This window comes from Podarcis muralis, chromosome 6 (assembly GCF_964188315.1).
Source record: "Podarcis muralis chromosome 6, rPodMur119.hap1.1, whole genome shotgun sequence".
Lineage (NCBI taxonomy): Eukaryota > Metazoa > Chordata > Lepidosauria > Squamata > Lacertidae > Podarcis > Podarcis muralis.
In genome coordinates, this window is record NC_135660.1 from 6,793,649 (window position 1) to 6,865,409 (window position 71,761).

At 43.5% G+C, this 71,761-nt stretch overlaps 2 protein-coding genes across 2 annotated transcripts; one reads left to right on the top strand and one right to left on the bottom strand.

Annotated features, from left to right (window-relative positions):
* Positions 1-7,090: 7,090 nt before the first annotated feature.
* On the top strand, positions 7,091-31,638 carry LOC144327931 (cytochrome P450 2J5-like). Its single transcript, XM_077929674.1, has 9 exons — positions 7,091-7,258; positions 10,738-10,900; positions 17,840-17,989; positions 18,568-18,728; positions 19,720-19,896; positions 24,559-24,700; positions 25,557-25,744; positions 26,231-26,372; positions 31,337-31,638. Exons 1-9 carry the CDS (start codon positions 7,091-7,093, stop codon positions 31,522-31,524), a joined length of 1,479 nt encoding a protein of 492 aa, XP_077785800.1. The 3' UTR covers positions 31,525-31,638.
* A 9,590-nt stretch (positions 31,639-41,228) lies between these two features.
* Positions 41,229-68,636, bottom strand: LOC144327932 (cytochrome P450 2J5-like). The gene is made up of 9 exons (XM_077929676.1): positions 68,469-68,636; positions 61,002-61,164; positions 54,632-54,781; positions 54,269-54,429; positions 53,125-53,301; positions 46,009-46,150; positions 44,740-44,927; positions 44,115-44,256; positions 41,229-41,514 (listed from the first exon to the last, which is right to left on the bottom strand). Exons 1-9 carry the CDS (start codon positions 68,634-68,636, stop codon positions 41,327-41,329), a joined length of 1,479 nt encoding a protein of 492 aa, XP_077785802.1. The 3' UTR covers positions 41,229-41,326.
* Positions 68,637-71,761: the final 3,125 nt, after the last annotated feature.

Genomic DNA, 71,761 nt, shown 5'->3' on the forward strand with positions numbered 1-71,761 from the left:
ACATGAGCATTTACTTCCAAGGTTTTTGACGTTTGTGAGCTGAAAAGTTCCAAAATGGAGGCATTCGAGATCTGAGGTTTGACTGTATTTATTATTACAATTATATCCCACTCATCCTCCCAGAGGAACCGAGGGCTGAAAAGAAGCAAAACTGAGAAAGATTTCAACAGAGAGGACTTCCGGGTTAGCGCCATCAGCTAATGGCGGATTCCCTCCGAGCTCCGTAGGATTTGGATCTTGCCGCTGCGGCGTCGCGGGGACCCTTAAAAATCACAGGCGGTGAAGCCTGTGAACCTGGTGACTCGGCAGGCACCATTAGCGCCCCCGACCTGCGAAGGAGCCTTTTTAAAGGCTTCGGAACGGGGGACGGGGTGAGCGGCGCGGTGCTGAGAGTCGACTGCTTCTCCTACGGAGTGAAGCCGCAAGCCATGGTCGGAGAGTGCTGACTTCTTCTTGTGAACAATTGGACTCTAAAGCAACAACCCGTGAGTAATACGGAGATTGGATTTGTAAAGATTTTTTTTTTTTTTAATTAGGCACGATCGGGGAAGGCGCAAACAGGAAGTCCGTCTCCCCGTCTTATAAATAATCTAAAGGAAGGACCAACTAACTAAGGTCGATAGAATTCCCCCCCCCTACTTATTGGGTAAAAGACATTAATTTCACGATTTGGCAGTACAAGTAATCTTACTGGAGGATAAGAGCTAATTTTGGGAGCTGAAATACCACCCCCCTGGACCCGGGAGTGATCCGTGAGAGAGCCTGTTGAAGAGGTATTGAAGAGTTTGACAGCTGTCAAATTAGCTGTCAAGACGTAAAAAGAGAACTTTGTTTCTGTTGTTTCTGCTGGTTATATTTGCTACAATTTGGGTATATTTTGTTGAAAACAAGGAAGAACTGATACAAACTAACTTGACTTTTGGATTTGAACTGGAAGGAATACTACGTAACCAAAATCCCTCTAGAGGGGATTTGGGGACATTACAAGAATGGCTGAAGGAGGGGAAATTCAAGCTAAAATGGACAGTGTTTTTCTTCTCTTGGGAAAGTTACAAGGCCAAATTGATGTTTTGGCTACCAATGTTGCAACTCTGGACTTAACAGTAAACAAACTCATTGAATTTGATAAGGACTTGATTCAGGAAGTTCATGCAGCTGGACAAGAGGAGAAACTTGAGAGTTTTGAGAGTGTGGAGAAAGAGATATATGTTGTTTCTGAGGAAAAGGAAGGAGGAGATGTAATGTTGCAGATGACAAAAGAGAGCCAGAGGCCTGACATGATGGCTACAAAGGAAAATAAGAACTTGATGATGAAAATTTGGTCTGAATTGGAGACTGAAGAATGGAGAGATCTCCTTATGTGGAGATCTGAAGACCCAAGGATTACAATTTTGATTAAGGTGGAAGTTGGAGCTTTTGAGACACTTGGATTTGAAAGGAGTAAGAAACAAGATTTGGGCTCCACTTTTAAGTATGGAGGTCTGGCTGGAAGAAACATGGACCCCATCGGGCCAGAGCTTCTCCGGACTATCAAAAAAAACGGCAGAGAGGAATTGAGAGAGAATTAAGAGCCTCGGACGTGAGATCTCCAAGCTGATAGTAGACTAAGACTGATGGACACTTGTTGGGGATTGAAACCGGGAAAGGGGTGGGGGGGGGGTTGGGAATCCAAAGGGTGCATAATTATAATCTGTCTTTTTTTTATTATTTGTTTTGTTATTAGTATAAAAATTGGGGAATTCGTGGAAGGGAACTTGGGTCGACTTTAGAAAAAAGGTTTAAGAATGAGCATTGATGTACAAATACTGATGTTTATAAGGTAAAATTGGTTTCTTAAAATGAACTAAATATAAAAAGGTTAAAAATTGGGGATAAGAACTTGTTGAACTAACAATTTGAATTGGAATATAAGAAGGGGAGGTGTGGGGAAGTCAGGGAAATATGTTATAGAAAAATAAGGATTGTAAACTGTATGTGTTTTTAAATTTTCCTTTTTTTGTTTCCTTTTTTGATTTTTTAATGTACTAAAGTGGAAAATCTTAATAAATATCTTTTTTTTTAAAAAAGATTTCAACAGAAAAGCTTATTGGAAGGGATATATTGATCTCAAGTTTTATAGGCTGTTCAACCAGCACCTTGAACTTAGCTAATTGTCAGCAAGTGGCATAACATGCTGGCTATGTCCTGCCCCCATGAGCAGTCAAGCCACTGCATTTTTTGCCAGACACTGTTTCAAGGGCAGCCCCAAATGCAGCACATTGCTATAATCAGCCTGGAGGTAACCAGCACATGGATGACAGTAGTTAAGCTATCCTGATCCAGAAACTACTTTAGCTGCCAAAGCTGCCTTGCTAGCTGAAGCTGGTAGAAGGCATTAAGGTCACTGGGCCTCTAGCAGCCAAGATTTATCCAGGAGCACCCCTAGTCTATGAACCTGTTCTCTTAGGGGGAGTTCAACCCCATCCATAGCAGTAAACTGAACAATTGTCTAGACTCCGCCCACCATACCTCCATTTTACCAGGATACAGACTCACTTTATTGGCCCTCATCCAGCCCGCCACCTCATCCAGCCAATGCAGGCAGCAGTCTCCAAAAGTCATCTGGTATTTAATATGGGTATCTTTCCCTCTTATGAAATTGCCACTTCTTTTAACCTGTGCCTTGGCAAGGTACCAATCTGATGTAGGCATCAAGACCTTCAGCAGAAAGAACTCAGAGTTCAAGCTCTTCATCCAGCACTGAGGGCCAGGATAGTAAATGCATTACAACAGGCAACAAACTTCTACCTGCAGTTGAATCTTGCTAGTTGCAATCCATCAGAGTTCCAACTTGAATAAAATATCAGAAAGGGTGTAGGAGTGCAAATATCCAGAGTGTGGGGTCAGGTGGGATTACTATGAGGAATTATAAAATATGCATCAAGCCATTGTGTCCCCGATGAATGCATTGTGTTGACTGGGTTTGATACATTGACAATAATTTCTGATCAAATCCCACAACCGCCTGCATCTCTGGCCATTTCCTCTACTGTTCCTCTACTGCCCATTTCTCTCTCTTCACAAGTCACATACACAGCCCAGTTGCTTAGACAGGCAGGCTCCTGGGTCATCAAAGACAAAGGCTCATGAGCTTCCTCCAGAATCTGGAAGTAAATTGCCTCCCTCTGTTGGACAAAACCCTCAAGGGGGCGCCATGCAACCTGAAGACGTGATCTACAAACAGCCTAGCTGTTTCCTCTGCCGTCACTGCATGCGAGCAAGCAATAATATGGCACATTTTGGTCATCAAGTCAACTACCACCATGACTGCTGTTTTCCCCCTGGACTTGGGTAAATCGGTCATAAAATCAATGGATACCACCTCCCATGGTCTTTCCGGGGTGGGTAAGGGTTCCAGTAACCCCGCGGGTGCTGCCCTCTCCCCTTTAGCCCGCTGGCAGCGTTCGCACCCCCGTACGTATTCCCGCACATCTTCCCTCACCCTTGGCCACCAGAACTGCCTGGTGACAAGTAACATGGTTTTATGTTGACCAAAATGTCCCGCCGTGGGGTTATCATGTAGTTGTTTGAGTACTCTTCTCCTCAAGTCCCCTTCTGGTATGTACAATGCTCCCTTATAGTACAGAGCCCCCTCCTTTTCCTCAAAACCCCCCTGATTTTCTTCTGCGTCTTGGATCTCCCTGATTTTAGTTTGGGCGTACTCATCATTCCTCGTCAACCCGGCTAGTTCTTGTCTCCCTACCAACACTCCCCCCCCCACACCCATCGGTCCTCGGGTATAACATGTCGTACTTCCGGCGCTCCCTCTCCTTCCAAGTACTCCCAAGTTTATGGGAGAGGGCGTCTGCTCTGACGTTTTCCTTCCCTGGCACATACCGAATTTCAAAAAAGAACTTGGAAAACTCCTGTGCCCATCGCACCTGTCTTTGGTTGAGGACTCGTGCAGTCCTCCAATATTCCAGGTTCTTATGGTCCGTGCACACCTGGATCTTGTGCTGCGGGCCTATTAGAAAATGTCTCCAGCGTCGAAAGGCTTCATGAATTGCAAGCAGTTCCTGGTCATACACCGTGTAGTTCTGTTCTGACTTGTTCAGCTTCCTTGAAAAAAAGGCGCACGGCTTCCACTCTGACCGATTTCCCGGCTGGAGCAGTACGGCCCCCACCGCTCTGTCTGACGCATCTGTCTCCAGCCTCATAGGCTTCTGCAGATCCACGTGTAAGAGCTGCTCTTCCGAAGTGAACGCCCTCTTTAGCCTTTCAAAGGACTGCTGAGCCTCTTCTGTCCATTCAAACTTCTTCTTGCTGCTGAGACAATCGGTTATGGGTGCCGTTAAGTGGTCGAAGTTCTTGATGAACTTACTATAGAAGTTTCCAAACCCCAGGAACCTCTGCACGTCCTTCCGGTTCTTGGGAGTCTTCCATTCTAGCACCGCCTGCACCTTGCCTGGGTCCATGGCTAAGCCTTTGTCTGACAACCTGTAGCCCAGGAACTCAACCTCTCGGGCGTGGAATTGGCATTTCTCCAGTTTGACCCACAGCTGGTGCTCCTGCATCCTTTTCAGCACTTCCCTGACGTCCTTAACATGCTGCTCCTCATTCTCTGAGTAGATTAGCACGTCGTCTAGGAAGGCCACGCAATTCTTGTACAGCAGGGACCCCAACACATGGTGCATGAAAGCTTGAAAGCAGCTCGAGCCTGATTGTAATCCGAAGGGCATAACTAGATACTCAAAGGCCCCCAGAGGGGTGAACATGGTGGTCTTCCATTCATCCCCCTCCCTCATCCTTATCAAATTGTATGCCCCCGAAGGTCCAGCTTGGTAAAGACCTTCCCTTTCCTTACCCTGGCCAAAATGTCATCAATTCTGGGCATTGGGAAGGTCACTGGTTCCGACACAAGGTTGACCCCCCGGTAATCTATGACCAATCTGGGCTCTTTAGAGTCTCTTTTGTCCACAAAGAACACTGGACTGCCCCCCACCACCCTTGATTCTCGTATGAAACCCCTCTTCAGGTTCTTGTCAATAAACTTCCGCAACTCCTGCATCTCCCTGTCCAACATAGCGTACAGCTTACCCACTGGCAGCTGAGCCGCTGGGAGTAGGTTGATCTGACAGTCAAAGGGCCTGTGAGGGGGTAGTCTATCCGCCTCCTTCTCACTGAAGACTTCTTCGAGGTCTGCGTACTGGGGTGGTACTCTCCCCTTTTCTCCTACCGCCATCCCTGCCACCCTGGCTACTGCCATCCTCGGGGTTTCCCCTCTGTGGCAGTGCTCTACGCAGTGAGCAGACCCAAAGGTGACTGTCCGCTGGTGCCATCCCACTACCGGATCGTGCAGTGCCAGCCAACTCATTCCCAGTATGATTGGTGGCCCGGCTAGTGTGGCAACGTGAAAGGCAATTGTCTCAGTGTGTCTGGAGACCCTCATTTTCCTGGGAGGGGTCTGGTGGGTCACTTCCCCCCCCCAGGAGTTCTCTCCCATCAATGGTCGTTACTTGCAAGGGGTGTTCTAGAAGCACCACGTGGAGCTGGTGTTCTAATGCAAAATCCCTGCTAAAGAATCCAGCAATGCCTGAAAAATGGAGGGAGGGAGGGGGAGGAGGGGGGAGAGATGATAGGAAGAGAACTGCACATAGTGAGAAGCTGCAGAGGTGAGGGAGACTGAAACTCTCATATTAAGTTGAAATATCCAACTGTGTTTTTTGAATCCATCATTCCTCTCCTCTCTTTTGACCCAAATGGTAGCTGGGAAAGCAATATGGAAATATTTTCACCCTATGGATAGGACATCTGCCCCTTGTAGTACTGTCTGGATTCCAAGTAGTGAAAGAAGCACTCATTGACCACTCTGAAGAATTAGATGAGCGACCAGAGACTCCTTTCCTTAGGACCATGGCAAAAGGAAAGGGTAAGTAGTGAAGAATAAGAATTTCTACTGGTATTTTCCCAAGAGAAAACATTTAAAGGGCTGTCCAGAACAAAAGTTCTCTATTATTGTTGCACTCAACAGGAATGGGTTAGCTAGGAGCGAACCACTAGGGGCTGAGGTCCCTTCAGTGCCCCTCTAAAATATGCAAAGGGGCCTGGCTCCACCAAAGTTCATGGCAATTGCCATTCTAATGGTGGGCGTGAGCCACATCATGTAATTGATTATGCGAGGTGGGGCTCACTTGCCCCCTTCTTGATATTTTATTCAAGTTGGCACCCCTGATGGATTGCAACTAACAAGATTCAACTGCAGGTAGAAGTTTGTTGCCTGTTGTAGTGCATTTACTATCCTGGCCCTCAGTGGTGGATGAAGATCTTGAACTCTGAGTTCTTTCTGCTGAAGCCTTTGACGCCTACATCAGATTGGTACCTTGCCAAGCACAGGTTAAAAGAAGTGGCAATTCCACTGGCTGCTAGAGGCCCAGTGACCTTAATGCCTTCTACCAGCTTCAGCCAGCAAGGCAGCTTTGGCTAGTAAGACAGCGAAAGTAGTTTCTGGATCAGGATAGTTTAACTACAGTCATCCATGTGCTGGTTATCTCTAGGCTGGATTACACAATGTGCTGCATTTGGGGCTGCCCTTGAAGCAGCGTCTGGCAAAAAATGCAGTGGCTTGACTGCTCATGGGGGCAGGATATAGCCAGCATGTTATGCCACGGGCTGACAATTAGCTTTGACGCCTACATCAGATTGGTACCTTTCCAAGGCAGAGGTTACGAGGAGTAGCAATTCCATAAGAGGGAAAGATACCCATATTAAATACCAGATGACTCTCGGGGTATTGGAAGTAGATCACAGTCACTTGGGAGTTCAATGTGCCTAATATAAAGTACACTTTGTCTCATCTGCGTGACACATATTAAAATGATTATAGCATTTGATTGTACGAGTGTTTGACTGTATCACATTCCAGTCTATTTACAAATGGTGTCACACTCCTTGTTGCTCCCCTTATTGCTTATTTGTTTTTAATTACTGAGCATATAAAAACAGAGAATACTGCTGATGTCTTTGACGAAAGCAAAAACTCCTTAGAGAAAGAGAGTTGAACCTGACCGGGCAACCTAGAAAAAATTAAGGAGAAAGAGACAGCAAGAGAAGGATGGAGGTATGGGCACTTTTGATTGCTCTGCTGGTGGCTCTTCTGATTCTGCACTACCTGAAACAGCTCTGGTCACGCAGGCATTATCCTCCAGGACTTCTCCAGCTTCCTCTCATTGGAGCCATATGGAGGTTTGGATTCAAGATTGATGAAAATACTCTCATTCAGGTACTTATTGCTTAGTAATAAGTCAGTCTGATGCCAGCGATTGTTTTATCTATTTCCCCCAACAATTGTGATATTTCAGCTTCAACGATGGCATGGGTTAAAATGGTAAATGCCATAAGCCTCCGTTGTCAGAAGCTGTAAGCAATACAAAAAATAGTGATAATGTAAATAGTATTATTAATAATATTGAAAAGCACAAAACCATATAAAAGTTGAAAATGCACATTAAAAACTACAGATCAAAAATATTTATTGTATACTGTTAAACTGAGGAAGGAGGAGAGAACACCCTCAAAGGAAGAATGCTTTATGAAAATCTTGGAATATGCAGAGAGGGCAAAAATTGATAAAAGATACAAATTTAGAATCTTTTAAAGAAGATTGGAAAATCTTTCCGGTCTATATAAAAAGTTCCCATATGCAATGAATACAGCGGGGTTTGAAGTGTAAGAAAACAGCAGAATATATTAAGAAACATGTTGGAGAGGATGAAATTAGATAAGATGGAACTTTAAAATGCAATTGTATGTAATTCGAGTTATAAACATTGATATTGGGTGAGTGGGAAATCACTTGTTTTGTTGAATTGGAATATAGTGGTACCTCGGGTTAAGTACTTAATTCGTTCCGGAGGTCCATTCTTAACCTGAAACTGTTCTTAACCTGAAGCACCACTTTAGTTAATGGGGCCTCCTGCTGTTGCTGCGCCGCCAGAGCACGATATCTGTTCTCATCCTGAAGCAAAGTTCTTAACCCGAGGTACTATTTCTAGGTTAGCAGAGTCTGTAACCTGAAACGTATGTAACCCGAGGTACCACTGTATTATTGTTGAGTAACAAATGTAACTTTATATATGGGAAATTTCTATATTCCAATTGTTTTGTTAATTGGAATATTATTATTATTATTAACCACCCAATAACACCCCCCGAAACAAAAAAGAACCACATTTTAAAAGGGCATAGGATGTCAATGAAATCAACCAAAGGCCTGGTTAAAAAGGAAGGTTTTGCCAGGTGAACTTCCCTGGTGAGACCATTCCACAGATGGGGAGTCACTGCAGAGCAGGCCCAATCTTGTGTTGCCACCCTCTGGACCTCTTATGGAGGAGGAACACAAGGAAGGGCCTCAGAAGATGATTTCGGGGTCTGGGTAAGATCATATCGAAAGAGGTGGTCCTTGAAGTATTGTGGTTCTGAGCCATTTAAGGCTTTCTAGGTCAAAACCAGCACTTTGAATTGGGGCCAGAAACTAATTGGAAGCTGGTGCAGCCGGACCAGGAGCGATGTAATCTGCTCTTGTTCCGGTGAGCAACCTGGCCGCTGAATTCTGCACTAGCTGAAGTTTCCGAACTGTCTTCAGAGGCAGCCCTATGTATAACACATTGCAAGTAATCTTACCTTGAGGTTACCAAGGTTAAGAAATGTAACAGTCTATATGAAAAAAGAATAAAATATTATTACAGAAAAAAGACAGACCACAGCATTCATTCACAGCAGCCTCTCAACAGGTACTAACCTCCATGCCCTATTCAATCTTTTTCACTCAAACCAGAAGCACGTATAAAAAACAAATTATAAACTAAAATACCAAAATCTTCTTAAAGGATCTCTGCGGTAAACTTTGTTGTTGTTGTTTAGTCGTTTAGTCGTTTCCGACTCTTCGTGACCCCATGGACCAGGGCACGCCAGGCACATCTGTCCTCTGTTCACCTCTGCAGTAAACTAGGGTTGCCATTTTTTAGGAAATTGTTGAGCTTTTTTCATTGGGTTGCCATACATCTGGGTGTTCCCTGACATTTTGCCGATTCCTATCAGGACATGTCAGGAATTTTCCCTATGTATGGCAAGCCTACAGTAAGTGCTAATCTCCAGGTAATACTCTCTCCAAGATTACAAGGCCAGTGCTGTGAAATCAGCTTCAGAGAAAGCTGTGAAACTGATGGCACTTGGAAAGGAAGTCTTGCTACCACTTACAAATTGAAAATACAACAACATTTTATGTTGCCTTGTGTTTCCCCCTGATTTCACATAGCTACCCATGCTGCCATTATCCTACTTTGTATGGTTTTGTGCTTTTCAGTATTAATCGGAATCTTGCCCCTTTATATTAGTTTTAATGTGTGTCGTTCATAGCTGCTGGTTGCAGGGCACTCATCTCCAAAACACATTGTGTAACACAAGAAGCTGAATTAATAAAACAGCTTATTACAGTATGTTCTTGTCTTCCTTTTGTTCTATTGCATTTTGCGACATGGCCTAGAACAGGTATGTCCACTTTTCAAGAGAATGAGATCTACTCCCACTATAAATAATTGGCGGTGATCTACCAAATTTGTTGAACTTTTTTAGGGCGCCAAAGTTCTTGAGCTTTCAGGGGGGTTTGGGGGGCCCCCAAGATCTACCACAGACACAGCACGATCTTCTAGTAGATCCCGATCTACCTGTTGGACATCCCTGGCCTAGAATGCTGTGTACTTCTCCCCTTCCAACAGAGGGAAGGGCAACAAGTTCAACTGGCAATGAAGCAGGAGCACACCAGCCTTTCTCATCAGCAGCTCACGTGTAACTAGAGAAGACAAGAGACAAACAGAACAGGCACCTTTCCATTGCCTCCTCCGCAAGCATTAACTCTTTGTCAGACCATAGTTTAGTTTATTTGTTTGTTTCTTAAATACAATTATGAGCCTTTTTTCAGCGAAAACTCTTCAAAAAATACAATTTTACTCAACCATCAGATATGAGCATATTAACTTTTAAAACATTGGAATTGGTAATATTCTCTAGCCCAGACATGTATCATCTGAATTCCCTGCCATAGATTTGCATGGTGGTGATGCTCCTGCTGTAACCCACCGTAGGTCTGAAAGCTGACCCAGGGCTCTAGCCCAGCTTACGCCAACCTGGTACCCTGCAGATGTTTTGGACTACAAAGCCCATCTGCCCCAACCACCGTGGAAAATAGTCAGGGATGGTGGGAGTTCTAGTTCAAAAGCATCTGGTGGGCTACAGGTTCCACATCCCTGCACACACAATGTTTGTGGCAAGATCATTTTCTGGCAATGACTTGTGCATCTTCTTGTCTGTCACAGGAGGGCTGGTTACTATGAAGTGTCTCTGCTGCTCTGATCCTAGGCAGAGGCAACATAGCTAGGAGGGAGTAAAACAAATGGTTTGCAATCATGGGAGGGAGGGAGGGAGTTAGGGAGTTAGGGAGTTAGGGAGGGAGGGAGGGAGGGAGGGAGGGAGGGAGGAAGGAAGGAAGGAAGGAAGGAAGGAAGGAAGGAAGGAAGGAAGGAAGGAAGGAAGGAAGGAAGGAATGGGAGGAGGAGGAGGAGGGGAAAAGATGATAGCAAGAGAACTGCACATAGTGAGAAACTGCAGAGGTGAGGTAGTATGACGTTCTCGTATTAAGTTGAAATATCCAACTGCATTTTTTGAACACATCATTCCTCTCTTCTCTTTTGAACCAAATGGTAGCTGGGAAAGCAACATGGAAATATTTACACCATATGGTTAGGACATCTACCCATTGTAGTACTGTCTGGATTCCAAGCAGTGAAAGAAGCGCTCATTGACCACTCTGAAGAATTAGATGAGCGACCAGAGACTCCTTTACTTAGGACTCTGATAAAAGGAAAGGGTAAGTAGTGAAGAATAAGAATTTCTACTGGTATTTTCTGAAGATGAAACACTTAAAGGGCTGTACAGAAAAACAGAACAAAGGTTCTCTATTACTGCTGCACACAACGGGAAATGCATTACCTAGGAGCTAGGACCTAGGGGCTGAGGTCATTCAGAGTGGCTAGTCCTCATGCTATCAAATGACACGTTCATTTGGGTGCATGAAAACCTGGCTTCAGTACGTGTGAAGATTTGATTGATTATGACATCTCTAAGAAACACAACACACTGCTTCTCTCAACAAGCTCTTCCAACATGTTTTGGACATGGACTCATGTGGCAAATATAACATGTGAACTTTGCAATCACATAGTTACTGCCATCATTATACATTATGAATTGCTTCTTGCATGTATGTCTCAAGGCACCTTACAGAGATATAAAAACAGTTTAAACTATGAATAATCATAGTTTAGAGGTCCCTTGCCCTACGTAAGTCAGATTAAACTCCACCAGGGCCAGGGCCTTCTCAGTGATGGCTCTGACCTGGTGGAATGCTCTGTCCCATGAGACCAGGCCCCTGCAGGATTTAACTTCCTTCCGCAGGGCCTGTAAGACTGAGCTATTCTGCCTGGCTTTCAATTTGAATTTAGCCTGGTCTTTTATTCCCCTTCCTCCCCTCCCCTCCCCTTTTTATGAAGATTACCCGCTCTGGGATCCCACAGCTAATACTCCCCTGGTCTCCTCTCTGGCCCAAATAGGACTAATTTAGCCAGCTAGCCCTGGTGATCATCTAATGTTTATTGGCTGGATTTCCCCCCTAAATTGATTTTTGAATTCTGAATTTATTGTTATTCACGTTTTATACTGTATTTTATGCTGTTTTTGGCTGGATAAATTAAGTGTTTTAAATTTTTTGTTAGCCATGTTGTTAGCCACCCTGAGCCCAGTTTTCTGAACTGGGAAGGGTGGGATATAAATAAAAAATTATTATTATTATTTATTATAAAAGATTTTAAAACAGTACAAAAATCAACAACAACTAAATATGGGTTAAAACAATACAAGGTATACACCTATTGAAGTGACCTTTGTACACGACTAGGAAAGCTTGTTGGGGGAAAAATGTCTTCCTCTTTTTTGGAAAGTACAGAGTCATATTCTGAATGCAGTTTCAAAGAACAGGGACATTCACTCTGAAAGACACAATGTGAGTTACTGTGGGGCTGGCTTGCCCAATAATTCCCATCACTAACTCCACAGTTTATTACTGGTGCTAAGGGCTCCTCAAGAAAACGTTTTTTAATTGCACATTCATAATGATTTGTGCTCATAATACTTTCAAGGTGGTTATATCCAACTCCATTGTCAATACTATTTATGCCTGCAAAGATTTTGAGGTGATCATACAGTTTCATTTCCATTCTGTCACATCCTTTAACTTTCTGCTGAAAACTACAAATGCACAAACTTATTTTTGTCCCACTTTCGTTGCAATGTAGATAGTTTCCACAGACAGAAATAATGCAGTAGTGTTCAGGCACCGTTGCAGAAGAATTAACAAAGCAGAATATATCCACCATTGATGCATTGCATCTTGTCAAAAATATGGTGCAGAATTCACCCTCAGTAAAAATCCCAAACCTGTCTAGTTGGACCAGTAGAAGTAGTAACTGGTTGACACCACACATTATATCCTTAAAAACATTGTGGAAAAATTGGCTGAATTGGGTTTGTTTGGTTTTCCATACTTTTTTATTGAAACTTTTCAGCAACACTAACTAAACAAAGAAACAAAAAAGTAAAAGAGAGAAAGAAATGCCAAGCCCTGTCTCAAAGGTAGATCTTATAGGCGAAGGGGATCGAGATATGGATATACTCATACCCCTTCCAATCTGCACCTCATCCCGAGGGACGAGGGTAGGGTGAGCAAGGATTACTCACCTCCGTCACTGGTGCTGTGCTATGCCAGGTCTATAGGCAACAAAACCGCCACCCTGCGAGATTTCTTTACCTCGCAGGGGGTCGACATGGCTTGTGTATCAGAGACCTGGGTGCACAAAGGGGAAACAATTACCTTACGAGAGATGGCGCCCCCGGGTTTCTCCGTCCTCCACCCCTCCGTGGGGGAGGGGTGGCATTATTAATCCGGGAAGATTGTCCTTTCAGTGCTCTACCATTGCCATCGATCCCCGGCATTGAATGTGTTGGCCTAGTGTGAGGCTCCGAGGAGATCTTGGCTGTCTGTCTGGTGTACCCGCCACCTAGCGCACCAGCAGCCACCCTGTCAGGCCTACTGGAGGCGGTGGCCGGCTGGACATTGGGGGACTTCAACATCCATGCTGATACCACTCCCTCCTCACAGGCTCTGGACCTGGTGTCTTCCATGGCGACACTAGGGCTCTCCCAGTTTGTTTCGGGCCCCACACATCAAGCAGGCCACACGCTGGATTTGATCTTTGGCGTAGGTATAGATGTGATCATGTGTCCTTCGATGAAGGTGCCATGGTCTGATCACTACGCTCTGAAAGCCAGGATTGACTTTCCACCCCCACCCTGATTAGGTGGCGAGCCGATTTGAGAACGATGCCTTATAAGGAACGGCTAAGGAAGCTGGGAATGTTTAGCCTGGAGAAGAGGAGGTTAAGGGGTGATATGATAGCCATGTTCAAATATATAAAAGGATGTCATATAGAGGAGGGAGAAAGGTTGTTTTCTGCTGCTCCAGAGAAGTGGACACGGAGCAATGGATCCAAACTACAAGAAAGAAGATTCCACCTAAACATTAGGAAGAACTTCCTGACAGTAAGAGCTGTTCGACAGTGGAATTTGCTGCCAAGGAGTGTGGTGGAGTCTCCTTCTTTGGAGGTCTTTTAGCAGAGGCTTGACAACCATATGTCAGGAGTGCTCTGATGGTGTTTCCTGCTTGGCAGGGGGTTGGACTCGATGGCCCTTGTGGTCTATTCCAACTCTATGATTCTATGATTCTATGAGATCGCACCTAAGCGCCCTCTGTGACCCCACAGAAACTGGGCTCCCTGGTTTACCGAGGAGCTCCGGAAAATGAAGCGGGACCTCAGACTGCTAGAGTGAGTATGGCGGGGTGCCTGTGACGGAGCCTCTAGAACATCTTATAGGGCTTTTATGAAAACCTATGAGATGCCGGTGAAGGCTGCTAAGAAGTCTTACTTCTCAGCCTCCATTGCATCCGCTAGCTCTCGCCCGGCGCAATTATTTAGTATAATTAGGTCTTTAACATCCCTTGAGGGACAGCCAAATTTAAATAACAATTTGACACACAGCTGTGAGGCATTTGCGAGCTTTTTTGCGGAGAAGGTCTTGTTGCTCCGCCATGGCCTCCCTGCCAATTTGGATACAATAAAGGAACTGGAGGCCCCTCGACTGTCCTCGGGTCCAGTATTGGACCACTTCGACCGGATATCCCCAGCTGATGTGGACAGACTCCTCTGAGCTGGAAAGCCCACCACCTGTCCTCTCGATCCGTGCCCGTCTTGGCTGATTAGAGCGTGTCCAGATGAGGTGCGGGCCCTCCTAGGGGATATCATCAATTTGTCCCTTGGCACCGGGACATTCCCAGGGGAAATGAAGGAGGCAGTGGTGCGCCCGCTCTTAAAGAAAACAGCATTCGATCGCTTATATCTAACCAATTGCTGCCCGGTTTCGAATCTTCCGTTCCTGGGTAAGGTGATTGAGAGAGCACTTGCTGAACAGCTTGGTGGGTTTCTGGATGAAACATCGGCTCTGGATCCATTCCAGTCCTGCTTCCGCGCTGGTCATGGGACCGAGACGGCTCTGGTTGCCCTAACAGATGATCTTCGTAGACAGCTGGATCGAGGCGGGTCAGGGCTGCTGATTCTTCTAGATCTGTCAGCAGCTTTCGACATGGTCGATCACGAACTCCTGGACATCCGCCTTGGCGACATGGGGATCCAGGGCACAGTCCTTCAATGGCTGCGCTCGTTTCTCTCTGGTCGGGGACAGAGGGTGGCGCTTGGGGGGGAATTGTCATCGCGCCACTCCTTGGTGTGTGGAGTACCTCAGGGTGCGATACTTTCCCTGATGCTTTTCAACATCTTTATGCGCCCCCTCGCCCAGCTTGTCCAGAGTTTTGGGTTGTCATCAGTATGCTGATGACACCCAACTCTATCTGTTGATGGATGGCCATCCTGACTCAGCCCCAGACACACTGACCAGATGTTTGGAAGCTGTGGCTGGATGGTTACGTGGGAGCCAGTTGAAGCTAAATCCTTCGAAGACAGAGATCCTGTGCCTGGGATGGAACGATATGGGATTGGGGGGCAAGTCCCATCTCCTGCGGGGGTGCAATTAGTGCCAACACCGTAGGTTAAGAGTTTGGGTGTAATCTTCGACACCTCCCTTTCCATGGAGGTGCAGATTGCAGCTATAACAAAGGCGGCATTTTTCCATCTCCGCCAAGCTAAGCAGTTGGCTCCTTACCTCTTTCACCCTGACCTAGCCACTGTGATCCACACGACGGTCACCTCCAGACTGGATTATTGTAACTCGCTCTATGTGGGGCTGCCCTTGAGACTGACCCAGAAACTCCAGCGGGTGCAGAATGCTGCAGCGAGACTCCTTACGGGGTCCTCGCTGCGAGATCACATTCACCCGGTGCTATACCAGCTGCACTGGCTCCTGGTGGAGTACAGGATTGGGTTTAAGGTGCTGGTTTTAACCTTCAAAGCCCTATATGGCCTAGGACCCTCATACCTACGGGACAGCCTCCCCTGGTATGTCCCACAGAGAAACTTCCGGTCTTCAAGAGCCAGTGTGGTGTAGTGGTTAAGAGAGGTAGTCACGTAATCTGGGTAACTGGGTTCGCGTCTCCGCTCCTTCACATGCAGCTGCTGGGTGACCTTGGGCCAGTCACACTTCTTTGAAGTCTCTCAGCCCCACTCACCTCACAGAGTGTTTGTTGTGGGGGAGGAAGGGAAAGGAGATTGTTAGCCGCTTTGAGACTCCTGAAGGGGAGTGAAAGGCGGGATATCAAATCCAAACTCTTCTTCTTCTTCTTCTTCTTCTTCTTCTTCTTCTTCTTCTTCTTCAAATAAAAACATCTTGAAGTTCCCAGGCCACAGAGAGGTTAGGCTGGCCTCAACTAGAGCCAGGGCTTTTTCGGCTGTGGCTCCGATCTGGTGGAATGCTAGTCACAAGAGACTAGGGCCCTGCGGGACTTGACATCTTTCCGCAGGGCCTGCAAGACAGAGTTGTTCCACCAGGCCTTTGGCCAGGGCACAGCCTTACTCCCTCCTTCGGCAATCTTTGTGGAGCTCTGGCCCAATGGTTGCCAGTAGTTTGCTTTGAATTAATTTTATAATGAATGATTTTAGAGTGTTGTGTTGTGTTGTACTGTTGTACTGTTTTATTGTTGTTAGCCGCCCTGAGCCCGGCTTCGGCTGGGGAGGGCGGGATATAAATAAAAATTATTATTATTATTATTATTATTATTATTATTATTATTATATCTCCAGAATGGAGTGGACCCTCCCAGCTCTCACCTGGGTGCTTCCCTTTCTTCCCCCAGTCTCCCATCCTGGGAGATCTTTCCTTCTCTGCCTCTCACACAGGGTCTTTCACCAGCCAGATATCACCTTCAAGTGTGTACCCAATAGTCTTCCTCCATTCCAGTATGGTGACTTTATCTCCCCAAAAATTCCAACCGTTCCTCCATGTTTTTTTTTTTTAAAAAACCAATCCTTCATTTCTATTTAAACAGGAATCTCTGCACTGTAGTCATATACAATATTAAAAAATAATCCATAGTTAATTACTTGTTGTATATTTATTATTTTACACCCAGTTTTATACCATACTGAGGTCTTATTAACAACTCACTCTCCACCTTAACAGTCTGCCTTGAAAACCTGCATCTGTCTCCTTAATAGAGGAGCATATTCGTTCCCACAATCAGAGAGGTAAATTTCACTTTGCAGTTGGCATTTACACCAAAGGGGCGAAGAAGTTAAAAGTAATATAAAATGAGAATTCTTGGCCATCGGATCAACCTTAGCAGTTTAGAATATTTCTTAGTTGCAAATAATAAAAACATGCTTTTTGTTTTGTTTTCTGCCTGTTAATAATTGCCTCTTCTTGTGCCAGCGTATAGCTTGCTTTCCAAGTGAAAGTTCAATTGGTAGATTTATATCTTGGCTATCATTAATCACCACATAATCATCTCTGTCGGTGGGGTGTCGGCAGTAGACATTTAGTCAGCCATCTTTCTTCATGGAAGTCCCTTAACTGAATTGGGTTTGTGATTTGAATTTACTGTTAGTATTTAACATTATGAGAAAACTCAGGTGATACCTGCAAGTTCACTCTTTGTTGCAGAAATCACCACTGTTTATAAAGATAAACCCAGCTCCCTTCTTAGCTTTCCTAGGAATAATTGGCGAATCAAAGCACCTATTTTGCTGATAAATGCTTGCTTACAAAAAGCTAAATGTTGACACTGTACAGCAGGGCTTTCAGTAGACTCATGATATGCTCTGGTGTGGTCTGTTGCTCTGGCTGAGAAACTGAAACCCAGGTCAGGGTGGCCAGAAGCAAGTTAAGTCCTTTATCCTTCTACAACACCTGCCATCCATTTGTCTCCCAAATGAGAAGTGAAATTTGATCGTGACGGCCTTCCATGGAAAGATCTAAACCTGTCGACATCACACTGTATCAGATACCAGTTTTCTCTTCAAAAATCAAAACGGTAGAGCTGTCGAGAAATCTCACTTTTTGCTGATACTGTAAAGTGCACATGCCTGTGACGTCATTCTGAGCATCTGCGCATGAGCGAGTGGCAAAACCCTGAAGTAACCTGTTCTGTTACTTCCGGGTCGCCGTGAGAGGAAACCTGAAAATATTTAACCCAAAGCAACTTTAACCCGAGGTATGATTGTAATTATTTCTCACTGATTTTCCATAGGTATTGGATTATCAAATGGTCACACCTGGAGGCAACAGAGACGCTTTGTTGTAGTCACTCTGCAGAAGCTGTGGCGGGAAAAGAAAGGCATGGAGCAGCAAGTAGCAGAGGAGGCCCATCAGCTCGTGGAGGCTTTTGCACGTTCAAAGGGTATGTGATGCTCAGTGATGGTGCTGAGCTGGCATATGGAGATATATTTGTGTTCTACCTCTGTCCATTTTAGAAAGGAATGTGATATGCTCCTCTTGGTTCCTAATGGAGTTCCTAGGGACGCGGGTGGCGCTGTGGATAAAAGCCTCAGCGCCTAGGGCTTGCCGATTGAAAGGTCGGCGGTTCGAATCCCCGTGGCAGGGTGCGCTCCCGCTGCTCGGTCGCAGCACCTGCCAACCTAGCAGTTCAAAAGCACCCCCAGGTGCAAGTAGATAAATAGGGACCGCTTACTGGCGGGAAGGTAAACGGCGTTCCGTGTGCTGTGCTGGCTCACCAGATGCAGCTTTGTCACGCTGGCCACATGACCCGGAAGTGTCTCTGGACAGCGCTGGCCTCCGGCCTCTTGAGTGAGATGGGCGCACAACCCCAGAGTCTGTCAAGACTGGCCCGTACGGGCAGGGGTACCTTTACCTTTACCTTAATGGAGATCCCAGCAGTTTCTCTTGGCCACCATGAAACCCCACTCTCAGTATGAACTGGACCAGCTGAGCTAACATTAGTATAACTTTATTTTGCAGGACAGCCACTTGACCCCTCCATGCCCATTGCTACTTCAGTCTCCAACATGATATGTGCTGTGGCTTTTGGGCACCGGTTTGCTCTTGAAGATGAAAGGCTCCAGAAGCTGATAGAAGCCATAGATTTTTCCCTACAATTTGCATGTAGCTTTGGTTATGCTGTGAGTAGTCATTTCCATTCCTGCCAAACAGGTCTCCCAAGGGCCTTAATACCACAAATCAGTATTCTGATAGAGAGTTGGAGAAGTGAGATCAGGTTTAAATTGATCTGAGATAAAGGCCACTTACTATCTCACAGCCTGATCAATTGCTCATGATTATCATTGAGATAAAAAACACGCACAAAACCCCCCATAAAACAGCAACAAAAGAAGACTTTGTCCACCACAGGAGACACTTTAGAGGGAAGATGGGACAAAAATGGAACAATGACCTTGAGAACAGGTCATCTAGAGCCCACCAAAGGGAACAGAGGTGAACAAAATAATCTTCTCAAGAAGGGAATTACATCGTTTTGTTGCCATATTGGAAAACTAAATGTGTCTACTCTATACCCACCTAGCAGTGGCAATCATGATGGCATCCATGGTGAGGCCCCTGCAGCCACCACTTGGCTGGAATTTTTTTTAATGAAAGAGAGACCAGCAACTCAAGCACTATCGCTATTGGTGAGGAAAGCAGCCCCCTTCTGTATGATCAACTAAACCCTTTCCTCAAATCTAAGTTCAGTTCTCCACATTTCTACATCCATTCCTAATCTGTAAAAAAAAAAAAAAAGGACTCATGAAACTTACTTGAATTTCCCCCATATCTATTCTCCAGCCACCCCCAACTACCACAAAAGGGCACTAACTTGTTCCAGGAGAGGTCCTGAGATTGTGCCCAGTTTTGAAATTATGCCAGGGAGCTGGAAAAATATTTTGAGCCATAGTTTTCTTTCACATTTTCAGCTAGGGATAAATCACAGAATCCAATCAATGTGGGATTCCAGAGAAGCTATAGACACCTTCCTTCTTCTTAGTGAGACTCAAACTAATATGCTAGCCCTGAAGAATAATGCAGATCATGTTTTTTAAGTGCAATTCCAAAGCACAAATGGTTTGAACAAGCTTCCTCATGGTAATGGCAGCATTTCTGCTATCTTTCCTTTAGCTTTATGAAATGCTCCCATGGCTCATGAAACATCTCCCAGGGCCCCACAAGAAGGCTTTCTCCTGCGTGGAGATGGTGCGTTCATTTGCAAAGGAGGAGATAAAGAAGCATAAGGAGAATCAGTCTGTGCATGAGCCACAGGATCTCATTGATTTCTATCTACTTCAGATGGAGAAAGTAAGTATCTGCTTGAAACCAAATGCTGCTCATCCAAGGAATATTATATTCCATGTTATGAGTGAACAGAGAGAGGAGCTGAGGGAAGTCTGGGGGGGGGTGGGAGGGCTGGTTTTCTTTTTGGGGAGGGGAAAATAGGGGGGAATGAGGATGATATGTTTTTGATTAATTGTTATGTTGAAATCTTTAATAATAAAAATAAATATAAATATAACTGAATACTAATCTCTTGCCAGGACACCAATACCTCTCTCTGCCCCCCCCCCATTCCAATATAGTCATTTTAATTGCTAAAGTGCGTTGACATCCTTCCATAGGCATCTACTAAAATAGCTAGGAAAGGATAGATATTTTCATGTACAAATGTGAATGCAAATGAGTATCTGCTTCAAAACTGTAGGCAGCTCATTCAAGGAATCATTATATTCCCTGTTATATGTGAATACTAATCCCTTGCTAATCCCTGCGGGACCTGACATCTTTCTGCAGGGCCTGCTAGACAGAGCTGTTCCACTAGGCTTTTGGTCAGGACGTAGCCTGACTCCCTCCTCTGGCAATCTGCACAGAATTTTGCTTAACGGTTGCCATCAATTTGATTTTAATTAATTTTATAATGGAATGTTTTTAGAATGTGGGATTATTTGATTGTTGTTAGCCGCCCTAAGCCCGGCTTCGGCTGGGGAGGGCGGGATATAAATAAAAAATTATTATTATTATTATTATTGCCTGGAAACCAGTACAGTGGTACCTTGGTTCTCAAACTTAATCCATTCCAGAAGTCTGTTCCAAAATCAAAGTGTTCCAAAACTGAGGAATGCTTTCCCATAGAAAGTAATGGAAAATGAATTAATCCATTCCAGACTTTTATAAACAACCCCTAAAACAGCAATTTAACGTGAGTTTTTCTATCTAACGAGGCCATTGATCCATAAAATGAAAGCAGTGTACTGTACTATAAAATAAATAAAACAGTATTGTGGATGATAAAAATTAAAATTCTTTCTTACCTGCACTGATGATAGTCATTGTTTGGATGGTGGGTTTTTATCCATTTCCGTAGTCACACAATCAATCAATCAATCATAAAATGAAGAACAAGCTACAGTCACAGAAATGAAAAAGCCACACAAACAAAAACACAAAAAACAGCAAAAACAAAAGCACCAAATATAAGCTCCAAATATCACCTCAGGACACGTCAATCGGAAATGGAAGGCTTTGATTACAATGGGGGGGGGGGACAAATTAGCAGCGCAACAGTGAAAATGGAAGCTCAGGAGCACATTCAGCTTCCGAAGCAAAGTTCGCAAACCGAAACATTGACTTCCAGGTTTGCAGCATTCAAGTTCCAAGTTGTTCGGGAACTAAGCTGTTTGAAAACCAAGGTACCACTGTATCTTTTTTTCTGAATCTCAGTTGAAAATCGCATTGAGTTCCCTCCAAATATTTCTCATAGTCAATTTAGTTGCTCAAGTGGGTTGACATCCATCCATAAGCAAATATAGAAATGTCTAGGAAATGTGAGTGTAAAGGAGTGGAAACTTAAGTGTATTGTGGGGTCTTGCTTTGGAGCATTTTTTGGATTGATGTTTATCTGACATTCAAATGTGGACTGAGAAAACAGAAAATCCAAAACAAAATATTCTTAAGTTAACTATGACTTCAAATCCCTGTTTCATCCATCTTCATATACTAGAAAGGACAAAATATATTTTCATCTTTCCCTCTTTGAACAATGCTTATTATGGTGACAAAATAATGTTTAAATATGTTTAGTGGGAAGTGCCATATTTCACCACATAATTGTCACATTTTTATGCCAATTATTCTTTTCAAAAAAGGGAGTTGCGACAATTATGTGGTGAAAAACTAAGGCATGACCCTTATGCAAGGAAACAGTTTTTATTGACAAACATACTTATGGTAACATTGCTTATTACTTGTTACTAACTGTTTTTGGTGTTATTAGGATGCACAGAATACTTGTGAACAGGTAAAGGTAGTCCAAATTCGGCCTCAATTCTGTCACCTTTTAAAAAGAGATTGATAATTTTGGCATCCCTAAAGTCTGCTGGGATTTCTTCTCTCTCCCAGATTTTTTTGATCAGCTTGTGAAGTTGTTGTGTAAGTTCAATTCCACCCACTTTGAAGACTTCAGCCGGTATTCTGTCAGGTCCACTGGCTTTGTTGTTTTTCATTTGGTTAACGGCTGTACACAACTCTCCCAGATTAGGAGATACTGCAAGCTCATCTCTACCTTGTTTTTGAAGAATTTGTGAGAGGACCTCAGCAGCTATGGGGGAGTTGCGGTTAAGGAGATGTTGGTAATGTTCTTTCCAGTGCAGTGCAGTAGCTGAGCATAGGGGGCATATGCAATGATTTATTGGCCCATACATGGTCTTTGTGGCTTTGAAGAAATTCTGTGCATCATGAGTGTCAGCTAAGCACTGGATCTCTTGAGCCTTTTTTTTAATCCACCAGGTGTTTTTTAGCTCTCTGGTTCCTCTTTGAACCTCAGCCTTAGCGTTGGCATAGGTTGTTTTTTCTTAGTGGCACAGTTTCTGTCTCTTTGTCAGATCTGAAAGGCCTTCCTTTTCTTGTCAATCATGCGTTCAATCTCCCTGTCTTTCTCATCAAACCAGTCCTCGTGTTTCTTGGTTTGCTATCCGATAGTTTGTTCACAGGCTGCAATAATGGATGTTTTTAGCTTGGTCCAGTGTTCCTCGATGTTATCAGGGAATTCTGAAAGCAGATGGTCCTTAAGAGTTGTTTGGAAGCAGATTCAGAAATTTGGGGAAGTGGCAGGATTTAAATTAAACAGGAATAAAACAAAACCACCAGTTAAAATCTTGAAAGAAGAAGAAAAAATGGAATTGGAGCAAAACATTGAGATAGAAGTCCATAAAAAGGTTAAATATTTAGGGATATGGCTAACATCAAGAAATATAAACTTATACAAAGACAATTATGGAAAAAATTTGGCTTGAGATAAAAATAAATTTAGAAATATCTCTCACTGTTAGGAAAAAGAGTGGCGGTTAAAATGACTGTGCTGCCTAAAATGTTATTCCTCTTCTAATCAGTCCCAGTAATTGTGAAAGATGAATGTTTTAAAAAATGGCAGAAAGAAATTTCTAGGTTTATTGGCAAAAGGCCAAGGATAAAATATAAGATACTTACAGAAATCCCGGTTAATGGCATCTTGAAGGGCTTGAGTGTTCATTTTGCACCTTCGTTTCCTTTCTTGAAGCCTGTGTTGAGGTATAATCTTGATAGCCATCGTGGAACGTATTAGTCGGTGATCTGTCCACCATTTGTCGGCACTCGTCATAGCTCTGGTAAGGAGCACATCACGGAAATCTTTAGCACAGACAATAACATAGTCTAAGAGGTGCCAGTGGTTTGACTGAGGATGCCTCCATGAAGTTTTAAATTTATTTTTCTGTCGAATGAGTGTGTAGGTAATAGTAGCCTGTTGGCTTTTGGTGAGTTTACCAGAAGTCTGGTAGGGACTTCTGACAGGAGCTTTACAAGATTGTTTTTGATAGCGAAGCCTACCTCATGTATTTGACCTTCTTGTTCCGATAGACCTTTCCAGAAGAATGTGTAGCCTCCTTTTTCTTCCTTCAGTTATCCCTTGCCTGCTCTTTGAGTCTCTTGAAGCACTGCAATATTGATGATAAAACGTCACATCTCTCTTGCAATGATGGCAGTTCTGTGTTCAGGATGCTCATTATCTTTGTTATATCTGTCCATATATTCCATGTTCCAAAGTTCAATTGTCTTTTACCACCGCTGGGTGGTGACCCCACTGGGCGTGGTAACCCAGTCAGGGAAAAAGAGAGGCAGACTATGGTTAGGGCACCTTTTCTAGCCCCTCCCCCTTTTTGGAGTGAGCAGAGTAGATCCTAAAAAGGGCTGCTCAGTCATGGATACAGCTGCCGAGCTGCTCAACTGCCTTGTTCCTTGAGTCAGAATGACTGAATCTGTATCCACTGCCCATGTGCTGTTTCATGACTAAGGGCTTCCAGATTTCACAATCCTGCCCCTGTTACCATATGCTGATCACCATGGAACTTTGGGTGTTTGGGTTTGGGATGGGTTTTTTGGAAGACGTCTGTACGTGAATTTGTTTTACGTCTGTAGATCAGTGCACACTGACCAATGAACAGTCTTCGCAGTAAGGCTCTGTTCTGATGGCATGAGTTGTCATGGCGACAGGTAAATTCTTATCTGCTGCAGCCTTCGTCCACATTTACAGCCGTTGTAACATACCGCTTGTTATCACCCGCCTGTTCTGCCGTTGATGACTTCTTGGATCATTCTTTGTCTAGCTCCTCCCCTTTGACCTTATCGCCTTGGGTGACCCTGCTGGGAGTACGAGATTCCCAATTGCTTCGCTTGCAAGGGTCGTAGGAATTTGCAAGCCCACTCATCACAAAAAGGTGATGGTCCAGCGACTGAGGGCAGCAACAGTGTGTGTGTGTGGGGGGGGGTGACAGCAGCTTCCCATTTCACCTTAGGCACTATAAGAGGATACCCCACCTCTCATGAAGCATGTGTGGGTGGTATGGTAATAAGTGGGGGAAGGAAGATAAAGTGCTGAAGGACAGAATGTAATGCATGTAAATGACATGTCACTTTCCCCATTTTCAACACCAGAGCAGGAATGACCCAGAGTCCACCTATGATGAAGAAAACTTGGCCCAGTGCATTTTTGACCTCTTTGTAGGAGGGTCGGACACAACTAAGAGTTCTCTGCAATGGGCACTTCTCCTCCTGGCAAGTCATCCAGATATCCAAGGTGAGAGAGGAGAGCCAGGGCTTCTCTTGACCACTAGGGTGGAGCATAGCTCTTTAAAGGTTTCATATCGGAAAGAGTTAAAAGTGAGTTTATCATGTAAATTATGGAAGGTAAACGATATCGAAATAAGCTAAATGTTTTTGACTTCCATGTCTGGAAATATATTTTTCCCACCAACATTTTCCTTCATAGTTTCTAGAACCTATAATTAACAGATGGAAAAAAGTAAAATGCCCAGAAAGCTGGGACTGGGGGGAAACCAGGGGCCTTGCCCTAAATTCACTGAATGAGCAGAATAGTCAAGGAACAGAATAAAATGTCTCTAGGAAGTTTATAGTTGGAGATGAGTTTCATGGCAATGCTCTGTCATTTGGTATAAGGAAGCCTACAATAGTAGGGTTGGAAGGGACCCCAAGGGTCTTCTAATACAACCCCCTGCAATGCAGGAATCAACACATTCCCCCCTCCAGTTTGATACCATACCACAACCTGTACCTGTTTTGTTTTGCAAATCTGCTAGCAGTTTCTTTATGCAGCAAATGTACAAGAATGTGGGCTGGGGGTGGAGGATGAATATATGACAGCCTTTGATCCCAGCCCTTCAGCAAATCCAGACAGTTCTGGCAACCAGAAACTACTGAGATGAGCTTCTCTTTCAACCTTTTCTTACCTGGGATCTAGAGTGGGGAAGAACCATATTGACTGACTTAAACTCTTTGGAGGACGAGGTGGGCTTTGAATGTAAGAACCTGGGACTCATTCACAGAGATTTATGGAATATGTTCAAGGGAAATAAATGTCCATCTGAAATAAAATGCAGGTTTCACAATAAACCTGTTTCCATCATTCTCTTCAGATAAAATGCACAAGGAAATAGAAGATGTCATAGGTTCTGCTCACTCAATCTGCTATCAAGATAAGAAGAAACTGCCCTACACCAATGCTGTGATTCATGAGATGCAGCGCTTTAAATTTGCCAGTTTTTTGGGGTTCCCTAGGCAATGTACAAAGGATTTCAAGCTGCATGGTTTTCTCATTCCCAAGGTATAACAGTGTGATACAGCTGCACTCCTGTAGCCCAAGAGCAAAGAGCAGCAGAAGGTTTCATATTGAGAGATGCTGCCAGCTGTACAGGAACTTCCTGTCTATTCAAAAATTTGAAGGGCAAGAGCAGGAGCTCCATCTGCAGACATGTTTCACCATCAGCAAGTGCCATTCCATGGGGCAATTGTGGCAGGGGAGGAGCATGTAGTGGCCAGAAGTCTCCGCCTGGTTGTGAGCTTTCATTTTAAAAGAGGTGGTGGAAAGTCCTCTTGTGTTCCTGCCTGTACAGAAAGTTTTTACAGTGATGAATACAAAGCCACCCACCAAAATAATAATAATAATAATAATAATAATAATTATTATTATTATTATTATTATTATTATTCAGATCAGTCTCTGCAATGATTAGTCTTGGGATAGTGTGGGACAATTAAAAAAAAAGTATTGATATGAATGCATTCCAAGTCACTTGTTTCTTATTTGCAGGGGACTGTTATTGTTCCCGATCTGCGCTCTGTTCTTCTTGATCCAACACGATGGGAGACACCTGCAGAGTTCAACCCAAATCATTTTTTGGACAAGGATGGACAATTCGTGAACAGAGAAGAATATCTGCCATTTGGTGCAGGTAAACGCAGAAGACCAAGCTATGTTGTGATCTGTAGATGTGCTTACTGGTCTGCTTCCAGGAAATGACATGAGCTGCAGCACATGAGGAAGTGGGCCAGAGCAGAAGGAGCATCTTTCTGGCTGGAGTGGCACTGCTGGTCAGCAGAATGGGGCAAGGCCATGTCAAGTTAAGGGGCTCTCTAGGTTGGTGTCTTGGGACCAGAGCCATAGCTAGGTATTATTTTGCCCCTGACAGAACTGTCCAGATTGTGCTCCCTTGTTGTTGTTCTTTAGTCGTTTAGTCGTGTCCGACTCTTCGTGACCCCATGGACCAGAGCACGCCTGGCACTTCTGTCTTCCACTGCCTCCCGCAGTTTGGTCAAACTCATGCTGGTAGCTTCGAGAACACTATCCAACCATATCGTCCTCTGTTGTCCCCTTCTCCTTGTGCCCTCCATCTTTCCCAACATCAGGGTCTTTTCCAGGGAGTCTTCTCTTCTCATGAGGTGGCCAAAGTATTGGAGCCTCAGCTTCACAATCTGTCCTTCCAGTGAGCCCTCAGGGCTGATTTCCTTAAGAATGGATAGTTTTGATCTTCTTGCAGTCCATGGGACTCTCAAGAGTCTCCTCCAGCACCATAATTCAAAAGCATCAGTTCTTCGGCGATCAGCCTTCTTTATGGTCCAGCTCTCACTTCCATACATCACTACTGGGAAAACCATAGCTTTTACTATACAGACCTTTGTTTTTTTAAAAAAAAACATATTTATTGAAATTTTCAAAAAATCCAAAAAAAAAAGAAAGAAAAAGAAAAAGCAGAGGGGAAAAAATTAAAAACATTCAGCGTTTAAACCTAATTTTCAATAACATATTTCCAAGACTTCCCCACACCTCCCCTTCTTGTATTCCAATTCCATTTATTTGGTTCAACAAGTTCTTGTCCCCAATTTTTGACCTTATTGTATTTAGTTCATTATTATATTTAGTTCATTTTATATAACCAATCTTAACTTATAAACATCAGTCTTTATACATCAGTTCCCATTCTTAGAATCTTTTTCTAAGGTCAACCCCAATTCCCTTCCACAAATTCCCCATTTTTATACTCATAACAAAACAAAAGAAAAAAGAAAAAATCAAAATATAATTATACACCCTTTGGATTCCCAAACTCTCCCCCCCTTTCCCGGTTTCGATCCCCAATGTCCATCAGTCTATCTGCTATCAGCCTGGAGACCTCACATCCGAGGCTCTTAATTCTCTCTCAGTTCCTCTCTGCCGGTTTTTTTGATAGTCCTTTATATCAAACACCAAATCTCGGAGAAGCTCTGTCTCAATAATGTCCATTTTTCTTCCAGCCAGACCTCCACATTTAAAAGTGGAGCTCAAATCTTGTTTCTTAATCTTTTTAAGTCTAAATGTCCCCAAAGCTCCAACTTCCATCTTGATCAAATTTGTAATCCATAAGTCTTCAGATCTCCACATAAGGAGATCTCTCCATTCTTCATTCTCCAGTTCAAACCAAATTTTCCTCATCCAGTTCTTATTTGCCTTTATGTCCTTCCTGACAGGCCTCTGGCTTTCCTTAATCTGTAAGTGTACTATACAGACCTTTGTTGGCAAGGTGATGTCTCTACTTTTTAAGATGCTGTCTAGGTTTGTCATTGCTTTTCTTCCAAGAAGCAGGCGTCTTTTAATTTTGTGGCTGCTGTCACCATCTGCAGTGATCAGTGCGCTCCCTAGCCACGGACAAATTAGCTCTTCTTTCTGCCTCTCCTCCACCCCACCCTGTGCCATTCAATTCCTCACACACTTCACCTTGTATTGAATTCTATCCCAGAAAATACAATATTTAATTTATTATGTCTTAATAAAAGGTTTCAGGAAAGCAAATGGCATTTAGATGGCAGTTGACAGTTTTTTTAATGTAATTAAGTGGTAAATTACATTAAAGATACATTACATTACAGATAGGCCTAAATGAAATGTAGAAAAATATCATACTGATTTATTTCACAATGATAACTTTATATTATAATACTATATGATGTAAAACGGCATTGCTTTCACAGTATCTGTGTTATTTGGTTGATATAAATAAGAAAACTATTAACATTATTCACAAGTCACGTTACAAGTTCTTATTCAACTCTGGCTTTAAGTAGGAATCTCCTCAATGAAGTCTCATGTGATTAGAACTTTATTTTTCTAGCTTTAATCGAAGAAGACTCAGTAATAATTTCATCAAAGTTGGTTTTTGATGCTAGTTCATACTATAAGAGGTGTGACAAAAATGTTAGGCTAAAAAGCAACTCTAACAGAGAGCTTGCAAAATGCCTAAGTTAAAAATGAATTGCACAACACTATTGTAGACATACTTCCAACTCTTCAAAAGAAAAGAACTCTTGTTAACACAGATAAAACATTTACCTAGATAATTTCTGACAGTCTGTGATACTTCACATAACAAAGCAGACCAAAGTACTACTAAAGTATGCAATTCGTGTAAATCACCTGAAGTGTCTGTCAGTATGGAATTTAGGGGCACTCTCCAAATGCATATACGGTACTTGACCACCTCAACTAAAAGTGCTACAAATTCTGCAAACCTCCAGCTATCTGTTTATTATACATTTACTATATATGTAGCACATTTAGCTTACAGAGTCCTTGGCTGTGTGCTTCACTAATCTTGAAAATTAGTGCGATGGATTCACTAAAACAAACAAAAAATAAAATCAATTTTAGAATCAGGGAAATTGAAAGTTGAGAGACGTTGGTTTTCCCAGTTGGTGGACAATCTTTCTAAGTCTGGGAGAAAATAAGAAATAGAAAATAAGAAATAGAAACAGAAAACAAATAGTCAGCTTTTAATAAACATGTTTTTTCATTGAGATATATAGGTATGGAACAACAAATTGTTTCAGTAACTTTTGTTTCCAGAATATGTGTAGCTGGATGGTATCAGACAAGGGTTTAGGAAACTGAGCTCAACTATTTCCACAGATATGCTTGGGTCTTGGGATACTGGCTTGGGCCTTGACTGACCTGATTATTGCAAGGATATTTGTGGATTAGATTCACAGTATTCAAGTGCTAAATAATGACTACAGATATCATTGGTTCAATAGGCACTGAGTATTCAGCAAGTTTGAAAACATCTGATCAGACCAGACCTGCTTTGCTTTCGTAGGCTCTTCAGATGCTGTTGGACTACAACACCCATCATCCCTGCCTTTGGCTGTGCTATCTGGGCCTGATGGGAGTTGGAACCCACCAACATCTGGGGGCCACCTTAGATTCTAAGGCATGAACATGACCTTTTGGAAACATATAGGACTTTTATTCTCAAAAGAGATTTTGCTTTCAGTGAATGTTTCAGATTCAATTAGCTCACGCACATCAACAGAGTCTATGTTTCTCCCTCCTTCAGTGGAGCCATACTAGGACCCAGGATCACACTCTATTCATCTGAAAGAAACTCTGGACAGTAGTCAGCTCAGAGAAGGTCAACTGTTGACATTAATGGGCCTCACTTAGTCCTTCATTTTAATGGGTCTACTCTGAGTAAAGCTTAGTTGACTACCAGCCTGTTTTCAGCTCGAATTGTAAGCGTTGGACTCCCCCCTCCCTCTTTCTCTGTGCAAAGGCTATTCCACCTTGCAAAACAATATTTCTATTCACATCGCATGAGGAAAAGCATAAACAGTTAGCATTGCTGTTTGCACTGTGCAATTCCGTATAAATAGATTGCAGTCGGAAACAAAACCTTTCCCTTTCTCAGAAAGGCTACTGGATTGCCGGTGAGCCTCCCTGCTTGGAATGTTTCATTTCAGAGAGGAGATTACGGGGCTGATTTGTAAGTTAGCCAGTTTGCACGAGGGCGCGTTTGTGCGTGTCCGCAGAAGTCACACACAGAAGCATAATAACTTAACAATTGATGCTCAAGGCACTCTCTCCTCTCCCGCCTCTTCCTCCCCCCCTCTTTTTTTACTTTTCGTTCCCCATCCAAGCGCTCGATCCACCCTTGGAGCGAACGCCCTGCCCTGCCTGGCTGCTACCCTAAGGGAACGATTCAGCCATGCGATTGGAGCATGCATTCTTCAGAAGTCCCGCAAAAAACAGGAAGTGAGAAAGGCAGAGGGGTGGGTGAGAAAGTGAGAAAGGTGGAGGGGAGAGCAGCACTCTTAAGCAGCCAGGGAGGCAAGCAGCATTTGCAGCAGCAGCAGGATCCCCTATGCCCGAGATTCCCAATGGTCCGTTCCAGCTGAGGTGGGAAAGCGAATGTGCTGTTTGAAAGACACGTGCTGTGCTCCTTTCCCCTCTGTACCCGCTGTGGTGCAGGGCTGCGAGAAAGAGAAATCTGGCAGGACAGTTTGCTCATGGTCTTAATCCCTTTCTGCATTGCTGATTTGGGCAGTTGACCAAAGTTTTCCTTTCATTTTTTTAAATCAAGTTTTATTGAATGTTTTATACGTGAGACACAATAAAAACCATGCTAATCTAAAAGGGAAAAGAAAAAGAAAAATAGGAAAGGAAGAAAAGATTGAAAAGAAATAAAGGAAATAACAGGGTCCTCCATCAAAATTAAATCTTCACCCTTATTCTGCACACAGAAAAGTGAGCCCTCCCAGTTCTCACTGGGAGCTAGACCCTCTTACACTGGCTTCTAGCCCTGGGAGATGCTCTCTGCCCTGCCCCTCCCACAGGACCCTTCATCTTCAATCCATCCTCTTCCTGAATGTATCTTCCTTGATATGAGATTGGGAACTTCAAATTACAGAACAAAACATAAGTATAGCAAGAAGAAAGAAAGGTTAGCACTGACCAGGCTAGAAAATTGACAGCATCCTTGATGTTTTCCCTATCCTAACTGTGTCTGTTTTGCCAAAGTGTTATGCAGAATGTTTATAGCTACAAAGCAATGAACATGGGAAAGTAAATTATTGCTCACTTGCTGCCTTCTTCTTGTCTCCTCTTCAGGGGCTCGCATTTGTTTGGGAATGCAGATGGCAAAGATCGAAATATTCATCTTCCTGACCAGCCTGCTGAGGGCATTCAGTTTTCAGCTGCCAGAAGGAGTCAAAGAGCTCAATCAAAAGGCTATAATAGGGACTACAGCACATCCCCATCCTTATAAACTCTGTGCAGTTCCCCGCTGCAACACATAAGAAGATAGGAAAATATTAGGGGCTGCACCCCTGCTTCCTGCACTCGGTGACCCCTTGGCCACTCCTGACACATGAACCCCCTAGCATTTCCCCTTCCCTTCCCATCTCATCCCATGCAACTACTGAGGTCTCTTTTCACCTTCACAGCTCCATTTCTGAAGCCACTTCTCTCTTATTTTCTGCAGCTCTGCTTTGCATCCATTTCCCCCTTCACCCCATCTCCTCCTTTTCTTCAGGCCCTTTCATGTCCCTGCTTTCATCTTCATCCCTCTCCCAATGCCTCCTTACTCCCTCCTTTTTGACAACTTCCTTTGCATCCTCATTCTTACTCTTGCTCCCTTTTCTCCTCCCCCTCCCCTTCCTTTTCTCAAATCTCCCTTACACACACATTCCCACACCTCCTCCTCTCTCCCTCTTCTACAGACCCCTTCTAACACCCCCATGCTATGTTATTGTATCTTTAAGATGAGTAGACTCCTAAGAGCAAGCTATCAGCTTCTCCAGTTGAAGAATGTTAAGTTTCTTTGATGGATACTGTACATGTGTGCTTGTTAATAAAATATCGCTTCTAAATCACTACATTGAACCCGGAACCTGGAACGCGGACCATGCAAGGTATCAGGAATGAAATAGGTTGTGTGGAGGCACTATGCAATATTTGAAGGCTTCACATCCTTTATCACAGTTAAGGAATGGAAGGGGGAGAAGTTTGAAACAGACGTTCCCCTGACTTCCACTAGCCTTTCCTTCAATGGCAGAAGTTTGAGTAAAATGGAGATGGTGGAAAACTGAGATAACTGTGGCTTTAGGAATAATGGAGGAATGGAGGAACACTGAGCAATTGGTGTGTGTGTGTGTGTGTGTGTGTGTGTGTGTAACATTTTAACAAGGAGAAACAGCAGAGATGGGTACGGAAGCAACCACCCAAAAGCTAACAAAACAGAAGAATGAAATGGAAAGTGGAATTAAAGAGGACAAAGAGACTTTGGACAACAATATGGATGAAGGATTTCCAGAACAGAAGGATGAAATGGTGAAGGTGGAGGCAACAGATGGTGTAATGAAGAAGTCCTTCACAAAAGGTGACTAGAGGACTGAAACAGCCAAATGGCAGTGTTGAGATGTTGGAGGAGTGGAAGGAAGCCACCGACGAAGAGATGAAGAGACATCCTAAGCTGGAAGAGATAGAGTTGGAAGAGAAAGGAGGCTGCACACAACTTGGAGTGAATTTAGAGAGGAAAGCTATCAAACCTCTGGAACTTTTCTTGGGGAAAAAATGGAAGAAGTGTAAATGGAAGGGCTATTTTTTTCACCTTGCCAACAAAGGTCCGTATAGTTAAAGCCATGGTTTTCCCAGTAGTGATGTATGGAAGTGAGAGCTGGACCATAAAGAAGGCTGATCACCAAAGAATTGATGCTTTTGAATAATGGTGCTGGAGGAGACTCTTGAGAGTCCCATGGACTGCAAGAAGAACAAACCTATCCATTCTTAAGGAAATCAGCCCTGAGTGCTCACTGGAAGGACAGATCGTGAAGTTGAGGCTCCAATACTTTGGCCACCACATGAGAAGAGAAGACTCCCTGGAAAAGACCCTGATGTTGGGAAAGATGGAGGGCACAAGGAGAAGGGGATGACAGAGGACGAGATGGTTGGACAGTGTTCTCGAAGCTACGAACATGAGCCTGACCAAACTGCGGGAAGCGGTGGAAGACAGGAGTGCCTGGCGTGCTCTAGTCCATGGGGTCACGAAGAGTCGGACACGACTAAATGACTAAACAACAACAATTTATTTCACAACCAAGATTTAAAATCGCAGCAAACACAACGGGTTCAGGTTGTGTCCTTCAGAGCAGGAGAAATCAAGCTCGCTCGCTCCCTCTTCCAAGTGACAGCCCTGGAGATATTTGAAGATGGCTCTCATATCTCCTCTCAGTCTCCTCTTCTCCAGGATAAGGATGGGCAGATATTTCTATCTTGGCCTGCAACCCTTTAAGCAGAAATGCTAGAAATCCACCCTGGAATTTTAAGCATGCAAAGACTCTTTGCATCTTTCCTCATGCCCTGCTCAGAATCAGTCTATCATTTCGAAGGTATTCAGTTGGATGGGCCAGAGGGAAGAGTGAATTTAGAGTATAAGCTGTCATGTCAGAAACATATTGCACTCATGAATTTATATGTAAATAATGCTTGTTGTTTAACTGTTGCCAGCCTGACAAGTAAAGATTTATCTTCAACTATATGTGTAAGACATTTTTTAAAATCACAAGTAGTTAAAAAAGGTTATGGTCTCAGTCATGGCCACTGTCAAACAGCTCTTACTGTCAGAAAGTTTTTCATATATCTATTTCTGAATCTTTTTTTTTTTTTTTTTTGGTAACATGAAACCGCTGATTTGAGTCCTACCCTCCAAAGCAGTGCTGGATCTAGACACATCAAAGACACAATTCAGTTCATGGGGTCCATGGGGTCACGAAGAGTTGGATACGACTAAACGACTAAACAACAACAACAAGAAGAAGATAACTCTTATTACAATAATTAGAATATTAGAAGAAGCAAGGCCTGCTCACAGGTGCCAGGCCACAGCAACTCTTTTCAGTAAGTCTTGCCCCCATGATGCAGTTGTGGAGGGTGAACGTCCCCTCCTTCCCACAGCTGTTTAGCTCTCCTCCTTCCCCAGGTCCTTTCCATGCTATCTAAGACTCCACTGATGCACCCTTCTCTGCTCCTCCTTCTTCATCCCTCTTCTGGTCCTGGGAGACACTGGGAGAGGGGAGCTTGTTGCAGCAGGAGGGGGAGACACCCTGGCTCCTTCACTAGCCTGACTCATCTCTGCCTCTTGGCCTGTCCTATCTCCTACTTCTGCTTCTGGACTTCTCTCTGCCACACACTGTCCCTGATCATCAATTCCCGGGCTCTCAGTCTTCATCCCTTGGAAATTCCCCAAGTCGTACCTTCCACCATTCCTTGGTGTTCAGCCAGTGCATGCCATCATGCCTCAAAACCCTCAATGATCCCTGGCATATGGACTTGTGGCCATAACATATGTGCTTGACTCATGGTTCATTAGGTTCCAATGAGAAACAGAGATTGTACTAATTACGAATATGGTTACTACTTCATTGTGGGGCGGGACATCTGCGTTTGAAAGATATTTTGATTATTATTATTGCACCTCCTCCATTTTGGCCTTGCATCTTATAGATCAGATTCTACTGTAATTTGCCATGTTGATTTGGTAGTGTGGGCCAGCTACAGGCCTTCTTGAATGGCACAGGTCTTCTTAATCCTTGTAAATCTGGTTCTTGGGATGGGTTGTGGGTGGAAAGTGCCTCTGACTCCACGTTAGAGTACCATCAGTGGAGAAGGACAAGGACAATGCTTCTTAGAAACCGAAAGAAGCGATTCAGTTAAACACATTGTATTTTTAAAATTATTGTTCAATTTTACAATTAACATTCACATTCAAATAAAAGTCATAATCATAAACGTATACGATTCTCTAAATCCTTGGACTTCCCTGAGCTGAGATTCTATGGATTCCATTCAACTGCATCGTATAATGTTCTCCATTTTTTCCTAAAATTCCATTCTTACCATAGTTCTTGTTACATTACAAGTGTTGTTACATTGCTGCCAATGTTTTTAATTGTGTACAGTGTTCTCCAAGGGAACTTACAAATTTTCCCCATTCCTTATTAAAGTTATTCTTCTTGGTCTCTAATCTTTCCGGTCATTTTTGCCATTTTGGCGTAGTCCATCATTTTTATCAACCATTCCTCTCTGGTAAGGACTTTATCTTTTTTCCTTCTCAGAGCCAAAAGTATTGGCGCTGCTGTCGTCACATACATAGTCGTTTCTGCTCCTTTGGTATTTCTGCACCTTAGGTTCCTATTAAAAACGCTTCTGGGTTTTCCCACAAAGGTTATTTTAAATATTTTTTTCAACTCATTATATATCATTTCCCAAAATGCTTTTGTTATTTTGCAGGTCACCACGTATGGTGGAGGGTGCCTTCTTTATCTTTACATATCCAACAAATATTTGTAGCAGTTCTATACATTTTTGCTAATTTAGTAGGTGTTAGATACCACGATACATCATTCTCACAAAGTTTTCCATGTACAGCATGATGTGAATTTTAAATCTTCCCTCCATAACTTTTCCCAAGATGAGAATGGTATATTATGCCCAATATCTCTTGTCTATTGTATCATCACTGATTTAATTTATTCATCTTTAGCATACCATTCTAGCAACAGTTTATACATTTTGGAAAGTAACTTCACATTCATTTTTATTACTGATATCCTTCCCCACTTAAATGCATTGTAAACTTCATACAGGGAAGTTCGTTTGGCGAAAAATGGGACTCCACTGCGCCATCTGGTGTCATAGTGTTATAATGCATAGAAAGAGCTTTATCTTTACAAATGTAGCGGAGTCCCAGGAGAAAACTATTACTTCCCTTAATCTGGACACTATATATCTGCTGATGCAGCCTAGAACAGCATTAGCTTTTTTGTAATTGCATCACACTGCTGACTCATATTAAGCTTGTTGTCCACAGAAGACCTCAAGTGAAGGAGACAGTGTTGTTGCAGAGAGTTTCAGAAAAGCAAATAGTTTTACACCTTTATATTTTTTCCCCAGCCCCAAAATTGTGAAACAGGAGACATGAGAATGTCTTGCCAGCTTTCTGTACATGATAACTTGTTCAGGAGGAAGTTGCTTTGCAAATGTGCTTTGCAAACTGCAAGCAGCAAGTTTCATTCAGCCCAGGGCAAATTCATTTGCTCCATATCTTCACCGTTCCCTGGTCAAGAATCCAAGGAGTTTTCTTGGAACACCCCAAGAAAGTTTTCTTGGAACACCCCCAACCTTGAAATTTCTATCCCAGAGATTGAACAGGTAGTAATCACCAGTGATACGAGCTGAAAGAATAGCATTCTGGTAAAAGTTAAATGATCCACTTTTGCTGGAACACTTATCCAGATTGTGGACTCTTGTTCATTGAAGGCTTTCAGCAGAGATTGTTTGAGGAAGAAATGGGAATTTGCCTTCAATTATTATACTACTACCATTATACTACTACTACTACTACGCTTTGGTTGGCATTCCCTGCATTACAGAGGGATGGCTTGGACGACCCTCGGGGTCTCTTTCTGCTCTGCAGTTGTTGTTTTTATTGTAGGGTGACAAGCAGAAGAAAGAAATTTGTCTGGATAAAAATCCAGTGTAAAAACAGTTGTGTGAAGTTTTTTGGAAGCATCAAAGTGGTGGAGGGAGGCGGGTAGGTTTCGGAGCCCAGAAACTTGTTTAGAAAAGCTCATAAGATGCCCTAAGCAAGCAGTCAGAACTCCCCGTCCCCGGGAGACATTTGAACTGTAACCGTGTATGTGCAAACAGAAGGGGAAACGACAGGCCGCCAGAGTTCTGGAGTACTGACCCAGAAACTGAATAGCTAGAGGAGGCCAACAACCTACCTCTTGAAAGACTGACTCCTGTGACTAAAGGATTAAAAGAGCAGCAGTTACTGCTCTCCTTGCGAAAAGCACTGAGACACCACTTAGTGTGCTTTGGCATGCAGTTTTTTGACTTCCCAGTCTTCAAGAGCAGGGAATGTTTGGCTTACTAACAAAAGGCTTATCAAGTGAAGGTGTTGTAAGTGAAAATTCACAGGTGTAAAGTGGAAACAAGCCACATATTCAGAATTTTGAATTGGAAAATATCACCAATGAAAGTCCTTTGGGGGGGGGGAGTAAACATTTAAGGAACTGTAAAAAAAATTAAAAGAGTAAAATTTAATGAACTAAACTTTGAGACTAAGTTGTGCCAGGAAGTTCAACAGACATGCCCCGAATAAAGTTTAAAATACTAACTGATTCAAAAGAAAGAGGGGGGTTTGCCCTGCCAGATTTAAGGTTGTATTATGAAGCTGCAGCTTTCTGCTGGATGAAAGATTGGTTACTTCTTGAGAACACTGATGTTCTAGATCTGGAAGGGTTTGATAACGCTTTTGGTTGGCATGCATATCTGTGGTACGACAAGGTAAAGGCTCATAAAATGTTTAAAAATCATATTGTCAGAAAAGCAATATTTATGGTCTGGATAAAATACAAGGACTTGCTAGAAGGTAAGACCCCGAGGTGGCTATCACCAGCAGAGGCCAAGGCCTGGAAAAAACCTAATATGGAGGTCGGCTGGCCGAAATATGGGGAAATTCTAGAAAAAGTTGGAGAAAATTGGAGGTTGCAGAGCTATGAAAAATTAAAAAATAAGGTGCAAAATTGGTTCCATTATGCCCAAATACAAGAGGTTTTTAAGTTGGATAAAAAAGTAGGCTTCCAGGTGGAAAAATCAAAATTAGAGACAGAATTGTTAGAACCAAAGACTAAAGTACTTTCGAGAATGTATAACTTGCTGCTTAAATGGAACACTCAGGATGAGACAGTCAAATCAGCAATGATAAAATGGGCTCAGGACATTGGGCACAACATTATGTTTGAAGACTGGGAAAGGTTATGGACCACTGGTATGAAATTCACGGCATGTAATGCCTTGAAGGAGAATATTATGAAAATGATATATAGGTGGTACATGACCCCAGTCAAACTTGCTAAGATATATCATCTGTCTGATAATAAATGTTGGAAATGTAAGGAGGCTGAAGGGACATTCTTTCACCTCTGGTGGACCTGCCCAAAAGTGAAGGTCTTCTGGGAAATGATTCATAACGAGCTAAAAAAGGTGCTTAAATACACCTTTCCTAAGAAACCAGAGGCCTTTCTCCTGGGCATCGACGTCCAGAAGGTGTTAAAGAACGACAGAACCTTTTATATGTATGCAACAACAGCAGCAAGAATACTAATTGCAAAATATTGGAAGACACAAGATTTGCCCACACTGGAAGAGTGGCAGACGCAATTGATGGACTACATGGAATTGGCCGAAATGACTGGCAGAATCCGAGATTTGGGAGAAGAAACAATTGAAGAGGATTGGAAAAAATTTAAAGACTATCTACAAAAATATTTTAAGTTATATGAATGTTAAGAGTTTGCATGACCCAGAAAATTTAGCTTCAGCAACAAGATTCGGTGATATGGAAATTAAGTTTATAATTATGAAAGGAAACATAAAGTATACCTATTGGAAAGTACAAAGGAATGCATGAAACAAGGTAATAATTTGCTGATATCTTTATTGTAAAGAATGCAGGGTGAGGGAGATGTGGGGAAGTCCAGTTGGTTATGAGAAAAATATCTTGGAAAGATGGTTTCTTTTTTTTTCTTCTGTTATCTTCTTTTTCTTTTTTCTTTTTCTATAACTTGTATCTGGAAAAACCAATAAAAATACTGTTAAAAAAAAAAAGGAAGTTCAACAGACATGGATCAAGGGGTAAATCTGCAAAAAATATCCTTTACTGTGCTGAGTTGCTGGTTTCTGGGATTGACTTCAAAATCTTCTGGCCATTCTCTATCACCACCTGCTGGCCATGACTGAGCCCATAACCTTTGTTAGCTATTTGTGATTTTAAAAAATGTCTTACACAAATAGGTGAAGATAAATCTGTACTTGTCAGGCTGGCAACAGTTAAACAACAAGCATTATTTACATATAAATTCATGAGTGCAATATGTTTCTGACATGACAGCTTATACTCTAAATTCACTCTTCCCTCTGGCCCATCCAACTGAATACCTTCGAAATGATAGACTGATTCTGAGCAGGGCATGAGGAAAGATGCAAAGAGTCTTTGCATGCTTAAAATTCCAGGGTCGATTTCTAGCATTTCTGCTTAAAGGGTTGCAGGCCAAGATAGAAATATCTGCCCATCCTTATCCTGGAGAAGAGGAGACTGAGAGGAGATATGAGAGCCATCTTCAAATATCTCCAGGGCTGTCACTTGGAAGAGGGAGCGAGCGAGCTTGATTTCTCCTGCTCTGAAGGACACAACCTGAACCCGTTGTGTTTGCTGTGATTTTCCATCTTGGTTGTGAAAAAAATTGTTGTTTAGTCGTTTAGTCGTGTCCGACTCTTCGTGACCCCATGGACCAGAGCACACCAGGCACTCCTGTATTCCACCACCTCCTGCAGTTTGGTCAGGCTCATGTTTGTAGCTTCGAGAACACTGTCCAACCATCTCGTCCTCTGTCGTCCCCTTCTCCTTGTGCCCTCCATCTTTCCCAACATCAGGGTCTTTTCCAGGGAGTCTTCTCTTCTCATGAGGTGGCCAAAGTATTGGAGCCTCAACATCACGATCTGTCCTTCCAGTGAGCACTCAGGGCTGATTTCCTTAAGAATGGATAGGTTTGTTCTTCTTGCAGTCCATGGGACTCTCAAGAGTCTCCTCCAGCACCATTATTCAAAAGCATCAATTCTTTGGCGATCAGCCTTCTTGATGGTCCAGCTCTCACTTCCATACATCACTACTGGGAAAACCATGGCTTTAACTATACGGACCTTTGTTGGCAAGGTGAAAAAAATAGCCCTTCCATTTACACTTCTTCCATTCTTTTTCCAAGAAAAGTTCCAGAGGTTTGATAGCTTTCCTCTCTAAATTCACTCCAAGTTGTGTGCAGACTCCTTTCTCTTCCAACTCTATCTCTTCCAGCTTAGGATGTCTCTTCATCTCTTCGTCGGTGGCTTCCTTCCACTCCTCCAACATCTCAACACTGCCATTTGGCTGTTTCAGTCCTCTAGTCACCTTTTGTGAAGGACTTATTCATTACACCATCTGTTGCCTCCACCTCCACCATTTCATCCTTCTGTTCTGGAAATCCTTCATCCATATTGTTCTCCAAAGTCTCTTTGTCCTCTTTAATTCCACTTTCCATTTCATTCTTCTGTTTTGTTAGCTTTTGGGTGGTTGCTTCCGTACCCATCTCTGCTGTTTCTCCTTGTTAAAATGTTACACACACACACACACACACACACACACACACACACACACACCAATTGCTCAGTGTTCCTCCATCCCTCCATTATTCCTAAAGCCACAGTTATCTCAGTTTTCCACCATCTCCATTTACTCAAACTTCTGCCATTGAAGGAAAGGCTAGTGGAAGTCAGGGGAACGTCTGTTTCAAACTTCTCCCCCTTCCATTCCTTAACTGTGATAAAGGATGTGAAGCCTTCAAATATTGCATAGTGCCTCCACACAACCTATTTCATTCCTGATACCTTGCATGGTCCGCATTCCAGGTTCCGGGTTCAATGTAGTGATTTAGAAGCGATATTTTATTAACAAGCACACATGTACAGTATCCATCAAAGAAACTTAACATTCTTCAACTGGAGAAGCTGATAGCTTGCTCTTAGGAGTCTACTCATCTTAAAGATACAATAACATAGCATGGGGGTGTTAGAAGGGGTCTGTAGAAGAGGGAGAGAGGAGGAGGTGTGGGAATGTGTGTGTAAGGGAGATTTGAGAAAAGGAAGGGGAGGGGGAGGAGAAAAGGGAGCAAGAGTAAGAATGGGGATGCAAAGGAAGTTGTCAAAAAGGAGGGAGTAAGGAGGCATTGGGAGAGGGATGAAGATGAAAGCAGGGACATGAAAGGGCCTGAAGAAAAGGAGGAGATGGGGTGAAGGGGGAAATGGATGCAAAGCAGAGCTGCAGAAAATAAGAGAGAAGTGGCTTCAGAAACGGAGCTGTGAAGGTGAAAAGAGACCTCAGTAGCTGCATGGGATGAGATGGGAAGGGAAGGGGAAATGCTAGGGGGTTCATGTGTCAGGAGTGGCCAAGGGGTCACCGAGTGCAGGAAGCAGGGGTGCAGCCCCTAATATTTTCCTATCTTCTTATGTGTTGCAGCGGGGAACTGCACAGAGTTTATAAGGATGGGGATGTGCTGTAGTCCCTATTATAGCCTTTTGATTGAGCTCTTTGACTCCTTCTGGCAGCTGAAAACTGAATGCCCTCAGCAGGCTGGTCAGGAAGATGAATATTTCGATCTTTGCCATCTGTATTCCCAAACAAATGCGAGCCCCTGAAGAGGAGACAAGAAGAAGGCAGCAAGTGAGCAATAATTTACTTTCCCATGTTCATTGCTTTGTAGCTATAAACATTCTGCATAACACTTTGGCAAAATAGACACAGTTAGGATAGGGAAAACATCAAGGCTGCTGTCAATTGTCTAGCCTGGTCAGTGCTAACCTTTCTTTCTTCTTGTTATACTTATGTTTTGTTCTGTAATTTGAAGTTCCCAATCTCATATCAAGGAAGATACATTCAGGAAGAGGATGGATTGAAGATGAAGGGTCCTGTGGGAGGGGCAGGGCAGAGAGCATCTCCCAGGGCTAGAAGCCAGTGTAAGAGGGTCTAGCTCCCAGTGAGAACTGGGAGGGCTCACTTTTCTGTGTGCAGAATAAGGGTGAAGATTTAATTTTGATGGAGGACCCTGTTATTTCCTTTATTTCTTTTCAATCTTTTCTTCCTTTCCTATTTTTCTTTTTCTTTTCCCTTTTAGATTAGCATGGTTTTTATTGTGTCTCACGTATAAAACATTCAATAAAACTTGATTTAAAAAAATGAAAGGAAAACTTTGGTCAACTGCCCAAATCAGCAATGCAGAAAGGGATTAAGACCATGAGCAAACTGTCCTGCCAGATTTCTCTTTCTCGCAGCCCTGCACCACAGCGGGTACGGAGGGGAAAGGAGCACAGCACGTGTCCTTCAAACAGCACATTCGCTTTCCCACCTCAGCTGGAACGGATGCTGCTTGCCTCCCTGGCTGCTTAAGAGTGCTTCTCTCCCCTCCACCTTTCTCACTTTCTCACCCACCCCTCTGCCTTTCTCACTTCCTGGTTTTTGCGGGACTTCTGAAGAATGCATGCTCCGATCGCATGGCTGAATCGTTCCCTTAGGGTAGCAGCCAGGCAGGGCAGGGCGTTCGCTCCAAGGGTGGATCGAGCGCTTGGATGGGGAACGAAAAGTAAAAAAGGGGGGGAGGAAGAGGCGGGAGAGGAGAGAGTGCCTTGAGCATCAATTGTTAAGTTATTATGCTTCTGTGTGTGACTTCTGCGGACACGCACAAACGCGCCCTCGCGCAAACTGGCTAACTTACAAATCAGCCCCGTAATCTCCTCTCTGAAATGAAACATTCCAAGCAGGGAGGCTCACCGGCAATCCAGTAGCCTTTCTGAGAAAGGGAAAGGTTTTGTTTCCGACTGCAATCTATTTATATGGAATTGCACAGTGCAAACAGCAATGCTAGCTGTTTATGCTTTTCCTCATGCGATGTGAATAGAAATATTGTTTTGCAAGGTGGAATAGCCTTTGCACAGAGAAAGAGGGAGGGGGGAGTCCAACGCTTACAATTCGAGCTTTACTCAGAGTAGACCCATTAAAATGAAGGACTAAGTGAGGCCCATTAATGTCAACAGTTGACCTTCTCTGAGCTGACTACTGTCCAGAGTTTCTTTCAGACGAATAGAGTGTGATCCTGGGTCCTAGTATGGCTCCACTGAAGGAGGGAGAAACATAGACTCTGTTGATGTGCGTGAGCTAATTGAATTTGAAACATTCACTGAAAGCAAAATCTCTTTTGAGAATAAAAGTCCTATATGTTTCCGAAAGGTCATGTTCATGCCTTAGAATCTAAGGTGGCCCCCAGATGTTGGTGGGTTCCAACTCCCATCAGGCCCAGATAGAACAGCCAAAGGCAGGGATGATGGGTGTTGTAGTCCAACAGCATCTGAAGAGCCTACGAAAGCAAAGCAGGTCTGGTCTGATCAGATGTTTTCAAACTTGCTGAATACTCAGTGCCTATTGAACCAATGATATCTGTAGTCATTATTTAGCACTTGAATACTGTGCAGTTAGGCATAATCTAATCCTGCCTAGACAGCATCTTGAGAAGTAGAGACGTCACCTTGCCAACAAAGGTCCGTATAGTTAAAGCCATGGTTTTCCCAGTAGTGATGTATGGAAGTGAGAGCTGGACCATAAAGAAGGCTGATCGCCGAAGAATTGATGCTTTTGAATTATGGTGCTGGAGAAGACTCTTGAGGGTCCCATGGAGTGCAAGAAGATCAAAACTATCCATTCTTAAGGAAATCAGCCCTGAGGGCTCACTGGAAGGACAGATTGTGAAGCTGAGGCTCCAATACTTTGGCCACCTCATGAGAAGAGAAGACTCCCTGGAAAAGACCCTGATGTTGGGAAAGATGGAGGGCACAAGGAGAAGGGGACAACAGAGGACGATATGGTTGGATAGTGTTCTCGAAGCTACCAGCATGAGTTTGACCAAACTGCGGGAGGCAGTGGAAGACAGAAGTGCCAGGCGTGCTCTGGTCCATGGGGTCACGAAGAGTCGGACACGACTAAACAACAACAAGGGAGCGCAATCTGGACAGTTCTGTCAGGGGCGAAATATCACCTAGCTATGGCTCTGGTCCCAAGCCACCAACCTAGAGATCCCCTTAACTTGCCATGGCCTTGCCCCATTCTGCTGACCAGCAGTGCCACTCCAGCCAGAAAGATGCTCCTTCTGCTCTGGCCCACTTCCTCATGTGCTGCTGCTGATGTCATTTCCTGGAAGCAGACCAGTAAGCACATCTACAACATAGCTTGGTCTTCTGCGTTTACCTGCACCAAATGGCAGATATTCTTCTCTGTTCACGAATTGTCCATCCTTGTCCAAAAAATGATTTGGGTTGAACTCTGCAGGTGTCTCCCATCGTGTTGGATCAAGAAGAACAGAGCGTAGATCGGGAACAATAATAGTCCCCTGCAAATAAGAAACAAGTGACTTGGAATGCATTCATATCAATACTTTTTTTTTAATTGTCCCACACTATCCCAAGACTAATCATTGCAGAGACTGATCTGAATTATTATTATTATTATTATTATTATTATTATTATTATTATTATTATTATTATTTTGGTGGGTGGCTTTGTATTCATCACTGTAAAAACTTTCTGTACTGGCAGGAACACAAGAGGACTTTCCACCACCTCTTTTAAAATGAAAGCTCACAACCAGGCGGAGACTTCTGGCCACTACATGCTCCTCCCCTGCCACAATTGCCCCATGGAATGGCACTTGCTGATGGTGAAACATGTCTGCAGATGGAGCTCCTGCTCTTGCCCTTCAGATTTTTGAATAGACAGGAAGTTCCTGTACGGCTGGCTGCATCTCTCAATATGAAACCTTCTGCTGCTCTTTGCTCTTGGGCTACAGGAGTGCAGCTGTATCACACTGTTATACCTTGGGAATGAGAAAACCACGCAGCTTGAAATCCTTTGTACATTGCCTAGGGAACCCCAAAAAACTGGCAAATTTAAAGCGCTGCATTTCATGAATCACAGCATTGGTGTAGGGCAGTTTCTTCTTATCTTGATAGCAGATTGAGTGAGCAGAACCTATGACATCTTCTATCTCCTTGTGCATTTTATCTGAAGAGAATGATGGAAACAGGTTTATTGTGAATACTGCATTTTATTTCAGATGGACATTTATTTCCCTTGAACATATTCCATAAATCTCTGTGAATGAGTCCCAGGTTCTTGCATTCAAAGCCCACCTCGTCCTCCAAAGAGTTTAAGTCAGTCTATATGGTTCTTCCCCACTCTAGATCCCAGGTAAGAAAAGGTTGAAAGAGAAGCTCATCTCAGTAGTTTCTGGTTGCCAGAACTGTCTGGATTTGCTGAAGGGCTGGGATCAAAGGCTGTCATATATTCATCCTCCACCCCCAGCCCTCAATATTTCCTGTTTACTTACACTGACATGCTTTCGAACTGCTACGTTGGCAGAAGCTGGGACAGAGCAACAGGAGCTCACCTGTCTTATGGATTTGAACTGCCCACTGTCTAATCAGCAATCCCTAGAGGCTCAGTGCTTTAGACCACAGTGCCACCCGCATCCCTCATGCAATGGAGCATGGAGAGGCAGGAATGAGGCTCAGTCACTTATCTCACAGCAGGGGCATTCTTGTACATTTGCTGCATAAAGAAACTGCTAGCAGATTTGCAAAACAAAACAGGTACAGGTTGTGGTATGGTATCAAACTGGAGGGGGAATGTGTTGATTCCTTCATCGCAGGGGGTTGTATTAGAAGACCCTTGGGGTCCCTTCCAACCCTACTGTTGTAGGCTTCCTTATGACAAATGACAGAGCATTGCCATGAAACTCATCTCCAACTATAAACTTCCTAGAGACATTTTATTCTGTTACTTGACTATTCTGCTCATTCAGTGAATTTAGGGCAAGGCCCATGGTTTCCCCCCAGTCCCAGCTTTCTGGGCATTTTACTTTTTTCCATCTGTTAAATATAGGTTCTAGAAACTATGAAGGGAAATGTTGGTGGGAAAAATATATTTCCAGACATGAAAGTCAAAAACATTTAGCTTATTTCGATATCGTTTACCTTCCATAATTTACATGATAAACTCACTTTTAACTCTTTCCGATATGAAACCTTTAAAGAACTATGCTCCACCCTAGTGGTCAAGAGAAGCCCTGGCTCTCCTCTCTCACCTTGGATATCTGGATGACTTGCCAGGAGGAGAAGTGCCCATTGCAGAGAACTCCTAGTTGTGTCCGACCCTCCTACAAAGAGGTCAAAAATGCACTGGGCCAAGTTTTCTTCATCATAGGTGGACTTTGGGTCATTCCTGCTCTGGTGTTGAAAATGGGGAAAGTGACATGTCATTTACATGCATTACATTCTGTCCTTCAGCACTTTATCTTCCTTCCCCCACTTATTACCATACCACCCACACATGCTTCATGAGAGGTGGGGTATCCTCTTATAGTGCCTAAGGTGAAATGGGAAGCTGCTGTCACCCCCCCACACACACACACTGTTGCTGCCCTCAGTCGCTGGACCATCACCTTTTTGTGATGAGTGGGCTTGCAAATTCCTATGACCCTTGCAAGCAAAGCAATTGGGAATCTCGTACTCCCAGCAGGGTCACCCAAGGCGATAAGGTCAAAGGGGAGGAGCTAGACAAAGAATGATCCAAGAAGTCATCAACGGCAGAACAGGCGGGTGATAACAAGCGGTATGTTACAACGGCTGTAAATGTGGACGAAGGCTGCAGCAGATAAGAATTTACCTGTCGCCATGACAACTCATGCCATCAGAACAGAGCCTTACTGCGAAGACTGTTCATTGGTCAGTGTGCACTGATCTACAGACATAAAACAAATTCACGTACAGGCGTCTTCCAAAAAACCCATCCCAAACCCAAACACCCAAAGTTCCATGGTGATCAGCATATGGTAACAGGGGCAGGATTGTGAAATCTGGAAGCCCTTAGTCATGAAACAGCACATGGGCGGTGGATACAGATTCAGTCATTCTGATTCAAGGAACAAGGCAGTTGAGCAGCTCGGCAGCAGTATCCATGACTGAGCAGCCCTTTTTAGGATCTACTCTGCTCACTCCAAAAAGGGGCCAATAAATCATGGCATATGCCCCCTATGCTCAGCAGACAGTACCACACTTCTAAAAGATAAAGAAGCTACTGCACTGCACTGGAAAGAACATTGCCAACATCTCCTTAACTGCAACTCCCCCATAGCTGCTGAGGTCCTCTCACAAATTCTTCAAAAACAAGTTACAGATAGGTAGCCGTGTTGGTCTGCCATAGTCAAAACAAAAAAATTCCTTCCAGTAGCACCTTAAAGACCAACTAAGTTAGTTCTTGGTATGAGCTTTCGTGTGCATGCACACTTCTTCAGATACACTGAAACAGAATTTGCCAGATGCTTCTATAGAATAGAATAGAAGGATCTGGCAACTTCTGTTTCAGTGTATCTGAAGAAGTGTGCATGCACACGAAAGCTCATACCAAGAACTAACTTAGTTGGTCTTTAAGGTGCTACTGGAAGGAATTTTTTTGTTTCTTCAAAAACAAGGTAGAGATGAGCTTGCAGTATCTCCTAATCTGGGAGAGTTGTGTACAGACATTAACCAAATGAAAAACAACAAAGCCAGTGGACCTGACAGAATACATAGAATCATAGAATCATAGAATCATAGAGTTGGAATAGACCACAAGGGCCATCGAGTCCAACCCCCTGCCAAGCAGGAAACACCATCAGAGCACTCCTGACATATGGTTGTCAAGCCTCTGCTTAAAGACCTCCAAAGACGGAGACTCCACCACACTCCTTGGCAGCAAATTCCACTGTCGAACAGCTCTTACTGTCAGGAAGTTCTTCCTAATGTTTAGGTGGAATCTTCTTTCTTGTAGTTTGGATCCATTGCTCCGTGTCCGCTTCTCTGGAGCAGCAGAAAACAACCTTTCTCCCTCCTCTATGTGACATCCTTTTATATATTTGAACATGGCTATCATATCACCCCTTAACCTCCTCTTCTCCAGGCTAAACATGCCCAGCTCCCTTAGCCGTTCCTCATAAGGCATCCTTTCCAGGCCTTTGACCATTTTGGTTGCCCTCCTCTGGACACGTTCCAGTTTGTCAGTGTCCTTCTTGAACTGTGGTGCCCAGAACTGGACACAGTACTCCAGGTGAGGTCTGACCAGAGCAGAATACAATGGCACTATTACTTCCCTTGATCTAGATGCTATACTCCTATTGATGCAGCCCAGAATTGCATTGGCTTTTTTAGCTGCCGCGTCACACTGTTGGCTCATGTCAAGTTTGTGGTCAAACAAGACTACTAGATCCTTTTCACATGTACTGCTCTCAAGCCAGGTGTCCCCCATCTTGTATTTGTGCCTCTCATTTTTTTTGCCAAGTGCAATACTTTACATTTCTCCCTGAAATGTACCTGCTGAAGTCTTCAAAGTGGGTGGAATTGAATTTACACAACAACTTCACAAGCTGATCAAAAAAATCTGGGAGAGAGAAGAAATCCCAGCAGACTTTAGGGATGCCAAAATTATCAATCTCTTTTTAAAAGGTGACAGAATTGAGGCCTGATTTGGACTACCTTTACCTGTTCACAAGTATTCTGTGCATCCTAATAACACCAAAAACAGTTAGTAACAAGTATTAAGCAATGTTACCATAAGTATGTTTGTTAATAAAAACTGTTTCCTTGCATTAGGGTCATGCCTTAGTTTTTCACCACATAATTGTCGCAACTCCCTTTTTTGAAAAGAATAATTGGCATAAAAATGTGACAATTATGTGGTGAAATATGACACTTCCCACTAAACATATTTAAACATTATTTTGTCACCATAATAAGCATTGTTCAAAGAGGGAAAGATGAAAATATATTTTGTCCTTTCTAGTATATGAAGATGGATGAGACAGGGATTTGAAGTCATAGTTAACTTAAGAATATTTTGTTTTGGATTTTCTGTTTTCTCAGTCCACATTTGAATGTCAGATAAACATCAATCCAAAAAATGCTCCAAAGCAAGACCCCATAATACACTTAAGTTTCCACTCCTTTACACTCACATTTCCTAGACATTTCTATATTTGCTTATGGATGGATGTCAACCCACTTGAGCAACTAAATTGACTATGAGAAATATTTGGAGGAAACTCAATGCGATTTTCAACTGAGATTCAGAAAAAAAGACACAGTGGTACCTCGGTTTTCAAACAACTTAGCTCCCAAACAACTTGGAACTTGAATGCTGCAAACCTGGAAGCCAATGTTTCGGTTTGCAAACTTTGCTTTGGAAGCTGAATGTGCTCCTGAGCTTCCATTTTCACTGTTGTGCTGCTAATTTGTCCCCCCCCCCCTATTGTAATCAAAGCCTTCCATTTCCGATTGACGTGTCCTGAGGTGATATTTGGAGCTTATATTTGGTGCTTTTGTTTTTGCTATTTTTTTAACGTTTTTGTTTGTGTGGCTTTTTCATTTCTGTGACTGTAGCTTGTTCTTCATTTTATGATTGATTGATTGATTGATTGATTGATTGTGTGACTACGGAAATGGATAAAAACCCACCATCCAAACAATGACTATCATCAGTGCAGGTAAGAAATAATTTTAATTTTAATTTTTATCATCCACAATACTGCTTTATTTATTTTATAGTTCGGTACAGTGATTACTGCTTTCATTTTATGGATCAATGGCCTCGTTAGATAGAAAAATTCAAGTTAAATTGCTGTTTTAGGGGTTGTTTATAAAAGTCTGGAATGGATTAATTCGTTTTCCATTACTTTCTATGGGAAAGCATGCCTCAGTTTTGGAACACTTTGATTTTGGAACAGACTTCTGGAATGGATTAAGTTTGAGAACCAAGGTACCACTGTACTGGTTTCCAGGCAATAATAATAATAATAAATTTTTATTTATATCCCGCCCTCCCCAGCCGAAGCCGGGCTCAGGGCGGCTAACAACAATCAAATAATCCCACATTCTAAAAACATTCCATTATAAAATTAATTAAAATCAAATTGATGGCAACCGTTAAGCAAAATTCTGTGCAGATTGCCAGAGGAGGGAGTCAGGCTGCGCCCTGACCAAAAGCCTAGTGAAACAGCTCTGTCTTGCAGGCCCTGCAGAAAGATGTCAGGTCCCGCAGGGATTAGCAAGGGATTAGTATTCACATATAACAGGGAATACCTGGGACGCGGGTGGCGCTGTGGGTAAAAGCCTCAGCACCTAGGGCTTGCCGATCGAAAGGTCGGCGGTTCGAATCCCCGCGGCGGGGTGCGCTCCCGTTGCTCGGTCCCAGCACCTGCCAACCTAGCAGTTCGAAAGCACCTCCGGGTGCAAGCAGATAAATAGGGACCGCTTACTAGCGGGAAGGTAAACGGTGTTTCCGTGTGCGGCTCTGGCTCGCCAGAGCAGCGATGTCACACTGGCCACGTGACCCGGAAGTGTCTCCGGACAGGGCTGGCCCCCGGCCTCTTGAGTGAGATGGGCGCACAAACCTAGAGTCTGTCAAGACTGGCCCGTACGGGCAGGGGTACCTTTACCTTTACCTTTATAACAGGGAATATAATGATTCCTTGAATGAGCTGCCTACAGTTTTGAAGCAGATACTCATTCGCATTCACATTTGTACATGAAAATCCCTATCCTTTCCTAGCTATTTTAGTAGATGCCTATGGAAGGATGTCAACTCACTTTAGCAATTAAAATTACTATGAGAGAATTGGGGGGGAGGGGCAGAGAGAGATATTGGTGTCCTGGCAAGAGATTTGTTGTTGTTGTTGTTTAGTCGTTTAGTCGTGTCCGACTCTTCGTGACCCCATGGACCAGGGCACGCCAGGCACTCCTGTCTTCCACTGCCTCCCGCAGTTTGGTCAAACTCATGCTGGTAGCTTCAAGAACCCTGTCCAACCATCTCCTCCTCTGTCGTCCCCTTCTCCTAGTGCCCTCCATCTTTCCCAACATCAGGGTCTTTTCCAGGGAGTCTTCTCTTCTCATGAGGTGGCCAAAGTATTGGAGCCTCAACTTCACGATCTGTCCTTCCAGTGAGCACTCAGGTCTGATTTCCTTAAGAATGGATGCGTTTTATCTTCTTGCAGTCCATGGGACTCTCAAGAGTCTCCTCCAGCACCATAATTCAAAAGCATCAATTCTTCGGCGATCAGCCTTCTTTATGGTCCAGCTCTCACTTCCATACATCACTACTGGGAAAACCATGGCTTTAACTATACGGACCTTTGTTGGTAAGGTGATGTCTCTACTTTTTAAGATGTTGTCTAGATTTGCCATCGCCTTTCTCCCAAGGAGCAGGCGTCTTTTAATTTCGTGACTGCTGTCACCATCTGATCATGGAGCCCAAGAAAATAAAATCTCTCACTGCCTCCATTTCTTCCCCTTCTATTTCCCAGGAGGTGATGGGACCAGTGGCCATGATCTTCGTTTTTTTGATGTTGAGCTTCAGACCATATTTTGCGCTCTCCTCTTTCACCCTCATTAAAAGGTTCTTTAATTCCTCCTCACTTTCTGCCATCAAGGTTGTGTCATCTGCATATCTGAGGTTGTTGATATTTCTTCCGGCAATCTTAATTCCGGTTTGGGATTCATCCAGCCCAGCCTTTCGCATGATGAATTCTGCATATAAGTTAAATAAGCAGGGGGACAATATACAGCCTTGTCGTACTCCTTTCCCAATTTTGAACCAATCAGTTGTTCCATATCCAGTTCTAACTGTAGCTTCTTGTCCCACATAGAGATTTCTCAGGAGACAGATGAGGTGATCAGGCACTCCCATTTCTTTAAGAACTTGCCATAGTTTGCTGTGGTCGACACAGTCAAAGGCTTTTGCATAGTCAATGAAGCAGAAGTAGATGTCTTTCTGGAACTCTCTAGCTTTCTCCATAATCCAGCGCATGTTTGCAATTTGGTCTCTGGTTCCTCTGCCTCTTCTAAATCCAGCTTGCACTTCTGGGAGTTCTCGGTCCACATACTGCTTAAGCCTGCCTTGTAGAATTTTAAGCATTACCTTGCTAGCGTGTGAAATGAGTGCAATTGTGCGGTAGTTGGAGCATTCTTTGGCACTTCCCTTCTTTGGGATTGGGATGTAGACTGATCTTCTCCAATCCTCTGGCCACTGCTGAGTTTTCCAAATTTGCTGGCATATTGAGTGTAGCACCTTAACAGCATCATCTTTTAAAATTTTAAATAATTCAGCTGGAATATCATCACTTCCACTGGCCTTGTTATTAGTGATGCTTTCTAAGGCCCATTTGACTTCACTTTCCAGGATGTCTGGCTCAAGGTCAGCAACCACACTACCTGGGGTATACAAGACATCAATTTCTTTCTGGTATAGTTCCTCTGTGTATTCTTGCCACCTCTTCTTGATGTCTTCTGCTTCTGTTAGGTCCTTTCCACTTTTGTCTTTTATTATGGAAATCTTTGTACAAAATGTTCCTTTCATATCTCCAATTTTCTTGAACAGATCTCTGGTTTTTCCCATTCTATTGTTTTCCTCTATTTCTTTGCATTGCTCGTTTAAGAAGGCCTTCTTGTCTCTCCTTGCTATTTTTTGGAAATCTGCATTCAATTTCCTGTATCTTTCACTATCTCCCTCGCATTTTGCTTGCCTTCTCTCCCCCGCTATTTGTAAGGCCTCGTTGGACAGCCACTTTGCTTTCTTGCATTTCCTTTTCATTGGCATGGTTTTAGTTGCTGCCTCTTGTATAATGTTACGAGCCTCCATCCATAGTTCTTCAGGCACTCTGTCCACCAAATCTAAATCCTTAAACCTGTTCCTCACTTCCACTGTGTATTCATAAGGGATTTGACTTAGATTGTATCTTACCGGCCCAGTGGTTTTTCCTACTTTCTTCAGTTTAAGCTTGAATTTTGCTATAAGAAGCTGATGATCTGAGCCACAGTCAGCTCCAGGTCTTGTTTTTGCTGACTGTATAGAGCTTCTCCATCTTTGGCTGCAGAGAATATAATCAATCTGATTTCGATGCTCCCCATCTGGTGATGTCCATGTGTAGAGTCGTCTCTTGTGTTGCCACAAGAGGCAAGAGATTAGTATTCACTTATATTTATTTTTTTTAAGTATTTTTTATTAAAGATTTCAGCATAACAATTAATCAAAAACATATCATCCTCTCCCCCCCCCTATTTTCCCCTCCCCAAAAAGAAAGACTTCCCTCAGCTCCTCTCTCTAGTATTCACTCATAACATGGAATATAATGATTCCTTGGATGAGCAGCATTCGGTTTCAAGCAGATACTTACTTTCTCCATCTGAAGTAGATAGAAATCAATGAGATCCCGTGGATCATGCAGAGATTGATTCTCCTTATGCTTCTTTATCTCCTCCTTTGCAAGTGAAATCATCATCTCTGAGCAGGAGAAAGCCTTCTTGTGGGGCCCTGGGAGATGTTTCATGAGCCATGGGAGCATTTCATAAAGCTAAAGGAAAGATCGCAGAAATGCTGCCATTACCATGAGGAAGCTTGTTCAAACCATTTGTGCTTTGGAATTGCACTTATAAAACATGATCTGCATTATTCTTCAGGGCTAGCATATTAGTTTGAGTCTCACTAAGAAGAAGGAAGGTGTCTATAGCTTCTCTGGAATCCCACAATGATTGGATTCTGTGAATTATCCCTAGCTGAAAATGTGAAAGAAAACTATGGCTCAAAATATTTTCCCAGCTCCCTGGCATAATTCCAAAACTGGGCACAATCTCAGGACCTCTCCTGGAACAAGTTAGTGCCCGTTTGTGGTAGGTGGGGGTGGGTGGAAATAGGGTGTGGGGGGATATTCAAGTAAGTTGCATGAGTCCTTTTTTTTTTTTTTACAGATTAGGAATGGAGGTAGAAATGTAGAGAACTGAACTTAAATTTGAAGAAAGGGTTTAGTTGATCATCCAGAAGGGGGCTGCTTTCCTCAGCAATAGCTATAGTGCTTGAGTTGCTGGTCTCTCTTTCATTAAAAAAAAATCCAGCCAAGTGGTGGCTGCAGGGGCCTCACCATGGACGCCATCATGATTGCCACTGCTAGGTGGGTATAGAGTAGACACATTTAGTTTTCCATGATGGCAACAAAACGATGTAATTCCCTTCTTGAGAAGATTATTTTGTTCACCTCTGTTCCCCTAGATGACCTGTTCTGAAGGTCATTGTTCCATTTTTGTCCCATCTTCCCTCTAAAATGTCTCCTGTGGTGGACAAAGTCTTCTTTTGTTGCTGTTCTATGGGGGGGTTTGGTGTGTTTTTTATCTCAATGATAATCATGAGCAATTGATCAGGCTGTGAGATAGTAAGTGGACCTTATCTCAGATCAATTTAAACCTGATCTCACTTCTCCAACCCTCTATCAGAATATTGATTTGTGCTATTAAAGCCCTTTGGCAGGAATGGAAATGACTACTCACAGCATAACCAAAGCTACATATAAATTGTAGGATAAATTCTATGGCTTCTATCAGCTTCTGGAACTGTTCATCTTCAAGAGCAAACCGGTGCCCCAAAGCCACAGAACTTATCACGTTGGAGACTGAAGTAGCGATGGGCATGGAGGGGTCAAGTGGCTGTCCTGCAAAATAAAGTTATACTAATGTTAGCTCAGCTGGTCCAGTTCATACTGAGAGTGGGGTTTCATGGTGGCCATGAGAAACTGCTGGGATCTCCATTAGGAACCAAGAGAAGCATATCACATTCCTTTCTAAAATGGACAGAGGTAGGACACAAATATATCTCCATATGCCAGCTCAGCACCATCACTGAGCATCACATACCCTTTGAACGTGCAAAAGCCTCCACAAGGTGATGGGCCTCCTCTGCTACTTGCTGCTCCATGCCTTTCTTTTCCCGCCACAGCTTCTGCAGAGTGACTACAACAAAGCGTCTCTGTTGCCTCCAGGTGTGACCATTTGATAATGCAATGCCTATGGAAAATCAGTGAGAAATAATTACAATCATACCTCGGGTTAAAGTCGCTTCGGGTTAAATATTTTCAGGTTGCCTCTCACGGCGACCCGGAAGTAACAGAACAGGTTACTTCCGGGTTTTGCCACTCGCACATGCGCAGACGCTCAGAATGACGTCACAGGCATGCTCACTTTACAGTATCAGCAAAAAGTGAGATTTCTCGACAGCTCTACCGTTTTGATTTTTGAAGAGAAAACTGGTATCTGATACAGTGTGATGTCGACAAGTTTAGATCTTTCCATGGAAGGCTGTCACAATCAAGTTTCACTTCTCATTTGGGAGACAAATGGATGGCAGGTGTTGTAGAAGGATAAAGGACTTAACTTGCTTCTGGCCACCCTGACCTGGTGGGTCAGTTTCTCAGCCAGAGCAACAGACCACACCAGAGCATATCATGAGTCTACTGAAAGCCCTGCTGTACAGTGTCAACATTTAGCTTTTTGTAAGCAAGCATTTATCAGCAAAATAGTTGCTTTGATTCACCAATTATTCCTAGGAAAGCTAAGAAGGGAGTTGGGTTTATCTATGTAAACAGTGGTGATTTCTGCAACAAAAAGTGAACTTGCAGGTATCACCTGAGTTTTCTCATAATGTTAAATACTAACAGTAAATTCAAATCACAAACCCAATTCAATTAAGGGACTTCCATGAAGAAAGATGGCTGACTAAATGTCTACTGCCGACACCCCACCGACAGAGATGATTATGTGGTGATTAATGATAGCCAAGATATAAATCTACCAATTGAACTTTCACTTGGACAGCAAGCTATCTGCTGGCACAAGAAGAGGCAATTATTAACAGGCAGAAAACAAAACAAAAAGCATGTTTTTATTATTTGCAACTAATAAATATTCTAAACTGATAAGGTTGTTCCGATGGTTAAGAATTCTCATTTTATATTACTTTTAACTCTTCGCTCCTTTGGTGTAAATGCCAACTGCAAAGTGAAATTTACCTCTCTGATTGTGGGAATGAATATGCTCCTCTATTAAGGAGACAGATGCAGGTTTTCAAGGCAGACTGTTAAGGTGGAGAGTGAGTTGTTAATAAGACCTCAGTATGCTATAAAACTGGGTGTAAAATAATGAATATACAACAAGTAATTACCTATGGATTATTTTTTAATAAAATTAATATGTTTAATATATGTTGGGAGACATTCTGCACAGAAACATGTTTGTACCTTTAAGAACAGGTTTTTGTGAGCTCTGGGCTAATTGGTTGCAGCTGGCCATTACTACAAAAGGAGAAAAGCTTCAGTTTGAACTCTGCCTGCAGGAAAAACACCCAGAAGCTGTGCTGTTTGTTGTTTTGAAATAAAACCTTTATTTGACTTGGTTTTATGCCGGTCTTATGGTGCCACAGTCTTCTGTCATCTGCCACCAGTGAAAAATCCCCCTCTAACAGTATATGACTACAGTGCAGAGATTCCTCTTTAAATAGAAATGAAGGATTTGTTTTTTTAAAAAAACACATGGAGAAATGGTTGGAATTTTTGGGGAGATAAAGTCACCATACTGGAATGGAGGAGGACTATTGGATACACACTTGAAGGTGATAGCCGGCTGGTGAAAGACCCTGTGTGAGAGGCAGAGAAGGAAAGATCTCCCAAGGTGGGAGACTGCGGGAAGAAAGGGAAGCACCCAGGTGAGAGCTGAGAGGCTCCACTCCCTTCTGTGTGAGACAAGAGTTAAGATCTACCTTTGAGACAAGGCTTGGCGTTTCTCTCTTTTACTTTTTTTGTTTGTTTGCTTAGTTAGTGTTTCTGAAAAGTTTCAATAAAAAGTATGGAAAACCAAACAAACCCAATTCAGCCAATTTTTCGAAACTGTTTTTAAGGATATAATGTGTGGTGTCAACCAGTTACTACTTCTACTGGTCCAGCTAGACAGGTTTGGGTTCTTTTACTGAGGGTGAATTCTGCACCATATTTTTGACAAGACGTAATGCATCAATGGTGGATATATTCTGCTTTGTTAATTCTTCTGCAACACTGCCTGAACACTACTGCATTATTTCTGTCTGGGGAAACTATATTGCAACGAAAGTGGGGCAAAAATAAGTTTGTGCATTTGTAGTTTTCAGCAGAAAGCTAAAGGATGTGACAGAATGGAAATGAAACTGTATGATCACCTCAAAATCTTTGCAGGCATAAATAGTATTGACAATGGAGTTGGATATAACCACCTTGAAAGTATTATGAGCACAAATCATTATGAATGTGCAATTAAAAAACGTTTTCTGGAGGAGCCCTTAGCACCAGTAATAAACTGTGGAGTTAGTGAAAGGAATTATTGGGCAGGCCAGCCCCACAGTAATTCACATTGTGTCTTTCAGAGTGAATGTCCCTGTTCTTTGGAACTGCATTCAGAATATGACTCTGCACTTTCCCAAAAAAAAGGAAGACATTTTTCCCCCAACAAGCTTTCCCAGTCGTGTACAAAGGTCACTTCAATAGGTGTGGAGAGAATCAGAACCTACAGGGTTAAGAGGTTCTGTGTGACGTCTCACATTCTGGGGCGTACACAGAGGGCAGTGTTTTCTCTGTGTGTCTGTTCTGTTTCAGTTTCTTCCGAGAGAGGAAGCAAAATGAGCGCTCTGTCGCCAGGAAAGATTTAAGAGCTGTTTTTCTACACGAATAAAGACTTTTAGAAGATAAGGAAGACACCGTGTGTGCAGCCTGATTTATTACACACACGCACAGCAACAGTTTCACGCTGTGTGCACTCTGCTACAGTAGCTGACCGGAGAGCTGAGGGAAGCGTGTGGGCTCCAAATATTCGGCTACGTAAATATCCCAACAGGTCATGGTTGGTCAGAAAACGCTTTGAAGCTGTTGTAACGACGTGCCGGTGTGTGTGGGAGCCAGCTGCAGGAAAAGCTGCAGATAGTTTGGAGCTGTGCCTACCGTTTGAAGGCAAGCTGAAGACGTCGCTGATGCCAGCTTTGAGTCCTGCCTGAAGTTGAGAGAGGCAGACGAACTCAGCTGGGCGGAGCTGTTCTGCTGGTCTGGGAGCTGGAGAGCTACTGTTTGTATACGTGAGTAAGCTGGGCCCCGGGGGAGAAGATGGCAGACAGCCATGAATCATTTGCAGTCCCATTTGAAAAATTGGACAGAAAAAACTGGGAGGAGTGGAGTAGGAAGCTGAAGGCCTGGCTGGTAGCCAAGGGTTTGTGGGAAGCAGTCCAACAGCTTCCACTACCCCCACCAGCGGCAGGTGCTGCGGCAGCAGACATTGCAAACGCAGACGCGTCGCAGAGAAAGAATCAAAAGGCCCTGGGAGCTATTGTGCTCAGTTTGGAGGGTTCTCAGCTGCCTTTGGTAGAGGGGCTTGAGACTGCTTATGAAGCCTACCGTGCACTGGAAAGAGTGCACCACAGAACAACAGCTGGGGCAAAGATACACACCACCAGACGCTTGTTTGAGATGAAGCTGCGTCCTGGGGACAGCATCAGGAAGCATGTAACTGAGATGCTTTCTGTGTTCAACCAGCTGAGGTTGTTACAAGTTAACTTTTTTGAGGAACTGAAAGTTTATATCTTGCTCAGCTCTTTGGACAAGAGTTATGACAATCTGTATCTAACTCTGGAGTCTATGGATCCGCAACAGCTGACGCTGGCTTATGTGACAGGCCGTCTAGGGGATGAAGAAGAACGGCGTATCAGAGAGGGCAAAGCTGGCTCGGGAGGCTCCTCAGGTTGCAGAGGGGCCAGGCCAGCGGAATGCTCCGTTCAGGCTTTTTCCACTCGTCGCTGCTACATTTGCAATTCGCCAGACCATTTGCGTCGCTACTGCCCCCAGAGAGCAAGGGAGACAGGGCAGGATGTCTCCAAGGCCGTTTCCCATGGGAATCAGCCGGGTTTCCATGGCAACCAGTCCAGCAGGGGAGGCAGGCGTGGGAAGACGCAGAGAGGACGTGGCCCAGAGGGGGAAGACTGCGCTTATCAGCTAACTGCATCTATGGCGGTTGTAAAGGACACCTGCAGAGGCCCCAAGGACGGGGGCAGCGGGACGTTTGTTGCTATGGCAGCTTTGGAGGACAGCTGCAGTGAGGACAAAATGATGAACTGGATTGTGGACAGTACTGTCAACAGACATCTGATAACTGAGACACCTGGTGTCAAGATGGGGAACTGCAAACCTGTTTCAATTGGGAAAACTGTTTGTTTTGCAAATGAGCAAAAGCCATTGTTAAGTGTTGGAAATGTTTATGTTTCTGTTTTGCAGGCGCAGCTGCAAGTCTACGTGGCGCCGGGGATAAAACATTGTCTTTTATCTGTACCTTGTCTCTTACAGGAGGGGTATAAGGTTTGTTTTGAGAAGAATGTCTGCACAATTTCCAGAGGGGGGAAAGACCTGATCAGTGTTCCAAAAGGGCACAACGGCCTTTTTGTTCTTGAAACAAAACACCTCTGGAGGGTGAAGGGAGTGCTGAGAAAGCACAGGCACAGTCTGCAAATGTTCACACTCATGTTTCATGTGCTTGTGCGTGGCACAAGAAAATGTCACATGGTTCTTGTGAGGATATCCAGATGCTACCGGAGTGCACTAAAGGATGCAAAATAAGAGAATGTGGTAAACCCCTAAATTGCAGGGCTTGCAGAAAAGCCAAAGCCAAGGGATACAGCTATCCCAGGCTGGAGAGGGTAGCCACAAAACCTTTTGAGCTTGTGCACGCAGACCTTTTTGGTCCCATGCCAAAGCCAAGTCTGGGCGGGGCCAGGTTTGTGCTGACACTTAGTGTTTCTGAAAAGTTTCAATAAAAAGTATGGAAAACCAAACAAACCCAATTCAGCCAATTTTCTGGCACTGTTTTTAAGGATTTAATGTGTGGTGTCAACCAGTTACTACTTCTACTGGTCCAACTAGACAGGTTTGGGATTTTTACTGAGGGTGAATTCTGCACCATATTTTTGACAAGATGTAATGCATCAATGGGACGCGGGTGGCGCTGTGGGTAAAACCTCAGCGCCTAGGGCTTGCCAATCGCATGGTCGGCAGTTCGAATCCCTGCAGCGGGGTGCGCTCCCATCGTTCAGTCCCAGCGCCTGCCAACCTAGCAGTTCGAAAGCACCCCCGGGTGCAAGTAGATAAATAGGGACCGCTTACCAGCGGGAAGGTAAACGGCATTCCGTGTGCTGTGCTGGCTCGCCAGATGCAGCTTGTCACGCTGGCCACGTGACCCAGAAGTGTCTGCGGACAGCGCTGGCTCCCGGCCTATAGAGTGAGATGAGCGCACACCCCTAGAGTCTGGCAAGACTGGCCCGTACGGGCAGGGGCACCTTAATGCATCAATGGTGGATACATTCTGCTTTGTTAATTCTTCTGCAACGCTGCCTGAACACTACTGCATTATTTCTGTCTGGGGAAACTATCCATATTGCAACAAAAGTGGGACAAAAATAAGTTTGTGCATATGTAGTTTTCAGCAGATAGTTAAAGGATGTGACAGAATGGAAATGAAACTGTATGATCACCTCAAAATCTTTCCAGGCATAAATAGTATTGACAATGAAGTTGGATACAACCACCTTGAAAGTATTATGAGCACAAATCATTATGAATGTCCAATTAAAAAACGTTTTCTGGAGGAGCCCTTAGCACCAGTAATAAACTGTGGAGTTAGTGATAGGAATTATTGGGCAGGCCAGCCCCAAAGTAACTCACATTGTGGCCCTGGTGGAGGATAATCTGACTTACCTAGGGCCCGGGACTTCTAAACTATGATTATTCATAGTTTAAACTGTTTTTATTTCTCTGTAAGTTGCCTTGAGCCATACATGCAAAATGCAATTCATAATTTATAATGATGATAGTAACTATGTGATTGCAAAGTTCACATGTGATATTTGCCACATGAGTCCATGCCCAAAACATGTTGGAAGAGCTTGTTGAGAGAATCAGTGTATTGTGTTTCTTAGAGATGTCATAATCAATCAAATCTTCACATGTGCTGAAGCCATGTTTTCATGCACCCAAATGAACGTGTCATTTGATAGCATGAGGACTAGCCACTCTGAATGACCTCAGCCCCTAGGTGTTGGCTCCTAGGTAATGCATTTCCCGTTGTGTGCAGCAGTAATAGAGAACCGTTATTCTGTTTTTCAGGACAGCCCTTTAAATGTTTCATCTTTGGAAAATACCAGTAGAAATTCTTATTCTTCACTACTTACCCTTCCCTTTTATCAGCGTCCTAAGGAAAGGGGTATCTGGTCGCTCGTCTAATTCTTCAGAGTGGTCAATGAGCGCATCTTTCACTGCTTGGAATCCAGACAGTACTACAATGGGTAGATGTCCAAACCATATGGTGTAAATATTTCCATGTTGCTTTCCCAGCTACCATTTGGTTCAAAAGAGAAGAGAGGAATGATGTGTTCAAAAAACTCAGTTGGATATTTCAACTTAATACGAGAACGTCATCCTCCCTCACCTCTGCAGTTTCTCACTATGTGCAGTTCTCTTGCTATCATCTTTTCCCCTCCTCCTCCTCCCCTTCCTTCCTTCCTTCCTCTCTCCCTCCCTCCCATAATTCCAACCCATTTGTTTTACTCCCTCCGAGCCATGTTGCCTCTGCCTAGGATCAGAGCAGCAGAGACACTTCATAGTAACCAGCCCTCCTGCGGCAGACAAGAAGATGCACAAGTCACTGCCAGAAAATGATCTTGCCACAAACTTTGTGTGTGCAGGGATGTGGAACCTGTAGCCCACCAGATGCTTTTGAAGTAGAACTCCCCCCATTCCTGACTATTGTCCATGGTGGTTGGGGCAGATGGGCATTGCAGTCCAAAACATCTGGAGGCTACCAGGTTGGCATAGGCTGGGTTAGAGCCATGGGTCAGGTTTCAGACCCACGGTGGGTTACAGCAGGAGCATCAACACCATGCAAATATATGGCAAGGAGTTAAGATGATACATGTCTGGGCTAGAGAATATTACCAATTCCAATGTTTTAAAAGTTAATATGTTCATATCTGATGGCTGAGTAATTTTGTATTTTTTGAAGAGTTTTCGCTGAAAAAGCTCAGAATTGTATTTAAGAAACAAACAAACAAACAAACAAACAAAATAAACTATGATCTGACAAAGAGTAAATGCTTGCGGAGGAGGCAATGGAAAGGTGCCTGTTCTGTTTGTCTCTTGTCTTCTCTAGTTACACATGAGCTGCTGCTGAGAAAGGCTGATGTGCTCCTGCTTCATTGCCAGTTGAACTTGTTGCCCTTCCATCTGTTGGAAGGGGAGAAGTACACAGCATTCTAGGCCAGGGATGTCCAACAGGTAGATCAGGATCTATTAGTAGATCGTGCTGTGTCTGTGGTAGATCTTGTGGGGCCCCTGAACCCCCCTGAAAGCTCAAGAACTTTGGCTCCCTAAAAAAGCTCAACAAATTTGGTAGATCACCGCCAGTTTTTTTATAGTGGGAGTAGATCTCAGTCTCTTGAAAGTTGGACATACCTGTTCTAGGCCATGTCGCAAAATGCAATAAAATGAAAGGAAGACAAGATGAAGAACATACTGTAATAAGCTGTTTTATTAATTCAGCTTCTTGTGTTACACAATGTGTTTTGGAGATGAGTGCCCTTCAACCAGCAGCTATGAACGACACACATTAAAACTAGTATAAAGGGGCAAGATTCCGATTAATACTGAAAAGCACAAAACCATACAAAGTAGGATAATGGCAGCATGGGTAGCTATGTGAAATCAGGGGGAAACACAAGGCAACATAAAATGTTGTATTTTCAATTTGTAAGTGGTAGCAAGACTTCCTTTCCAAGTGCCATTAGTTTCACAGCTTTCTAAATGACTGTGAAGCTGATTTCACAGCCCTGGCTGTCCTGACAGGAATCGGCAAAATATCTGGGAACATCCAGATGTATGGCAACCCAATGGAGAAAGCTCAACAATTTCCTAAAAAATGGCAACCCTAGTTTACCGCAGAGATCCTTTAAGAAGATTTTGGTATTTTAGTTTATAATTTGTTTTTTATAAGTGCTTCTGGTTTGAGTGAAAAAGATTGAATAGCGCATGGAGGTTAGTGCCTGTTGAGAGGCTGCTGTGAATGTATGCTGTGGCCTGTCTTTTTTCTGTAATAATATTTTAATCTTTTTTCATATATAAAGTTACATATATAAAGAGACGTCACCTTGCCAACAAAGGTCCGTATAGTTAAAGCCATGGTTTTCCCAGTAGTGATGTATGGAAGTGAGAGCTGGACCATAAAGAAGGCTGATCGCCGAAGAATTGATGCTTTTAAATTATGGTGCTGGAGAAGACTCTTGAGAGTCCCATGGACTGCAAGAAGATCAAACGCACCCATTCTTAAGGAAATCAGCCCTGAGTGCTCACTGGAAGGACAGATCGTGAAGCTGAGGCTCCAGTACTTTGGCCACCTCATGAGAAGAGAAGACTCCCTGGAGAAGACACTGATGCTGGGAAAGATGGAGGGCACAAGGAGAAGGGGGCGACAGAGGACGAGATGGTTGGATAGTGTTTTCGAGGTTACCAGCATGAGTTTGACCAAACTGCGGGAGGTAGTGGAGGACAGAGGTGCCTGGCGTGCTCTGGTCCATGGTGTCACGAAGAGTCGGACACGACTAAACGACTAAACAACAACAAAGTTACATTTGTTAACCTTGATAACTACAAGGTAAGATTACTTGCAATGTGTTATACATAGGGCTGCCTCTGAAGACAGTTCGGAAACTTCAGCTAGTGCAGAATTCAGTGGCCAGGTTGCTCACCGGAACAAGAGCAGATTACATCGCTCCTGGTCCGGCTGCACCAGCTACCAATTAGTTTCTGGCCCCAATTCAAAGTGCTGGTTTTGACCTAGAAAGCCTTAAATGGCTCAGGACTGCAATACTTCAAGGACCGCCTCTTTCAATATGATCTTACCAGACCCTGAAATCATCTTCTGAGGCCCTTCCTTGTGTTCCTCCTCCATAAGAGGTCTAGAGGGTGGCAACACAAGATTGGGCCTGCTCTGCAGTGACTCCCCATCTGTGGAATGCTCTCACCAGGGAAGTTCACCTGGCAAAACCTTCCTTTTTAACTAGGCCTTTGGTTGATTTCATTGGCATCCTATGCCCTTTAAAAATCTTATTTTTTTCTGTGGGGGCGTATTATTGGGTGGTTAATAATAATAACAACAATAATAACAATAATGTTCCAATTAACTAAACAACTGGAATATAGAAATTTTCCATATAGAAAGTTACATTTGTTACTCAACAATTATACAGTGGTACCTCGGGTTACACACACTTCAGGTTACATACGCTTCAGGTTACAGACTCTGCTAACCTAGAAATAGTACCTCGGGTTAAGAACTTTGCTTCAGGATGAGAACAGAAATCGTGCTCTGGTGCCGCGGCAGCAGTAGGAGGCCCCATTAGCTAAAGTGGTGCTTCAGGTTAAGAACAGTTTCAGGGTAAGAACGGACAGGTTAAGAGCCTAATGTTGGGAGTAAATTAGCCTCCCGAGTTTTCCCAGGGGATGGGAAAATGCTGCCTCGTCCGCAGTTGCCAATAAATCACCCCCGAGTTCGAAAGAAGGAGGGGGTGGGGGCACTGGACGGAAAGCCCTAGAGTGAATTTTTGGATCTCCTGGACGCTACTTCCGATTGTGATCCTAGTTGCATTGCTCAAGATAAATAATTGGAGAAGAGTAAATGCATATGTTTTGAGCAAAGGAAAGGGTGTACTGATTGCTAATTAAATCGACCACTGAGAAGCTGAGTGACGGGTTGGACTGAACAGAAGAGTACATCAAAGAATCACAACTATGTCGGTATGTTGAAACGGATCGGAAAGGGGTGGAAAACTTTTCCCTTTTTCAATATGATTTACCTAACAACCCCTCCCCAAGAAGAACCGCCACATGACTGATAGCAAGTGAGATGGGAAAATAAACTGTATGGAAATAAAATTATCAACTAAAGGCTCTGTTTTGTGGAAGATCTGGAAAGGAAACGAAAGGCTTTTGGATGACGCAGTTCTAAATGGGAACCGCCACTATGAGACATACTTTGTTGCAAGATTTACAGTCAAAGGGGGAGGGAGCCAGTGTTCTGTTATCATATCTGAATTCTACGTTTGATTTGGCAAGAACTCCCCTGGAAAGGCTGATTTATGGAGCAACTGGTCTGGGAAAGTTAATGAGCAGACGCTTAGACTGTATTTTATGGGAACTGCTGAAATGGCGCCTGCCGTTTGAATCAGACTTTTGGATCAGCATGAAAATCCACACAGGACTATGATAATGTTTGCTTCAACTCACTTGTGGAGATAACTCAGAGGTTATTAAGAAGAAAAATGATAACAAGAAGATTGGAAGACGGGATTTGTAAAGGATAACAACAAAGAGATGGAAAGATGGGACTTGTGAACATCAAAGCAGCAGAAATATGAGATGATTGGACCCTTTCTGAACTCAAAGCATAGGTACCCCCAACAAAAAAATTAAATTCCGCTAAATATTTGGAGTTTATTATGTATTGGTATAATTTGGAATTAATGTGATATGATTGGTTATTGGTTTAACTGGAAATTTAATAAAAATTATTATTAAAAAAAAAACCGGACCTCCAGAACGAATTAAGTACTTGGGGTGGTTTAGAAGTGTGCGGTCAGGACTTCCGGGTTGGTGCCTCCGGCAATGGCAGAATTCCTCTGATCGGGAGGAATTTGCCCCGTGGGAATTTGGGTCTGTACCGCCACGGCGAAGGCGGAGGCCCGTAAAAATCACAGGCGGGAGAAGCCTGTGAACGTGGGATTCGGCGGGCACCTTTTGCGCCTCCCCTACTCGTGGGGAAACCCGGTTTCAGGGATCCGGAGCGATGTGGACTGAGCGGCACGGTGCTTCGAATCGTCTGCTTCTTCCATGGAGCGAAGCCGCATAGCTGTTGTCGGAGAGCACTGACTTTTTCCTGTGGACAATTTGACTCTAAAGTAATTACCCGTGAGTAGAGCTGAAGTGGGAAGAATTGGATTTTTAAACGTTTAATTTGGCATCGAAACGGGGAGGTTCAATACAGGAAGTCCGCCTCCCCCTTTTGTAGATAAAGTGAAGCAAGGAGGCTTCAAGCTAAAGTCTTGGAAAGCCTTTTGTAAAAGACTAAATTTCCATCGGTAAAGAACTAAACCCCCTCCTTTTTGGAGACAGGAGAAGAGGGGGGGAAGTGGTGGACTGAATATGCCTGTAGGAGAGAGTTAAGAGAGTTAAAATACTGCCGCTCTTACCCTGGAAACGGGCTGCTAAGCAGGATTGATATTTTTTGGAACGTCCATTGACAGCGTTTAGAACGTTCATTGACAGGTAGCTAAACAAGAGAATACATTGTTTCTACTATCTCCGGTTGTTTTCAAAAAAAGGAGGAAAGTAACTTAAAATTGAAACTAACTTTGGATTATTGAAACTGTGTTTAAAAGAGGACATACTGACCAATACAAATAGAAACTGTTTTCCCCTAGTGGAAGCTTTTGAAATTGGTTACTTTACAGGAGCTGGGCTAGGGGAATTTCCAGCTGCAAGATAAAAAATTGTGAGACTTTGGAATTGACCTTGAATCTCTTAAGTGTTATGGCAAATGGAAAGGAAAAAACAGACAGGATGTCGACAGAAGAGGCCTTAGTGGTTGCATTATTGAAAATAAACGATTCGCTGGAACAACTTCACAAGAAAACAGACGTGATAAATGTGAAAGTGGATGCTGCAAATAGTGAAATTGACTTAATCGTAGAAAGTTTAAATAACTTGGGACAAAAGGTGAATACCAATTCAGAAACCACCCAGAAATTGACACAGGAATCTACTCTGATACAGCAAACTGCAGATGAAGTCAGGGGAAAAACCCTTGCTGCTGAATCTAAAGCAATACAACTGGAGAGGAGAGTCCCATCCATACAAAGACAACCTGATGAACATAAGCTGACATTCGTTATGATTGAACTTAAAGAAGAACAGATGAATTTGAGGACCAGAGCCCTATCTGAACTGGAAAAGGAAAGCTTGACAGAGTTTCAGGAGGTGACAGGACTAACATCGGTTGAGAAAGAGAGGTATTTGGGGGTTAGTATGACAGCAAAAATGTGAATCTGTTTAAGGACAACTGTGAAGGATGTTTGATTGAAGAGAAGGGGGATTTGGAAATATGGATAAATCAGAAGTTGTTACTGTTGGGCCGAGTTACTGTGATGGGGATGAGGGCTGCTGTGTTGCTGGGGATGTTGCTTATGTTTCAAACATTGCAAGCTCTGGATGGGATGGATTGTTTCAGGAGGTGGCAGAGGGATGTTTCTAGAGTTGTTTGGCAGGGCAGGAAGCCTCGAGTAAAACTTAAGATATTGACAGATGCCAAAGAAGGAGGTGGACTTGCCCTGCCAGACCTCTAAATTTTGTTGTGAACCATCTGCTTTTTGCTGGTTGAGAGAATGGCTGCTTCTTGAAAGCACTGAAGTGTTGGATAATGGCAGACGAAGTTGATGGACTATATGAAATTGGCGGAAATGACTGGCAAGATCCGAGACCAGGGAGAAGAGTCGGTGGAAGAAGATTGGAAAAAGTTTAAAGACTATTTATAGAAATATTTTAAAATTAAGGAATGTTAGGAAAATGTTGGAATGAAGTTATATGGCTTTAGTAGAAATGTTATAAGGAATTAAGTATAAATAGATTAATAGAAAATTAAAGGGAAAATAAGGCAAGAATGTGTTAAGATAATTATAGGATAGAAAACAGAGTAAGATGGAAAGGAATTGCTGAAACAATCAATAGAAGTGGAATACAAAAAGGGAGGTGTGAGGAGGTCGTTGGAAATAAGTGAATGAAATATAAGATATTGAAAATGTTTGAGGTGTTTTTAAATTGTTTTTGTTTGTTTTTGCTTTGTTTTGTTAGTCCATGTAGCGTTTTTGTATTGTATTTGTATTGTTTTTTCTCTTTTCTTTTTTTGTTTGTAGTGTTGTGTTGAAAATATTGAAAAAGTAATAAATATCATTTTTTTAAAAACAGAACGAATTAAGTACTTAACCCGAGGTACCACTATATTCCAATTCAACAAAACAAGTGATTTCCCACTCACCCAATATCAATGTTTATAACTCAAATTACGTACGATTGCATTTTAAAGTTCCATCTTATCTAATTTGATCCTCTCTAACATGTTTCTTAATATATTCTGCTGTTTTCTTAGTTTAAAGCCCGCTGTGGTCTTTGCATATGGGAAATAACTTTTTATACAGACCGTTAAGGTTTTCCAATCTTCTTTAAAAGATTCTAAATTTGTATCTTTTATCAATTTTTGCCATCTCTGCATATTCCAAGATTTTCACAAACCATTCTTCCTTTGAGGGTGTTCTCTCCTCCTTCCTCAGTTTAACATTATACAATAAATATTTTTGATCAGTAGTTTTTAATGCACATTTTAAACTTTTTTATGGTTTTGTGCTTTGCAATATTAATAATAATACTATTTACATTATTACTATTATTTGTGTTGCTTACAGCTTCTGACAACGGAGGCTTATGGCATTTACCATTTTAACCCATTCTATTGTTGAAGCTGAAATATCACAATTGTTGGGGGAAATAGATAAAACAATTGCTGGCATCAGACTGAGTTATTACTAAGCAATAAGTACCTGAATGAGAGTATTTTCATCAATCTTGAATCCAAACCTCCATATGGCTCCAATGAGCGGAAGCTGGAGAAGTCCTGGAGGATAATGCCTGTGTGACCAGAGCTGTTTCAGGTAGTGCAGAATCAGAAGAGCCACCAGCAGAGCAATCAAAAGTGCCCATACCTCCATCCTTCTCTTGCTGTCTCTTTCTCCTTAATTCTTTCTAGGTTACCTGGTCAGGTTCAACTCTCTTTCTCTAAGGAGTTTTTGCTTTCGTCAAAGACATCAGCAGTTTTCTGTTTTTTTATGCTCAGTAATTAAAAACAAATAAGCAAAAAGGGGTGCGACACCATTTGTAAGTAGCCTTGGAATGTGATACAATCAAACACTAGTAGAATCAAACGCTATAATCATTTTAATATGTGTCACGCAGATGTGACAAAGTGTGCTTTATATCAGGCACATTGAACTCCCAAGAGACTGTGATCTACTTCCAGTACCCCAAGAGTCATCTGGTATTTAATATGGGTATCTTTCCCTCTTATGGAATTGCTACTCCTTGTGACCTGTGCCTTGGGAAGGTACCAATCTGATGTAGGCATCAAAGCCTTCAGAAAGAACTCTGAGTTCAAGCTCTTATTAATCCAGCAATGAGGGCCAGGATAGTAAATGCATTACAATTGCGAAAGCCAACAAACTTCTACCTGCAGATGACTCGAACCACAGTGCAGTACAATTGCTACTTCCACAGAGCACTTGCTAGTTGCAATCCATCAGGGGTGCCAACTTGAATAAAATATGAGGAAGGGGGCAAGTGAGCCCCACCTCGTATAATTAATCACATAATGTGGCTCATGTCCACCATTAGAATGGCAATTGCCATGAAATTTGGGGGAGCCAGGACCCCTCAAATATTTTAGAGGGGCACTGAAGGGACCTCAGCCCCTAGTTCTTCGCTCCTAGGTAGCCCATTTCCTGTTGAGTGCAACAGTAATAGAGAACCTTTGTTCTGGACAGCCCTTTAAATGTTTTCTCATAGTCATGAGGAAAGGAGTCTGTGGTCGCTCGTCTAATTCTTCAGATGGCTAGGCAGCACACCCCCAGAGATGCCTCCTGTTGCCATTCCACTGCCCAAGGCAGCTGTCGTGGGTGGACCGGCCCTGTGCTTCATAGCTGGTTATGATAAGAAACCCGCACACACTTTCCTGAATTTACAGCGGTAGCTGCTAGTGCTAGATTTCAGGATCTGTGAGTTGGCATAATGACACAATACTGGCATGAAGAGAGGGATCCAATGGAAACTCTGGCAGCAGATATTCAAAATGTGTGCTACGTATTTCACTGCCTAATGGTCACCACCATATAATATTCGAGCTCCTTTTTTCAAATCAGTCCCAAAGCATTCACCACATAATGGTCACAGGGCATTCTAAGCATGCATGAGAATGCCTTGCCCCAATTTGGACTACCTATTATCCTTCCTGTGCCTGTTCATACATATTTTGTGCATCCCAATTGCACACAAAACAGTAATAAGTAATAAGCATTATAAACATAATTATGTTTCTTCATAAAGACTGTTTCCTCGATTAAGGGTCATTCCTTGGTTTTTCACCAAATCATAGAATCATAGAATAGTAGAGTTGGAAGGGACCCTGAGGGTCATCTAGTCCAACCCCTGCAATGCAGGAATCTCAGCTAAAGCATCCATGACAGAAGATCATCCATAGAATCGTAGAGTCAGCAGGACACACAAGAACTGGCAGAAAGCAGGACAACTAGGAGGATTGAAGCCCAGGCCATCTCCTGATTGTGTGGCACAGGAAGAATTGCCCATAAAGGCTGCTTGTGATTCAGGCCATGGAGGCTGCAGCTGCAAGCACCGAGGCAGCAGGCAGGCAGAGAGCACCAACCTCAGCCCATCATACTTCACTGGCCTGTGGTCCACCAGCTTATGAAAGCCATTTTGGAATGTTTAAATGCTTCCCCCAAGGGTCTGCTGGCAAGCCCACACTGGATCCACACCATCCTGGAACATGGGAAATGTCACACTTCATGGGAACCACTGATCAGCACCAGATCTCAGACTAACTCTGAGCCCTCCAGACCCGTCTCTGCCTGCTGCAAGCCAATCCTTCTGCTCCACTTTTCCAGAACACTCAGGCCAGGCACCTGGCCAGACGGCCACTCCCCTGCCCTTCCCCATGGATGCACCCTGGGCTTATGAGCCATGGCCAGTCCCTCCACTCTGAATGGCCAGCAAGCTCTTGCTGTGGAATGGGCAACTGGCTGCACATCTGGCGACCAAGCGGGTTCCAGAGAGCTGAGGCTCCCAGGCAGTCAGGCTACTGTGGTCTCTAGCCCTGTAAGGAACACAAAGGGGGGACATTTTTCTCCAAATGCGCATATTGAACACATTTGACTGAGAAACTCCCACACAGTGCAGGCCAAACCTCAACCACAAGGCAGCTCTTCCAAAGAGAGGCGTGGCTGCTTTGGCACAGCTCCATTCAGTGTACAAAAGCCCGCTCTGAGTCAGAGCAACACTGAGAAGTCTACTGCTCGGATGCCCCCGGGGGAAGCTTCCCTGTGCCCCTTTGCCTGGTGCAGAACAGCCACACATCCAGGCATCTGCACAAGAGGTGGCCTGATGCCCAGTGCTCTGGCCCCTGGGACAAGTGGGGGGCTGCCAATTCATTGGGGCAGGCAGCAAGCTCTGTCTGCCAGAGCCCCATCAAGAAGTTGCTTGATTAGCCAACAAGGAGAAAAAAACCCGGGAAGTGTGCATCCCCTATCAACACCTTCAGCCTCAATCTGGTTCAGGGGTCAGCAAGGTTTATCTTGCCTGGGCCGGATCAGTCCCACGGAGATCCCTCCGTGGGCCGGATTGTGAGTGTGTGCACCTGTGATTTCCAGCACTGCAGAAGCGAGTCCCCGCACCATGCTGTGCCAGTTTAGCGCAGCGCACGAGCAGGCAGCTCGGTTCGGGGGCGGCTTGTGGGCTGGTCAAACGACCTCTGCAGGCCGCTTCCGGCCCATGGGCCTTAGGTTGCTAACCCCTGATCTAGTTACTATCAGAAACACATACCATAGAACAGTTGCCATCTTGAAGGCTGCCCTGCCCCACAAAATAAAGCCCTCCTACGTACCAGGCTGTGGATTACAAGCATAATGTGATGTGATGCGAAGAGTACTTGGAAAAAGCACTGGACAAAAGCCTTGGGGAAAGCTGCAGGAGTTGAAATTGCCAGAGCTGGCAAGCTCATGGATGCTACAGTAAAGGGCAGGGTGGCCAAGGAGGAAGAACCAAAGGG

Bases quoted from the DNA above. Each gene is read 5' to 3' on its own strand.
- LOC144327931 (XM_077929674.1), top strand. From the start codon at position 7,091: ATGGAGGTATGGGCACTTTTGATTGCTCTGCTGGTGGCTCTTCTGATT. The intron at 7,259-10,737 runs GTACTTATTGCT...ACCAAATGGTAG, and splicing joins ATGAAAATACTCTCATTCAG to CTGGGAAAGCAACATGGAAA. The intron at 26,373-31,336 runs GTAAACGCAGAA...TCTCCTCTTCAG, and splicing joins ATATCTGCCATTTGGTGCAG to GGGCTCGCATTTGTTTGGGA.
- LOC144327932 (XM_077929676.1), bottom strand. From the start codon at position 68,636: ATGGAGGTATGGGCACTTTTGATTGCTCTGCTGGTGGCTCTTCTGATT. The intron at 54,782-61,001 runs GTAAGTAGTGAA...GATTTTCCATAG, and splicing joins GACGCTGATAAAAGGGAAGG to GCATTGCATTATCAAATGGT. The intron at 44,257-44,739 runs GTATAACAGTGT...TCTTATTTGCAG, and splicing joins GTGGTTTTCTCATTCCCAAG to GGGACTATTATTGTTCCCGA.